Source organism: Nicotiana sylvestris, chromosome 3 (assembly GCF_000393655.2).
Source record: "Nicotiana sylvestris chromosome 3, ASM39365v2, whole genome shotgun sequence".
NCBI classification, from domain to species: Eukaryota; Viridiplantae; Streptophyta; class Magnoliopsida; order Solanales; family Solanaceae; genus Nicotiana; species Nicotiana sylvestris.
This window is the reverse complement of record NC_091059.1, coordinates 142,820,422-142,892,510: the sequence shown is the minus strand read 5'-3', so window position 1 is coordinate 142,892,510 and position 72,089 is coordinate 142,820,422. Positions and strand designations below refer to the sequence as shown.

The window sequence follows — 72,089 nt, the reverse complement described above, 5'->3', positions numbered from 1 at the left end:
TGATTTTCAGGCTTCTTTCTCATCTTCTCATTGAGTAGAAGAGCCGATGTGACATCTTTCAACTCAATAGTAGTCTTACCGTGCAGGATGGTTGTTGCCAAATTATCGTACGAAGATGGCAACGAGTTCAATAGCAAGATGGCTTTATCTTCTTCCTCGATTTTCACTCCGAGGTTGGCAAGCTGTGTGATTAGTCCGTTAAACACATTTAAATGTGACAAAAAATTCGTACCTTCACTCATGTGTAGGGCGTATAACTGCTTCTTCAGGTACAATTTATTTGTCAGCGTTTTGGACATGTATAGGCTTTCCAACCTTGTCCAAATTCCACGTGCAGTGTCTTCATCAATGATGTTATTTACCACTGTCACACCTCCTTTTTACATACCTGCGTGGGTACAAGGGAGTTTTTTCCAATTAAAGGACAATCGAAAGGGGATTTATTTATTAATTTCAGAGTCGCCACTTGGGAGATTTAGGGTGTCCCAAGTCACCAATTTTAATCCCGAATCGAGGAAAAGAATGACTCCGTATTACAGTCTACGCACCAAAAATCCGGATAAGGAATTCTGTTAACCCGGGAGAAGGTGTTAGGCATTCCCGAGTTCCGTGGTTCTAGCACGGTCGCTCAACTGTTATATTCGGCTTTGATTATCTGATTTTTATGTAAATATGAATTTATATGCAGAATTTTATCTTTTTACTGCTTTCTTAATTATTGTTATTATTTTACGAGAATTGCAACGTCGTGAAAACATATCTCGAACCACGTTACATCAATGCACCCGTAGTTGTTTGACATATCTCGACTCGGTTGAGATTTGGATTTGGGTCACATAAATGTGCACCCGAGTTAAGGAAAATAAATTATTAAAAGCGCGCCTAAAGCAACTAGTGTCTTGTTATTTTGGGGAAGGCCGTAAAATTCGCTAAATGGCCTGTCCTCGAATTCTAAGTATTTTAATATATACATTTAGCGGGCCTCGCAGCTTGTGCATTTTTTGTTTGTCGAGGATCGTCTCATTCATTATTAAAAGGAATTTGCAACGTCATGGAAATGCATCTCAGACCACGCCACAATCAATGTACCCGTGATTAGAGACACATTTCGATTCCATTGAGATTTGGATTTGGGTCACATAAATGTGCACCCGAGTTTTAAGGAGATAATATTATTAGATACGCGCCTAAAGAGACTATCGTGTTATTATTCTGGGAAGGCCATGAGGTTTGCTAAACGACCCGCCCAGGAACTGAATGATTCGATATATACATTTAACGAGGGCCCCGCAGCTTGTGCGTTTTTATTTGTCGAGGCTCATCTCGTCTTTATTTTAAAAGGATATCCTATAGCAGCTACGTTTCTTGTCGCGTTTGTCTCTACTGATTGAAAGCAGAAATAACCCTAGTTAATTACATGCTTGCAGGTTATTTATACCGGGATTCCGAATGCTTTCACAAAATCGGCAACGTGGCCACACAGATGGGCAGGCGTCTATATATTATGGGCCTGGGCCCACTGTGCGTAACGCTAAGCTCAGCCTGGGCCACCCTTGTTCCAATTGGGCCTATTCAACTTATAGGATATATGTTCAGCATTTTCACACAAAGGGAGGGGGGTAGAAGCTAGCATGCAGTGTACACCTTACCTTAGTCGAACCATATTCTTACCAACTAAAAGAACTGCCATATGTTTAAGGAGATAACTATTGGCCATCTAACATGCTTCTCGACAACTATGTGAACTTAACAGAAATACTAATCCCTTTTGATTATGAACACAACATAGAATTTTCCAACTAAACGATATGTATAAAAGTGCAGTTACACTACAGCTAGTTTACATGGTTCTAGTAGATAAAATTCATTATCATACAAACAACCTATTTTCAATACAATTTTAAACTAGTTCGAAATAACTTCAACTCTTCCAACTTGCTTTGTATTCATACTTCAAATTCAGCTTACATTGACAGTATATTAATCGTGTACCTGATATAGAAAAGCAAGAGAAGAAGGAGAATGATCAGCCGAGTAATATGCAACAACACAACAACAGCAGGTAAACAACAGTTAACAACCAACAGCAACAATAATCAGCAACAATGTAACCTCCAGCTCAAAAGCACCCAACAGCAGTTCAATAGCAATTAACCACAGGTGGTTCAGCACCACAAGACAGACCCAGAAACAGAGTAGTAAACCAACAGAAAAACCCAGAACAACAGTATTCTTGCAAAGAAAATCAGAGTATCCTAATGGAATAGTAACAGCCACACTAGAACCACTGACTTGGCCAAAACAGCCTGACCAACTTGATTTCTTATGCAGTTTTTCAGACAGTGTTCAGCTTACAATATTCTGAAATTTTCTTTATGTTTCTTTCTTTCAGTTTTTCCAACTTAAAACCTCTCTCTCTTTTCTTAAAACATTCCCCTATTCTAATGGAAGTTCTGCCTCTTTTATAGCCTAGCATCAACCCTTTACAGTCTGTTGGACAACTCAGAACCCCCCCCCCTTTTTCTGCTGTTTTTCCACTCATTTTTAAAAGTAGAAACCTACCATGATATTCCCTGACAGCCCCTTTTAATCCACTTATTAAACTAAACAAAGGTTTGGGCAGGCTGCCAATGGCCTGACAGCCCATGCTGTCCCATTTGCTCTAATTATTGCAGCACTATGGTGCACATGCTATCAACTCAGAACTCAAGCTGAGCTGAAATCAAAAACTAAACTATAAATGTTTCTGATTCAAACCAAACAAGCACAGACAACACTCAGTTTCTAATTTGACTCAAACAAAGTTTCAGCAAGAAACAAATCAAATTGTTATCATTCAAAGAGTTGAACTATTCAGCGACGTATAACGACTCGACTGTACTAATTGTGACACAGGACAAGCAATCATCCAAACAAAACAACACAACACAAAGTGTAACAACGTTCTTGACAATTTGCAACGATACAGGAAAACAAACGGGCATTATTGGTTTGACGATACCAACTGAATTGAAATAAGCACACTACCACATGAACATAACAGAATAAACCAACAAAACAAACAAAAGGTCTTGTAGAGATGGGGAGACAAACTGATGATAGAAATCCCAGAACCGGACAAACAAACTAAACATGCCAACAAACCAAACTAAAAATGGACAACAAAAAGGACAAATGAGCAAACCTGAAAAACCTCAAACATAGCTGACCCTAGGCCCGGCTTGATTTGCCCGTTTGAAGTCGAACAAATCCTAACCGAGGTGTTCTCGACCAAGAACACTTCGATTAGGGTTCACCAGACCCCAAACTTGTCTAAATTCAAACAGACCCCACGAAATCTTTATATTCTAGGGTTCGATTTTTTCAGATTCGATTTTTTTGGGATTTGTGGGTGGATTCGGACCAAACCAAACATGGTTTGGTCACGAGGGATATCAAGGGAGTATCTAGTGTGAATCTGGGGTAGATCGGTGTAGATCGGAGTCCTGCTCGAATCTTTAAATGAAGATTCGAGAACCTAGGGACTGATTCGAAGCAAAAGGACAACAGATCTATATTCAGGGTGGTGAGGCGGTCCTATGGTGTTAAGGTGGGGGTCACCGGCATCCATGCCACCGGGATTAATGGTGAGGGTAAAGGGGGCGGCTAGGGTTCCTAAGGTTTGGGGGTTTGGTGAGGACGATCTAAGGGCAGGGGGGTCAGGCTAGGGGGCGTGGGGTAAAGGAATGAGCTTATATAGTAGATGAGTGATTGAATGTTGGCCGTTGGATTGTTGACAATCAATGGCTGTGATCTTTCTACTGAAGGGAAACAATGTCGTTTGTTCTCATGTTGGGACTGGGTCAAACCGGTTTCATCGGGTTGGGTCAGGTAACAGGTAAGTGAAGGGGGTCCTGGGCCGTTGGATTGGCCTGGATGGACGGCTCAGATCAAACGCCTTTATACGGCGTCGTTTGGGGGGTTTGCCTGAGGCCTGGTTTGGACTGGGTCAAATTGAATTGGTTTGGGCCTATTTTGGTTTCATTTCTTGGCCCAAACAGATTTTCTTCACTCTTTTCTTTTGTTTTATTTCCTAATTTTAAAACTAAATAAAAAAAAAATTAAAACAACCATTAATTTAACGCTTAACACAAATATCACACACATATCAAAATATAAAAATAGGTTAAATCACACCCTAGAATAAAAGATGCATATTTTTGTGAATTTTCTTTTAATGACCGAATTATGGTTTAATTGTACATGACATACATATTTTGTATTTTGTTTGATAAGATTAAATAAATAAAAATAAAATAAATAAATAAAATAAAAACAAATGGACAGAACCACAAATGACTACCAACACATGTCACGTAAAAATCGAAAAATTGTACAGTGAGGCCATTTGTTATTATTTTTGATTTCTTTTGGAGTGATTGTCCGTGAAGCAAAAATCACGTGCTTACAGCTGCCCCACTTTGCCCGAAGACACGCAGGGTTTTCGCGCAAAGATAAAGCGGGCGATTTTTGCCCATCCGAGTGCTCCGTGTGAAGCATTTTTTTTTTGAAAAAGATTTGACCGAACCTTTGCTTCAGAGATTTCCTACATATCCTGGGCTGAACAGGAATCAGGTCAATGTAGTTCGGGAAGTTTTGGTAGCTGGGACTACTGTGTGTCATGTTCGCTGTTGTTGTGTGCTGTTACATGCTGTTGTATGCTGTTATTGCTTACCGGTCACCTTTGTTACATTGTTCTAAAAGGAAAAACAAGAAGCTAGGCTAGAGTGTGGATCATAAGATCTCATCTATCTTCAAATTGTTCTTGTTGCCTTGCTTTCTTGTAGGCTTGTGCTTCCTCTGGTGCTTTTCTTCCGTGAATTTTGGGATGACACTGGTCCTTTGCCTTTCTGAACACCAGTTTTCATCATTTTGCTTGGTCCGCTGGGGACATGGCTTTTTTCATTAAGCTATTCGGCGGTTCCTCTGGGGGGCACGACTATCTTCATCAGATTTGTTATGTTGGGCATAATTTTAATGTTCACAAGCCGCTTCTTTCAAGACGTGTCTTCCTTCCTTTTGACACATGCCCTTGAGTTTGCAACCTTCTGTTTCCCGGTGCTGGGGATTTTTATTGTTTCCTGCTGGGGATTCCTATTGTAACCCTCTATTTTATTGTCTTCTGACTTGATCTTGAAATGTATGCCTCTGTTATATGGGCGGGCTCCCAACTTCAATGCTTGTAATGAAAAGACTGAATGTATGCCTCTGTTATATGGGCGAGCTCCCAACTTCAACACTTGAAATGTAAAGACTGAAATGTATTCCCGCATTATACTGGTGGGCGACCTAGAACATGAAATGAAAAGACATAAATGTATTCCCGCATTATACTGGTGGGCGACCTAGAACATGAATGTATTCCCGCATTATACTGGTGGGCGACCTAGAACATGAAATGTATTCCCGCATTATACTGGTGGGCGACCTAGAACATGAATGTATTCCCGCATTATACTGGTGGGCGACCTAGAACATGAATGTATTCCCGCATTATACTGGTGGGCGACCTAGAACAGAAAATGTATTCCCGCATTATACTGGTGGGCAACCTAGAACATGAAATGTATTCCCGCATTATACTGGTGGGCGACCTAGAACATGAAATGTATTCCCGTATTATACTGGTGGGCGACCTAGAACATGAATGTATTCCCGCATTATACTGGTGGGCGACCTAGAACATGAATGTATTCCCGCATTATACTGGTGGGCGACCTAGAACATGAATGTATTCCCGCATTATACTGGTGGGCGACTTAGAACATGAATGTATTCCCGCATTATACTGGTGGCCGACCTAGAACATGAATGTATTCCCGCATTATACTGGTGGGCGACCTAGAACATGAATGTATTCCCGCATTATACTGGTGGGCGACCTAGAACAGAAAATGTGTTCCCGCATTATACTGGTGGGCGACCTAGAACATGAAATGTATTCCCACATTATACTGGTGGGCGACCTAGAACAAAAATGTATTCCCGCATTATACTGGTGGGCGACCTAGAACATGAATGTATTCCCGCATTATACTGGTGGGCGACCTAGAACATGAATGTATTCCCGCATTATACTGTTGGGCGACCTAGAACATGAAATGTATTCCAATTTGTTTCCTCGTTCCTCCGAGAAAATTTTGACAACGGCAGAAAATTTTCTGCCCCGATTTAGGTGACCTTTCTGGCATCGCGTCCTTCTACCATCATCAACCTTTATTTTCCTGCAGCAGACAAAAGGACTTTGTTAGTTTCAATCCTAGTGTTAATTTTCCGGTTTTCTTTTCTTGCTCTGTGCCCCCACCACTAGTTGGGGAACAAAGTTGCTTGTTGGGGGTGACCTGTCTGATGTGGATGGTTTTCCATTTAACCCCTTTTCTGCTTTTCTCTTTATAGAGTCAAACTGTGGGAGTCCGCTTCCCTCCCGAAACCACTCCTTTAGGAGTTTTATTTCCTTCCGGAATTGCAAGGCATAGAATTTCATTGCCTGGGGATATCTTGCACCAGATTGATTTCCCTTTCTCGTGGCGTCTGACCACTTCGGATTTGGGTCCGGGATTTATCAACATTCTACGGGGAAACCTTCTCGGAACTTGGTCCACAAGTCCTTCACCCGTCATTTTTCGCTCTTTTTAAGTCACCCTTCTTTCTACACAATTCGTCCTTTGGTTTCGCAACCGATGCCTTTTGTCTTATTGCCTCGGCTCTTGGCCTATCCTTTTCGTATTTGCTTTTGTACCCCTTCGGCCTCTGGTAGTAAACTTTGAAAAATCTTTTTCAAAACGAATTCTTAGAAAGAAAAAGATAAAAAAAGTGGAAAATCTTTCTGAACCAATACTTGGTGGAAAAAGGAAAAGAGAAGAACTTATCTGGATGACATGACTGGTCCTTGTGATCATGACGTGCACCATAGATTCCCGACCCAGTCTATTTGTATCAATCAACTTGCCTGATGACATTACTTGCTGGGGATAAATGGGCGTCCATTTCTTTGCGAATGTGGATCCTTTTGTTGATCTGTCTTGTCGCCTCATAGTGCCCTTCGAGGGGTTTTCACTAATGAGACTCTCTCTTTTCTCTCAGCTCCCGGCACCTTATGGTGCCTGTGAAGGTTTTCACCGATAAGACTCTCTCGTTTTATATCTCTCATCTTTCGTTGCCTTGTGGTGCCTGCGAAGGTTTTCACCGCCAAGACTCTCTCATTTTATTTCTTCAACGGAGAATTGGAGTGCTGTCGATATGACCCTCTCTTCTGGAGATTCCTTTGGACCATCAATTCATTTCCAGTTTTATGATCCTCTTCTTTGCCGGGGATCAGTGTATTATTCTCGGCTCTATTTGCCTGACTTGGCACCTCTTGGAGGTTGATCGGGAGGTCTTTTTGGACATCGATGTTGGTTTTGGTATGGGGTAAAAATAAATGCTATCAAGAACTTGAAATAACTTTGACGGGTGAACCACTACAACTCTTGGAATCAAACCTTTGCTGGAACTTTAAAACATAACCTCTGCCCTAGTTTTCTTGCTTGGGGGATTTTATTTTTTCACTATGTTGAGCTACGTGCGTTACGCACACTGTGCCTATTATGCACACTTATGGACATTATGCACACTATGGACATTATGCACACTATGACCGAGCCGTGAGGCGCCTACGTATCCTCTTTGATGAATCAGGTCAAACGTAGTTCCCAACGGTTTTGTTTTTCTTGTGATTTTTATCTTCTTCTTTTTTTCATTTTTTTTTTCTTAAAAATTTTCTTTTCTTTTTCTTTCTTTTGCATATCTTTTCCATTAGTGATTCCAAAAGAGGGATATGAAAGAATAACTTAAGGCTCAAAAAAAGGGGAAACAAGGGTTAACAGTGTTTGGATAGAAGAAAGAATTGCCTCCGTCATCTCATTATCCAATAAGTATCAAATACAAACAAACGAACCAATAATTGCCATAATTAAAGAAATTACGCATAATATCTCTTGACTGCATCCGAATTGATAGCCATGTCGACACATCTTCCCTCGATATCCGTCAGACACAAAGCACCGTTGGACAACACTCTGGTCACGATATAAGGCCCTTGCCAATTTGGGGCGAACTTGCCTTTTGCTTCGACTTGATACGGGAGGATCCGCTTCAATACCTGCTGCCCTACTTCAAACTTCCTGGGGCGTACCTTCTTATTGTATGCCTTTGCCATTCTCTTCTGATACAGCTGACCATGGCACACTGCTGCCAATCTTTTCTCGTCTATCAAGATCAATTGTTCCAATCGAGCTTTGACCCATTCATTATCATCAATCTCGGCTTCAGCGACAATCCGGAGGGACGGAATTTCGACCTCCGCTGGTATTACGGCCTCAGTTCCGTATACCAACAAATAAGGAGTCGCACCTATGGAAGTCCGGACGGTAGTGCGATAACCCAACAAAGCAAAGGGCAATCTCTCGTGCCATTGTCTAGATCCTTCCACCATCTTTCACAGTATCTTCTTGATGTTCTTATTGGCTGCTTCGACCGCTCCATTCGCCTTGGGGCGATATGGGGTAGAATTGCGGTGTGTAATCTTGAATTGTTGGCATACCTCTTTCATCAAGCTGCTGTTAATATTCGCACCATTGTCCGTAATGATCACTTTTGGGATCCCAAATCTACAGATAATATGGGAGTGAACAAAATCCACCACTGACTTTTTAGTCACCGACTTGAAGGTTTTAGCTTCGACCCATTTGGTGAAGTAGTCGATGGTTACCAGAATGAACCTATGGCCGTTGGATGCTGCCGGCTCGATAGGCCCAATGACATCCATGCGCCATGCAACAAACGGCCAGGGTGCTGACATCATATGTAACTCTATTGGCGGAGAATGAATCAGATCTCCATGTATCTGACACTGATGGCATTTCCTCACGAAAGTGATACAGTCATGCTCCATGGTGAGCCAATAATATCCTGCTCGAAGGATCTTCCTTGCCAACACATATCCGCTCATATGTGGCCCACAAACTCCAGCATGTACCTCTGCCATAACCGTCGTGGCCTGACCGGCATCTATGCATCTCAACAATCCCAAGTCCGGGGTTCTTCTGTACAAAACTCCTCCGCTGAGGAAGAAACCATTCAACAGATGCCTGTCACACCTCCTTTTTCCGCCCCCGCGAGGGTACAAGGGAGTTTTTTCCAATTAAAAGACAATCGAAACGGGATTTGTTTATTTATTTCAGAGTCGCCACTTGGGAGATTTAGGGTGTCCCAAGTCACCAATTTTAATCCCGAATCAAGTAAAAGAATGACTCCATATTACAGTCTGCGTACCAGAAATTCAGATAAGGAATTCTGTTAACCCGGGAGAAGGTGTTAGGCATTCCCGAGTTCCGTGGTTCTAGCAACGGTCGCTCAACTGTTATATTCGGCTTGATTATCTGATTTTTATACAAACATGAACTTATGTGCAAATTTTTATCTTTTTACCGCTTTCATAATTATTATTATTATTATTATTTGCAAGGAATTGCAACGTTGTAAAAATGTGTCTCAAACCGCGTCACAATCAATGTACCCGTGGTCGTTGACACACTTTGACTCCGTTGAGATTTGGATTTGGGTCACATAAATGTGCACCCGTGTTTAAGAAGGTTAAATTATTAAAGGTGCGCCTAAAACAACTAGCGTATTGTTATTTTGGGAAGGCCGTAAAATTCGCTAAACGGCCTGTCCCGAATTCTAAGTATTTTTATATATACATTTAGTGGGCCCCACAGCTTGTGCATTTTTGTTTGTCGAGGGTCGTCTCATTTTTATTTAAAAGGACAGACCTACAGTGACTACATTTTTCTATTAAGTTGTCTCTAAAATAAAAGAAAATCCCTCAATTAATTACATGCTGAAAAAGTCGAACTTATTTAGTTATTAGTTTACGGCTAATGCAAATGGAAAATTGCGATCGAGTTTGTACAAAGAAAAACTGCTTTCATTCTATTATTCAATAATAGTAGAACATGAGATTGACACACCCTAATATCAAAACAAATTAACTAGTATTTGATTAATTTAAACTAACATTATTAGATAAAGAAGTTATACATATGCAACCCTATTACTTATTAATAAATCGACTACATTTTTATACAAAGAAAGGAGAATTATATTCAAACACAAATCTAAACAGGAGGGATTCAACAGGAACAAATCCTGATTAATATTTCATTTCTCTTCAATCCGAGAGTGTACAAATGTGTACCTGGAAATGGCAGTACAAGAACAAAAGAAGGAGAAATCAGCAGCAATAATAACACAGCAACAACATGTTCAGCAACACCGCAAACCAGTAACAACCAGTAGAATAACGCAGCAAGGGATTGAAAAATCAGCAATACCAAAGTGCAATCGCAGTCAAAGCAGAAGAGAGACGGATACAAGATGCAGTAGTTTACTAATTTTGAATAACACTCGAGGAAAGGCAAACGGAAATTATTCAAGTGAAAGTTCAAATTGTCTTTCTCTTTTCAAAACTCTACCACACTTCTTCAGATTTTCAGAATGTATTACTCTCAAAAATATTCTCCCCAAAAATCTCTCTAGAAAATAACCCTCTCTAATAAATCCCCCCTTCATGTCAAGAATGACTCTTATTTATAGCAAGACTCTTGTCTTGTCCCCACTAATTAATGTTTTCTTTATTTTAAACCTTTGTCCATCATGCCTACATGCTTTGTCCTCCACTATATTGAATAAATATATCTAACCAACTCATTACATCTTGTCCCCCATGCCTAACATAAACAATTACAATATTCCCCCCTCCCCCACTACATTATGTCTTGTCCCCCATTAAATTAAACAATCATATCAAACTCCAACCCATTACATTTTGTCCCCCATGCTTAACATAAAGAATTACAAAATGTTTAATTACCAAACTACCCCTCTGACCTTATTGCAATTACCATTCTACCCCTGAATGTACTGCAATTTACCAAACTACCCCCATCAGCTCTAAACAATTCAATTAATCAAACTCAACTAAAATATAGCCAAATATAACCAATTTCTAAACAATTTCCACAACAAATCATATGAACACGGATGAACAACACACCTCCAAATTAATGGAAATAAATTAACCATATCGGGAACCAATCCTGGTTAACTAAGACCAAAATGGATGGGCAATGAAACAACAATATTAACAACAAAAATAAACTTGAACAACATTAATCACAATTAACGGAAATGAAAAATGCAAACTGAAATCATACCATGAACAACAAAAGCATGAATTATTTTCACTGAACAATTTTTAACAACACTCCTACTTTCAGATTTAGCAAAAATAACAACTGATCATAACAAACAAATAGATTCAAATTACTAAATTCAAAGCATCAATTGAACTTTAAATTAGATCTAACAACATTATAATTTGACGACATCAAATCACTTGACATCAAATCACTTGATGAAAATTTAACAAACTTCAAACAAAATGGACACAAATTATCTCTACTACAAACAAAAACCCGGGTTCGAATTCAAACCATACCACTGGAACACAAACACAAGGAGAAAAGGAACGGAAGATGACTTCACTGAATGAAAACTAAGAGACAAGAAAATGGAAACCTACTAGTTTGAAGCCCGGGTTTGAAACGGAACCTCAACGTACTGTTTGGTTCCTTGGTGGAGTAGCTGGTAGACGTGGAGATGGTTATGGTCGTTACGTGATGGAGCTGGATGTCGGGTGGTCGAAGAAGAAAGAAATGAAGCTGATTGTTTGGACGAGCTGTTGGTGGAGGCGATGGCAGTTGAAGACGATGTCGCGACCACAGTTGTTGGAGGCCGAGGAAGAAGCGGCTGTGACAAAGAAGGAGAAATAGCGACGTTTGGCTTATTTTGTCGCCGGCTTGGTGGTTGCTCAGAAGCGATGGGGCTGGCTGGGTTGCTGGTCGTCGATGCAGACGAAGGAGAAGGCAACCATGGCCGTTTGGGATGAGGGGTGAAGGGGACGACGGATAGGGCATCCATGGACACGGTGGACGTGAGGAGGCTCTTGGTGGTCAGCTGGAGGACGATGAAGAAGGAGATGAAGGTATCCATAGGAGGGTTTGTTTTGGGATGACGCAACAGTGGGCGTGTAGTTTAGTGTTTTAGGGTTTGGGTTTTTTTTGTTTTGTTTTGTGTTTGGGAAAAATGAAAAAAGAAGAGGGGTTAGGTGTTGGGGTTATGGGGCGGACCGGGTCAACCCGTGTGGAGATGGACCGGGTCATGGGGAAGGTTGGGTAATTTTTGGGCCTGTGGATTGAAATTGAAGAAGAGGCCCAATCCCGATTTTCTTTATATTTTTTCTCTCCTTTCTTCTTTTATTTTTCTAAAACTAAATTCTAAAAATCCTTAAATTATTATTAAGAACTAAATTAAATTATAAAAGCGCAAATTAGCTCCCAATAACAATTAACGCACAATTAAGTAATAATTAAGCATAAAATTGTACAATTGGACATTAAATGCTAAAAATGCAAAAGATGCCTATTTTTATAATTTTCGATTTTTGTAAAACAAACTAATTACTAACAATTGTAGAATTAAATCCTACATGCAAAATGCGACATATTTTTGTATTTTTATTAATTTAACAAATAAACATGCACAGACAAATACAAATGATTATTCAAAAATATCACAAAATATCACAAAATTGCACACCAAGGAAAATCATTTTAGTTTGAATTTTTTTGGGAGTAATTCTCATATAGGGCAAAAATCACGTGCTTACAACTGCCCCTCTTTGCCCGAAGACACGAAGGGTTTTCGTGCAAAGATAAAGTGAGCGATTTTTTGCGCATCTGAGTACTCTGTGTGAAGCATTTTTTGAAAAAGATTTGACCAAACCTTTTCTTCAGAGGTTTCCTACATATCCTGGGCTAAACAGGAATCAGGTCAATGTAGTTCGGGAAGTTTTGGTAGCTGGGACTACCGTGGGACTGCAATGTTACTGCTGTTGCATGCTGTTATCACTGCTTACCGATCTCCTTGTTACACCATGCTTAAAAGAAAACAAGAAGCTAGGCTAGACTAAAATTTGTTCTTGTTGCCTTGCTTTCTTGTCGGCTTGTGTTTCCTCCTATGCTTTTCTTCCGCGAATTTGGGAATGATACTGGCCTTTCGCTTTTCTGAATACCAGTCTTCATCATTTTGCTTGGTTCGCTGGGGACATGGCTTTCTTCATTAAGCTTTCGGCGGTTCCTCTGAGGATACGGCTCTCTTCATCAGATTTGTTATGCTGGGCATAATTTAATGTTCACATGCCGTTTTTTTTCAAGACGCGTCTTTTCTTCCTTTTGATTCAGGCGCTTGAATTTGTGCTGGGACCTCTTGTTGCAACCTTCTGCTTCCCTGTGCTGGGGATTTTTATTGTTTCCTGCTGGGAATTCCTGTTTTAACCTTCTGCCTTCCGGTTGGTTACTGATTCCAAGATCTGCAGTATAAGACTCAAAAGTATTCCTCTCGTTATACAGGTGGGCGCCTGAAACATGAAATGTAAAGACTGAAATGTATTCCTCTCGTTATGTAGGTGGGCGCCTGACATGAAATTTAAAGACTGAAATGTATTCCTCTCGTTATACAGGTGGGCGCCTGGCTTTAGGAAAACTAAACATTGATAATCTTAAGAAAACTAAAAATGACTCCTTTTTTTTTCAAATTCAAATGTTTTTTCTTTTTTCAAATTATCCTAGGAGAAAATTCGTCAGACTAGGTTTTCTATCTTAGGAGAAAGATTCATCCGACTAAGACTTCGATCCTAGGAGAAAATTCATCAGACTAGGTTTTCTATCTTAGGAGAAACATTCATCAGACTAAGACTTCGATCCTAGGAGAAAATTCATCAGACTAGGTTTTCTATCTTAGGAGAAACATTCATCAGACAAAGTTTTCTATCTTAGGAGAAATATTTATCAGACTAAGACTTCGATCCTAGGAGAAAATTCATCAGACTAGGTTTCTTTTTATTATCTTAGGAGAAAGATTCATCCGACTAAGATTTTGATCCTAGGAGAAAAATTCATCAGACTAGGTTTTCTATCTTAGGAGAAACATTCATCAGACTAAGTTTTCTATCTTAGGAGAAACATTCATCAGACTAAGACTTCGATCCTAGGAGAAAATTCATCAGACTAGGTTTCTTTTTATTATCTTAGGAGAAAGATTCATCCGACTAAGATTTTGATCCTAGGAGAAAAATTCATCAGACTAGGTTTTCTATCTTAGGAGAAACATTCATCAGACTAAGTTTTCTATCTTAGGAGAAACATTCATCAGACTAAGACTTTGATCCTAGGAGAAAATTCATCAGACTAGGTTTCTTTTTTATTATCTTAGGAGAAAGATTCATCCGACTAAGATTTTGATGGGCGGATACTTGAAATGTAAAGACTGAAATATATTCCTCTGTTATATGGGCGGGCTCCCAACTTCAACGCTTGAAATATAAAATGCCATTCCTTTCTTCAGGCGGGCTCCTGATTTCAACAACAACTTAGGAGGAAATGCCTCTCCTATGGGTAAAAACAGACTTAGGAGGAAATGCATCTCCTATGGGTGAAACTAAACTTTGGAGGAAATGCCTCTCCTATGGGTAAAAACTAAACTTAGGAGGAAATGCCTCTCCTATGGGTGAAAGTAAACTTAGGAGGAAATGCCTCTCCTATGGGTAAACTAAACTTAGGAGGAAATGCCTCTCCTATGGGTAAAAACTAACTTAGGAGGAAATGCATCTCTTATGGGTGAAACAAACTTAGGAGGTGCGTTTCCTATGGGTAAGACTTTAATGATTTTAAACTAGGAAGTGCGTCTCCTATTAATGAAATCTTCACTTAGGAAGTGTGTCTCCTATGCGTGAACCATTTCCTTCTTCCTGAATTATTTACTTACATGTGTTGTCTTCCCTCGAAACTGCTGGGGATTATTTTGATGGGGATGACTTTTCCTTTTTTTTTCCTTACCCACTCTGGGTTGCCCTAAACTCTGTCGAGGATGCTTCTACATATCGATGATCCGCTGGGGATAACACTGCTGAGGATAACTCTGCTAAGTAAATATGTTATCTTACTCCTTCCAAAATTACTTCCTTTTAAGTAGGATGTTTCATTCCTCTGCAAACTGCTTCCCTTTTTTTTTTGTCTTCCTTCGAAGACTACCTCCTTTGAGACTCGTTTTGCCTTTCCCCAAAAGGAACCGCTGAGGATACCGATTTTCACCAAACTTGTATTGGACTCCTCGAAACTGCTGGGGATAACACTGTTGGGGAACTATTTACTTACCTGTTGGGGGTAAAATGTTATCAGCTGGGGATAACGCTGTCGAGGATAACACTGCTTGGGGATTCTGATTTCTTCAGAACTAGTGCTTCACTCTTCGGAAGGCTGTTGGGAATGATGCTGGCCTCTTGCTTTTTCTGAGCTCAAGTTTCATACCTTTGCTGGGGAACAACTTCCTCCATTGAAACTTATTATGTTGGGGGCAACACTGGTTCTAAGACCACTTCCTTTGAGACTGGCGTTATCTTTATTCTTCCTCGAATGGGTACCTGACTTCCAGAAAATTTTCTAAATGGAAGGAAAATTTTCTGCCCCAGTTTGATAATATCCCTTGGGCATGCATTTCTGGCATCAATGCCATTTCCTTTACCTGTTTCAAATCAAACAAAATTTGTTAGTTTAAAACATGGTGGTCGGTTGTGATACTCCTACTGGGATGGTTTTTCCTTTTCTCCTTCCCTGCTCTGCGCTCCACAACTTGTTGGGGATGATATTATTTGCTGGGGATAATCCCTTTCTGCTGAGGATATCCCTCTTCTTTTGTGGCATAGCTTGGAAACTAGCATTTCCCCGACCTTTTAGTCTCGTATGAATTTCCCCAAATCATGCTCACTACTTTCCTTGCTTTGTTCATGGGCCTTGGCCTTGAGGTTTATAACCTTGGTTTTGTCAAGGATATCCCTCTTGACACTCGTCAATCCTTTTGTCAATTCCCTTTTGCTGGGGATATCTTTCTTGACACTGGCCTCGCGCTTGTCCCTTGCTAACTATACCATTTGGATGTACTAGTCAGATCTCATCTTGTATAATTGGAAAGCTGATGGCATATTTTGAAGTCAATTCTCACTTGTTCTGACCAAACAGACTCTATTGGGGAATTTTTCTATGAAATGAAAAAGATAAAAGGGAACAGAATAAAAAGACAAAGGAAAAAGATGACTCTTTAACAAAAGAAACTATAAATAAAAACCTATCAAACGCAGATACCGACTCTAATGGTCATGACATGCACATGTGGCCTATCCTTCACCGTCAATCGTCTTTCAAGACCTTCAATTGGCAATTCCCCATCCGATTCTCAATCTTATTTGACTTGTAGTGCCCGAAGGGTTTTCACTATCAAGCCTCTCTCATTTTGGTTTTTCTCTCAGCTTTCATCGCCTTATGGTGTCCGTAAAGATTTTCACCGATAAGACTCTCTCATTTGTATCACTTTCCAGCTGGGGATTTGGAGTGTTGCCGGTATGACTCTTTCTGCTGGGGCTTAGAGTCCTTTCTGCTGTGGAATAGAGTGCTATGTTCACCGGTAAGACTCTCATTTGTCTGACTTGGCATCTTTTGAAGACTGATCAGAAGGTCTTTCTTTGGACCGTAATGTGGGTTTTGGATAGGGCTAGAAAGAAAGGGTATTAAAGGCTCAAAATTGCATCGATTTTGGGTTATTAATTACAACCTTCGGAACTAGATTTATTTACAACAAACGCAACATTTGCCCCAGTTTCTTGCTTGGGGATATCTTAATTGATTATTTTTTTCATTTTTCAAAACTATGACCGAGCCGTGAAGCGCCTACGTATCCTCTTTGAGGAATCAGGTCAAACATAGTTCCCAATTCCTCTTTTTCATTTGACTCTTTTTTTGTTTTTGTTATCATCATTTTTTTTTTATTTTTTTTTCTCTTTCTCTTTTTTTTCTTTTCTTTTTTTTCGTTTTGTTGTTTTTTTTTTCTTTTTTTTTTCTTTTTTTTTCTTTTTTTGTTTACATGCCATGCTTGCGTTTTCTAATCATTGCTACTGATTCCGAACGAGGGGTATGAAAGAAAATAAATAAGGCTCAAAAGGGGTAACGAAGGATAAAGTGTTTAGGTAGCAGAACAAAATGCCTTCGTCATTCCAGTCTTCAAAACATGCCAAGTGCAAACAACACAATTGAACATAGATTTATAGTCTCTTCCGATGGTGCTGGACTTGACAATTATGTTAAACACTTGCTTTTTCATTTGTCATTTCTAAAGCACTGCTGGGCGACACTCTCACTCTCATGCACGACCCTCATGCCAATTTGGCGAATCTTGCATTTAACGGTTTTCTTTATGTTTTACTTGCCCCAGTTCCACATGACTCGGGCTTCAAATAATCTCAAACCGTTCTTATTTCCTTTAAATGCTTTGATCACCTTCCCAGGGTTTTATGATTAACTTTATAGACTAGGCCCAAACTGTGTGCGCATGTCATGTCCCTAGAATCGGCATTGAACGAAAATGACAAAAGGACTAAATAAAAAGATGACTGGAAATAATAAAAGACCGGCTTTTGTATTAAACTTCCGGCGAAATGGTTAGAAAAACAAACAAAACAACCAGAATAAAATCTTAACACAACATCAACGAGACTTAAACAAACTGATACGACAAAAATGGAAAGATAAGAAGGTTTGACACAAGACAATATTCGGATTACAACCCTAAGAATAATCCGGATAACAGAAATGACAACAAAATAAACCACCAACAGCTTCTCTCTTGCTAACCAAGGAACGGAGCGTCCTCCCATTTTATCAAAATTGGCATCTTAGCCACTAAGCTTTGCATTAGTATTGCCAAGACCATTATCAGCTTCCATATCATCAACCTCCGTCAACAAGTTCTCGATAGGGTTCGAGTGCTCCATGTTACTGTTATCGATCACAATCCGCCCTTCTTGGATCATTTTCTCTACTTCCCTTTTCAAATTACGACAGCTCTCAATGTTGTGCCCTATGGCATTGGAATGATATTCACACCTTTTAGAAGGGTCAAAGCTTCTTGCACGTGGGTCCACATGATTTGGAGGAATATGTGCAATCATGTCATGATACTTTAACTTCTCAAATAAGCTTTCATAGGACTCTTCTATTGGTGTAAAATTATCTTTCAACTTTTGTTCCCCTTTATACCTCTGGCTTGGATGTGGGTTATAGGGCACCTGAAAATTTTGTGGAGACTTCAGGAGATTTTGTGATGCTCGTGCTCGCCTCCTGGGGTGTTTTGGTGGCTGGAAAACATACTGAGGTGGAGTGACAGAGTATTGAGGGTTCTGAGGTGGATAATACTGCTCAGGGGAGCCATGGAAAACCTGAGGAGGCTGCTCATACCTTCGAGATGTTCTCCTGGGACCTCTTCTCGACCCTGATGTCATCATGATTTCTTCAATCTCCTCATTTGTGTCGCTAAGATTATCAGACTCAGCCCGGACAGCCTGAGTTGCGGCTTTAAAAACTGCTTGACTTATAATTTTGCCTGTCTTAAGACCATTCTCTACCATTTCTCCCATTTTGATTGCTTCCGAGAAGGATTTGCCAACTGCGGACACCATGTTTTGAAAGTAATCTGGCTCTTGCGCTTGAAGGAAGATAGTTATTAGCTCGTGGTCATCCATGGGTGGCTTAACTCGAGCTGCTTGTTCTCTCCATTTAATGGCATATTCCCTGAAACTTTCACTTGGTTCCTTCTTCAGGTTTGAAAGGGAAATGCGGTCTGGGGCAATGTCGATGCTGTATTGGAACTGTTTGACAAAGGCCTGTGCCATGTCATCCCAGACATACCAGCGAGACGTGTCTTGATCCATAAACCATTCGGAGGCTACTCCCGTAAGGCTTTCCACAAAATAAGCCATCAACAATTTTTGATTTCTTCCCGCACCTCTCATTTGATTGCAATACCTTTTCAAGTGGGCTATGTGATCTCCATGTCCATCGTACTTTTCAAATTTGGGAGTCTTGAAACCAGGCAGCAAGTGGACATCGGGGAACATACATAGATCTTTGAAGGCAACACTCTTTTGACCTGCCAGCCCTTGCATGTTATTCAACCTTTGTTCTAAGCTTTTTACTCTTTGGGTCATTTCTTCCTGTACCATCTTTCGGGCAGGCTTCTCAATCTTTGCAGGAAGATCAAACGAGTACGAGTGGTACTCAGGAGAGTGGTACTGCTCTTGTTGTGTCGCAAATTGTGACTCATGACGAGGCTGTCCTTGACCACCGGCCCATGCTTGACACATTTCGGTCATTTGCTGTTTCAATATTCTATTTTCCTCAACCATAGTAGACTCTTGTTGAACCCTCCGACCCTGAGTCTCTTGAGCACTTGTAACAGCTTCGACGTCAGTTATCATTTTTCCTTGGATCTTGTGTTGGCCGCTTACCACAAACCGACCACCTCAACTTTCTTCAATATTCAAAACAAAACATGTTAGAATGGACTCAGTCGGTCCTTATTATTATCAATATATTTTTTTTTACCTTTGTTTTTTTTTTCCATCATTTTTTTTGTTTTCTCTTTTTTATTTTTGTTTTCTCTTTTTTTTCATTTTTTTTTCTTTTTGTCGTGGTCGAATCTTATGGAGATTGCCTACGTATCATTACCCCGCATGAATCAGATCTTGCGTAGTTCAGACCAAATGAAAGGTAAAAGCAATGAAACTTTTTTTTTCTTTATCAATTTTCATAATAAAAAAAAATGGGTTTCAAAGGTTGAAAGATGACCAACACTCAAAAAATCAAATAACCCACATATTCTAGTCAAAAGATTTATAACCTCAAAACAAAAGGCCAACTCCCTTTCTCTGTTTGACAAATGCAACCGAACGGTTATTTTTTGCAAACGTGGCCCCTTCCAAATTTCACATGAATTTTGAGGCCGAGGAGGATTATTTTACAAACTTGTCCGTTCTTTTATGAAAATAACCTTTCGACAACTGAAATATACTCTAAAGCTACTTCGGCAAGAACGGTTTAAGACGCGACCGAAGCTGGCTCGACTTATTATGACAAAAATTCAAACGGTATTCACCTGACCGCTGACTCTTTGTTGTTTTTTTTTGTTTTTTTCCTTTTCAAATTACAATAAAAACCTGGTATTGCAAACACGGCCCTTCAGCGCCCCGGGGACGAAGATTTTCAAGGCTGTGGGGGTCAACTGGACCAAATTTTAAACATGACCCAAAAGGTGGCTGTTTATGCAAAGTCAGCCTTCCGGCGTCCCTTTCGGGAACATTCGACTATTTATGACAAAACAACATCACCTGACTTATTTATGACAGAATTAAAATTTTGACATGTTTTTTTTTTATTTTTTTTTACTTATTTGTTTTTGGCTATTTTAGCAAAAAAGGGGGTTAGACCCGATGAGGGTTGCCTACATATCTCACATCCGGTGAGAATCAAACCCGCGTAGTTCGGGAAAAAGAGAATGGAGTAAATAAACTAATTTTAAATTATTATATATATATATATATATTTTGGAATTTGTGAACGAACTGCTTTAACAGAATAAAGGAAGTATTATTTTATTTTTTTGGATTTTTGGTTGATTTTCTTTTTTGAAAGAAAGACTTCCAAGAATTCCTTTTCTTTTGATTTGAACTTTGAGAATTTCAAAAGTAAAAGGAAGATATTTTTTTCTGAATTTTCATTTGTTTTCTCTTATTCTAAAGAAGAAAGAAAATATTTTTTTTTGGAATTTTTACCTTTAATAAAAGAAATGCTTCTAAAAAATGTTTTTTTTTTTGAATTTTAATTTTCTTTTCAATTTGAAAGAAGAATCAAAATATTTTCGGATTTTTTAAAAGAAAATATTTTTATTTTTATTTTATTTATTTATTTATTTATTTTAACAAAAAAACAATTAAAAAGACTTTCAAAAGAAATAAATAATGGAAAATAAAGATATATATTTTGCAAGACATATCTTTTGTAATTTTACTTTGAATTTTCTTGGCAAGACAAATACTCTCTGCAACAAATAAAGATATATATATATATATTTTTTGGAAGTAAAGAAAAATACTTTTTGGATTATATATATATATATATATATATATATATATATATATTATTTTGGAACAAATAATAAAACCACGTTCAACGCATGACTCTTTTATTTTTATTTTTGGCATTTACATAGACAAACAAAATAAAATAAAAAACCATTTTAAAAACAAGACTCTTTTTCATTTTTATTTTCATGGAAAAACAAACTATTTTCTTTTCTATTTTTTTTTTGAAAAAACAAGACAGAACAATGATGATTTGTTTTCTTCTATTTTCCTTTGCTTTTAATAAAACAAACTAATAAGACATTTTTTTTTCATTTTCTCAAAATTTCGGCAGAGTTTTGACAGTATTTGGGCATTGTTTTTTTTTTTTCAAAAATAAACAATCAATTCCCTAACCGCTATTTTTCTCTTTTTTTTTTCAATTTCACAATATTATTCCTGATATTCAAAAGTCGGTCAACACACAAGTCCGAATCAAATAAATGCGCAAATAGCAGCAAGTAAGATGCATGAGGATGGTCATTTTCATTTTGGGTACACATGTCCTAGACAGACCCAACCCCTGTGTTGAGCCTCCAAAGTCAAATGCACGTGATGCAAACAAACGTTCCTACTAGGGATTCGGCATGAAGCTGAGTTATTCTAAGTTCATAACCTAGGTATTTGTTCTAGACTGTGTATCCGAGCGGACAACTCGAGTCGAGGAGGGGGCTACGTACCGGGGACCCGCGGGGTCGTCCTGCTTTGTAACTTGTCCGGCCTCTTTCTTATTTTAAGGTATGACACTAACAGAAAAAGGGAGTCTCGACCAGCGAGCTTCTCCCCGGAGGTAAGAAGAGAAGGGTTTCGGCATAGTTTATATATATAGTCAAATAATATCAAAGCGGTAACACACATCATTTTGCACATGAAGCACATATCACATAAAAATATCAGATAATAAACAAAGCCAAATAGAACAATTATTCTAAGCTCGAATTTCTAACCCTGAACCGGTGGTTCTGGGTCAAATCCCCAGCGGAGTCGCCAGAGCTGTCACACCTCCTTTTTCCGCCCCCGCGAGGGTACAAGGGAGTTTTTCCAATTAAAGGACAATCGAAACGGGATTTGTTTATTTATTTCAGAGTCGCCACTTGGGAGATTTAGGGTGTCCCAAGTCACCAATTTTAATCCCGAATCGAGGAAAAGAATGACTCCAAATTACAGTCTGCGTACCAGAAATCCAGATAAGGAATTCTGTTAACCCGGGAGAAGGTGTTAGGCATTCCCGAGTTCCGTGGTTCTAGCAACGGTCGCTCAACTGTTATATTCGGCTTGATTATCTGATTTTTATACAAACATGAACTTATGTGCAAATTTTTATCTTTTTACCGCTTTCATAATAATAATTATTATTATTATTATTTGCAAGGAATTGCAACGTTGTAAAAATGTGTCTCAAACCGTGTCACAATCAATGTACCCGTGGTCGTTGACACACTTTGACTCCGTTGAGATTTGGATTTGGGTCACATAAATGTGCACCCGTGTTTAAGAAGGTTAAATTATTAAAGGTGCGCCTAAAACAACTAGCGTATTGTTATTTTGGGAAGGCCGTAAAATTCGCTAAACGGCCTGTCCCGAATTCTAAGTATTTTTATATATACATTTAGAGGGCCCCACAGCTTGTGCGTTTTTATTTGTCGAGGCTCGTCTCATTTTTATTTAAAAGGACAGATCTACAGTGACTACATTTTTCTATTAATTTTGTCTCTAAAATAAAAGAAAATCCCTCAATTAATTACATGCTGAAAAAGTCGAACTTATTTAGTTATTAGTTTACGGCTAATGCAAATGGAAAATTGCGATCGAGTTTGTACAAAGAAAAACTGCTTTCATTCTATTATTCAATAATAGTAGAACATGAGATTGACACACCCTAATATCAAAACAAATTAACTAGTATTTGATTAATTTAAACTAACATTATTAGATGAAGAAGTTATACATATGCAACCCTATTACTTATTAATAAATCGACTACATTTTTATACAAAGAAAGGAGAATTATATTCAAACACAAATCTAAACAGGAGGGATTCAACAGGAACAAAGCCTGATTAATATTTCATTTCTCTTCAATCCGAGAGTGTACAAATGTGTACCTGGAAATGGCAGTACAAGAACAAAAGAAGGAGAAATCAGCAGCAATAATAACACAGCAACAGCAGGTTCGGCAACACCGCAAACCAGTAACAACCAGTAGAATAACGCAGCAACGGATTGAAAAATCAGCAATACCAAAGTGCAATCGCAGTCAAAGCAGAAGAGAGACGGATACAAGATGCAGTAGTTTACTGATTTTGAATAACACTCGAGAAAAGGCAAACGGAAATTATTCAAGTGAAAGTTCAAATTGTCTTTCTCTTTTCAAAACTCTACCATACTTCTTCAGATTTTCAGAATGTATTACTCTCAAAAATATTCTCCCCAAAAATCTCTCTAGAAAATAACCCTCTCTAATAAATCCCCCCTTCATGTCAAGAATGACTCTTATTTATAGCAAGACTCTTGTCTTGTCCCCACTAATTAATGTTTTCTTTATTTTAAACCTTTGTCCCCCATGCCTACATGCTTTGTCCCCCACTATATTAAATAAATATATCAAACCAACCCATTTCCCCCATGCCTAACATAAACAATTACAATATTCCCCCCCACTACATTATGTCTTGTCCCCCATTAAATTAAACAATCATATCAAACTCCACCCCATTACATTTTATCCCCTATGCTTAACATAAAGAATTACAAAATGTTTAATTACCAAACTACCCTTCCGACCTTATTGCAATTACCATTCTACCCTCTGAATGTACTGCAATTTACCAAACTACCCCCATCAACTCTAAACAATTCAATTAATCAAACTCAACTAAAATATAGGCAATATAACCAATTTCTAAACAATTTCCACAACAAATCATATGAACACGGATGAACAACACAACTCTAAATTAATGGAAATAAATTAACCATATCGGGAACCAATCCTGGTTAACTTAGACCAAAATGGATGGGCAAGGAAACAACAATATTAACAACAAAAATAAACTTGAACAACATTAATCACAATTAACGGAAATGAAAAATGCAAACTGAAATCATACCATGAACAACAAAAGCAGGAATTATTTTCACTGAACAATTTTTAACAATACTCCTACTTTCAGATTTAGCAAAAATAACAACTGATCATAACAAACAAATAGATTCAAATTACTAAATTCAAAGCATCAATTGAACTTTAAATTAGATCTAACAACATTATAATTTGAAGACATCAAATCACTTGATGAAAATTTAACAAACTTCAAACAAAATGGACACAAATTATCTCTACTACAAACAAAAACCCGGGTTCGAATTCGAACCATACCACTGGAACACAAACACAAGGAGAAAAGGAACAGAAGATGACTTCACTGAATGAAAACTAAGAGACAAGAAAATGGAAACCTACTAGTTTGAAGCCCGGGTTTGAAACAGAACCTCAATGTACTGTTTGGTTCCTTGGTGGAGTAGCTGGTAGACGTGGAGATGGTTATGGTCGTTACGTGATGGAGCTGGATGTCGGGTGGTCGAAGAAGAAAGAAATGAAGCTGGTTGTTTGGACGAGCTGTTGGTTGAGGCGATGGCAGTTGAAGACGATGCCGCGACCACAGTTGTTGGAGGCCGAGGAAGAAGCGGCCATGACAAAGAAGGAGAAATAGCGACGTTTGGCTTATTTTGTCGCCGGCTTGGTGGTTGCTCAGAAGCGATGGGGCTCGCTGGGTTGCTGGTCGTCGATGCAGACGAAGGAGAAGGCAACCATGGCCGTTTGGGATGAGGGGTGAAGGGGACGACGGATAGGGCATCCATGGACACGGTGGACGTGAGGAGGCTCTTGGTGGTCAGCTAGAGGATGATGAAGAAGGAGATGAAGGTATCCATAGGAGGGTTTGTTTTGGGATGACGCAACAGTGGGCGGGTAGTTTAGTGTTTTAGGGTTTGGGTTTTTTTTTTTGTTTTGTTTTGTGTTTGGGAAAAATGAAAAAAGAAGAGGGGTTAGGTGTTGGGGTTATGGGGCGGACCGGGTCAACCCGTGTGGAGATGGACCGGGTCATGGGGAAGGTTGGGTATTTTTTGGGCCTATGGATTGAAATTGAAGAAGAGGCCCAATCCCGATTTTTGCTCTCTTTTCTTCTTTTATTTTTCTAAAACTAAATTCTAAAAATCCTTAAATTATTATTATGAACTAAATTAAATTATAAAAGCGCAAATTAACTCCCAATAACAATTAACGCACAATTAAGTAATAATTAAGCATAAAATTGTACAATTGGACATTAAATGCTAAAAATGCAAAAGATGCCTATTTTTGTAATTTTCGATTTTTGTAAAACAAACTAATTACTAACAATTGTAGAATTAAATCCTACATGCAAATTGCGACATATTTTTGTATTTTTATTAATTTAACAAATAAAGATGCACAGACAAATACAAATGATTATTCAAAAATATCACAAAATATTACAAAATTGCACACCAAGGAAAATCATTTTATTTTGAATTTTCTTGAGAGTAATTCTCATATAGGGCAAAATCACGTGCTTACAACGCTGAAGGGTTCTTTTTTGGTCTCCAGTAGCCTGTTCCGGATATATCCCCATTTTGAGGTACTCCTTGATATCATGAAACCAGGGTTTGCCATCTGCTTCCTCTTCTACCGCGTTGCAATAAGCGTGCTGATCACGAACCTGGATGTGCAGAGGGTCCACGTACATTTTGTCAGGATGGTGCAACATTGATGCTAAGGTGGCTAATGCATCCGCAACCTCGTTATGAACTCTCGGGATATATTTGAATTTCACCGATCGAAATCGCTTGCTCAAATCGTGCAAGCATTGTCGATAGGGTATGAGTTTCAAATCCCGTGTTTCCCATTCACCCTGAATCTGATGTACCAAGAGGTCCGAGTCTCCCAAGACCAAAACGTCTTGGACATCCATGTCCACAGCTAATCGCAGACCCAAAATGCAAGCTTCATACTCGGCCATATTATTGGTGCAATAGAAGCGTAGTTGAGCCGTAACAGGATAATGGTGTCCTGTTTCAGAAATGAGTACTGCTCCTATTCCAACCCCTTTCGCGTTCGCGGCTCCATCGAAGAAAAGCTTCCAACCCGGTTCCTCGGGTAACTCCAGCTCACTTGTATGCATCACTTCTTCATCGGGAAAATACGTTCTTAAAGGCTCGTATTTTTCATCAACGGGATTCTCTGCCAAATGGTCGGCCAGCGCTTGGGCTTTCATGGCTATCCTCATCACATAGACGATATCAAACTCTGTGAGCAGAATTTGCCATTTTTCCAACCTTCCTGTGGGCATAGGCTTCTGAAAGATATACTTCAAGGGGTCCAAACGAGATATGAGATAAGTAGTATACGAGAAAAGGTAGTGCTTCAACTTCTGAGCCACCCAAGTTAGGGCGCAGCATGTTTTCTCGAGTTGAGTGTACTTGACCTCATATACTGTGCATTTCTTGCTAAGATAGTAAATGGCTTGCTCCTTCCTTCCTGTGTCATCGTATTGCCCCAGTACACAACCAAATGAATTTTCCAGGACCGTCAGATAAAGAATTAAGGGCTTCCCTGGCTTAGGCGGGACCAACACGGGTGGATTAGATAGATACCCTTTGATTTGGTCGAAAGCCTCTTGACATTCTACCGTCCAACTTACCGCAACATCCTTTTTCAACAGCCGAAATATGGGCTCACAAATTGCTGTGAGTTGAGCGATGAACCTGCTGATGTAATTGAGTCTACCCAACAGACTCATTACCTCTGTTTTGTTCTTTGGCGGTGGCAAATCTCGGATGGATTTGATCTTAGATGGGTCTAACTCAATACCCCGTCGACTGACGATGAATCCTAACAGCTTTCCTGATGGAACCCCGAATGCGCATTTGGCCGGGTTAAGCTTGATATCATACCTTCGGAGTCTTTGGAAGAATCTCCTTAGGTCTGCTACATGGTCTTCCTGACGCCAAGACTTTATGATCACATCATCTACGTACACCTCAATTTCTTTGTGTATCATGTCGTGAAACACAGCAGTCATTGCTCGCATGTACGTTGCCCCGACATTCTTCAGTCCGAACGGCATTACCCGATAGCAGTAAGTTCCCCATGGCATGATAAATGCTGTCTTTTCCGCATCTTCCTCGTCCATTAGGATCTGATGATAACCCGCATAGCAATCCACAAAGGATCCGATCTCGCGCCCAGCGCAATTATCGATCAAGATATGGATGTTGGGCAATGGAAAATTGTCCTTGGGACTTGCTTTGTTGAGGTTGCGGTAGTCGACGCACACCCTGATTTTCCCATCCTTCTTTGGAACTGGTACCACATTGGCCAACCACTCGGGATATCGAGTGACCCGAATGACCTTCGCCTGCAACTGCTTAATCACTTCTTCTTTGATCTTTACACTCATTTCTGTTTTAAATTTCCTTAGTTTTTGCTTGACCGGAGGGTATGCCGGGTCAGTGGGCAATTTGTGAACCACTAAATTGGTGCTTAATCCAGGCATATCGTCATATGACCATGCAAAAACATCTTTGAATTCCATGAGGGTTTTGATCAATTCTTCTCTGACATTCGGCTCAATGTGGATGCTAATTTTGGTCTCTTGGACGTTATCAGCGTCTCCTAGATTCACAGCCTCGGTGTCATTTAGGTTAGGCTTGGGTTTCTCTTCAAATTGGCATAGTTCTCGGTTTATCTCTTCTAAGGCTTTATCTTCGTCATATTCAGATTCATCGTCACAAACGACCTCTTGTATCGTTAAGTCGGATTCAGATTGATTTATTAGACTAGGTCGATGATCCGTTGTGCATGCCATGTCATTAGAACCAGTAAAAAGAGAACTGTTCAGAAAGAAAAAGAACAAAACAAAATTAAAAATGAGATAAAAGAAGAGAACTTTATTAAATTTGCGGGATAAAAGGGTTCACACTTTTACAAAACAAAAGTAAAATTTGGATTACACCCTGGAATAATCCGAACAAAACAAAACAAACAAAAAACATAAATCAAAGCCTACTACCAAGACTCCCCTCGGACAGGAAGAGGAGTAATCGTCCAATTGTTGGTTTTGGCCTCAGGCCCCACAAATTGTATCTCCGCTCTGCTGGAACTCTCTCCAGCTTCTACCATACTGACATCATCGAATAGCCTCTCGAAACTCTGATTCAGGTCCCCATCCATACCAATCAATGGTCCTAGAATATTTGGGACTGGCGGCCCCTTGACACTTGCTTTGACAAAAGACCTTGAGAGACGTGGCACCGGCTTGGGCAGAAACCAAACTCTCTTCTTCATTTTTCGCGCTTGCTTCCTATCTGCCGTGGTTGGTTTGAACCCCAAACCGAAGTTTTCCAAGTTCTTGGGCAGGGAGACAGGTTGGACAATCCCCTGAAGCTCAACTCCCAGGCCTTTTCCTGGCACGAACCTGTTGCCCAACATTTCCGAGACCATCATGATTGTTGCGGAAGCTACCCTAGGGTACTGAAGGATCTCACCCTTAGAAATCTTGTTTGCCGACATTGTATCGAAAATCTGGTAGACCCAAGGACCTTTGTCATCATCGGTCTCTATGAATGGCACAATGGCGCTACCCATGGTGCATGGCGTGTCCTCGCCGTGTAGTACGACCTCTTGTCTATCCCACTCGAACTTGACCATCTGATGTAGGGTGGAAGGCACCGCTTTGGCTGCGTGGATCCATGGTCGTCCTAGCAGCATGTTATAAGATACTGTGGCTTCTAATACCTGGAATTCCATGGTAAACTGGACCGGACCGATGGTCAATTCAAGCACAACATCCCCCACAGTGGTTGTTCCATTTCCGTCAAATCCCCGGACACAGATGTTATTCTTGTGGATTCTTCCGTGGTGGATCTTTAACTGGTTCAGAGTGGATAATGGACAAATATTGGCACTTGAACCATTATCCACCAATACCCGAGTGACTACCGAGTTTTCACATTTGACAGTTAGGTAGAGAGCTTTATTATGCTCCGTACCTTCCATTGGCAGATCATCATCTGAGAATGTTACCCTGTTCACCTCGAAAATCTTGTTGGCAATGGTTTCCAGGTGGTTTACAGAAATCTCATTGGGTACATGAGCTTCGTTCAATATCTTCATCAAGGCCCGACGATGCTCCTCAGAATGGATTAGTAATGACAGTAGTGAGATCTGGGCTGGTGTTCTCCTCAGCTGCTCGACCACGGAGTAGTCCTGCACTTTCATCTTCCTCAAGAACTCCTCAGCCTCTTCTTCGGACACAGGTTTCTTGGTTGTAGCGGGGTTGGTTCTTCTCAGCTCCACCGGAGCAAAACACCGCCCAGATCGAGTCAACCCTTGCGCTTCACAACTGACTTCCTCCACTTGTTTTCCTTTGTACATTACCACTGCCTTTTCATATTTCCAAGGCACGACCTTGCTATTAATCATCGGCAGCTGGACTACAGGCTTTATGGTGACCAGTTCCCTGTATACCCCTTTCAACACAACTGCAGGTGCGGGTGGAGTCCCTGATATTACCAACTTGTTTGGCTCGGGTTTGCTTGTTACGGCGGACGGGCTCTTTCCCAATATCACTACTGGCTTGACGCCTTCTCCCTGTAACTGTACCCTCATTCCTCTACTGGTTGATCCTTCTTTCGGGGTAGCCTGGATCATCATCACTGTCTGTGAGGGTTTTCTCAACTCTCATCCCTCATATACCAATTCAATCATGTGAGTCTCGTGGTGCGCTGGCAGTGAGTTCTGGTTGATGTTAGGAGCTTCCGGTGTCTGGACCTCGATCTTATTTGTATCAATAAGATCATGTATGGCATGCCTCAACTTCCAACACTTTTCGGTATCATGCCCCAGCGTCCCTGAGCAGTACTCACAGCTTATTGATTGGTCCAAGTTTTGGGGTGGGGGATTTGGTCCTCGAGTTTCGACCGGACTAACCTAACCCAACTGCCTCAATTTGTGGAACAAAGCGGTGTAGGTTTCTCCCAACTCAGTGAAAGTTCTATGTTTCCGCAACCTGTCATTCCTAGCAGCTGGATTTCCCCAAAAGCCTGCCCCTGGAGGGTTTCTATATGCCCCTAGTGGAGGATAGATGTTTTGTGGTGGTGCATATGTGTTCTGGGGAGCCGGTGTGCGCCATTGTGGGCGAACCGGAGGCTGAGTATATGTCTGGGCCTGGTGTACGGAGCAATGTGGCTCTCGAGGCGGATAGCAGTGCTGTGGTGGGTTGTATGGGTAGTTTGGCCTGTGAGGTCTGGGTTGGTTGTAGTGTGGCTTGCCAGCCCTGGACCAACTGCCTGCCTCGATCGTGGCAATTTCTTCTTTCTTTCTTCTTCCCAGCGCACCTCCCGTGCCGCTCTGAATAGCTTGGGTCATGGCCTTGAGTGCCGAGTAATTCAGGATTTTGTCAGACCTCAGACCCTCTTCTATCATGACCCCTATCTTCACTACCTCGTTGAAGGATTTTCCAACTGTCGTCACCAAGTGACCAAAGTAGGTTGGATCCAATGTTTGCAAGAAGTAGTCCACCATCTCTCTCTCTCTCATGGAAGGATCGACTCTGGCCGCTTGCTCTCTCCAACGGAACCCGTACTCGCAAAAACTTTCCCCGGGCTTCTTCCCGGTCCTCAACAACGTGAGACGGTCAGGGACTATCTCGAGATTGTATTGGAAATGACCTACGAAAGCCTGCGCCAGATCATCCCAAGTGTACCATCTGCTAGAATCCTGCCTGGTATACCATTCTAATGCCGATCCACTCAAACTTTGGCCGAAATAAGCTATCAGCAGCTCATCCTTGTCGTCTGCCCCTCTCATTTTGCTACAGAATCCCCGCAAATGCACCATGGGATCACTGTGCCCTTCATATAAATCAAACTTAGGCATCTTGAACCCAGCCGGGAGTTGGACATCCGGGAAAGGGCATAGATCTTTGTAGGCCACGCTGACCTGGTTGCCCAATCCGTGCAGGTTCCTGAAGGACTGCTCCAGGCTTTTGAATTTCCTCAATACCTCATCTTGTTCTAGGGCTTTAACCGGCTTTTCAATTTCTGCCGGTACCTTCAAATGCAGATTGTAGGCATGTGGTTCGGGGGCATGAAATATAGGCTCAGGGGGATAGTATTGCGTATCGGGAGCCTGAAACAATGGCTCGCCGGCCGTTCTCTGTAGGGCGGCTGATGTGGGTCCCACAAAAGTGGGAACATTTGGTGTTGGGAGAGGTTGATGCGGTGGTGGAGCTTGGGAATCGTGGGGTCTTCTTTCTTGATGATAACGGGGATTCGTGAGGCTTGTTGAAGGGCCGGAGGGATGGTATTCCGGCATGTGCCCCAGTGGCTCAGGGCTCTTTTGTGCTTTGGCTAAAGCTAGCTGCATTGCATTCATCTCTAGTCCCATCCTTTCAATCTTTTCCATCGCTTCTTTTAACAACTGGCTCATCGGCCTTTCTCCCTCGGTACTATTCTCTGAAGTAGTCATGCTTGTTGCTACTGGTCCTTTGGATCTAGTTTGGTAAGGGTGTGTTGCCAGATTTCTTTAACAACTAACTGTCTGGATTCAGACAACAACAAACTTTGTTAGCGTTAGAGTTTAACAGATTTGATAACACATAGAGGATGCAATGCTCCTAGGCAGTTAACCGTTTCTACATGCTTTACTTCAAACAACATGCGTCATCCCGACTTGCTCATTTGTCTTTTTAAAGTACTTTGGGAAACCCTGTATTTTATTTTTGTATTTTCCTTTTTTTTCTCTTTCTTTCTTTCTTTATTAAAGGCAGTCGAATCTTATGGGGATTGCCTACGTATCACGTCCCCGCGCGAATCAGACCGGGCGTAGTTCTGCCATAAAGTAAAGAAACACAAAATTCTTTTGGAATAATTAAATTCATTCTCAAAATTTTGCTATTACAAATTACTTCAAACAAGGAACAACAATAGTACAGACTCCACAGTTCTTAACCCGATTTTACTAAAAGAAAAGAAAACAACATATGGAAAAGCAACAAAGCCAAATAAACAGGACTCGACCAAAGATTAATTTTCCAACTTAGGGGCCCGCGAGGCATCATTCGGCCTTTCCGCGGCCCTTGGTGTGAGGTCCCTCTGCAAGCTTTTCAACTCGTTCATAATCCGGTGGACGCAGCCCATGATGGAAATAAGGAGGGTCTTCCGAGGTATTTGCTCACATGCTAGGCATTTCATGTAGATGTAATGCCCGATTTCGTCGATCCTTCCTCGAATGTTGTCCCTTTCAATGAACAATTGCCTGATTTGTCGATTCTTCAATCCCAGTGCCTGAGCATTGTCGGCAAGTCGATCCTGGAACAACTCCATTTGTCTTTCCATGCAGGCCATTGCATCGTAACAATGTCTTCTGTCGGCCTGGGCATCTCGTGCTTGTTTGATGATCCAATCATGTAGAGTGGAGTTCATTTCCCTTAATATCCCGATGCTCATTTCATAATCTCTTATGACCTGTTGCAGACGCTGCCTCCGGGCCATTGTGCATTTTGCCCATCTGACCTTCATCCTTGCTACGCGAGCTTCTGATTGTTCTAATTCTTCTTGGCTTTGGACGACCTGATTTTTCAAACTTGCTACCAACCTTTCGTCGGAGCGACGTTTCTGTCGGTCAATGTTACTTTTGCTGGCTTGGCGTAGGCGAGCCTTTAGTGTCTGGTTCTCTTGGGCTAGCTTGTTCTTTTCGCCCTGCTCCGAGGTGACTTGCATGTTGTTCTCAAATATAAGCCTCTCGACTTGTTGCTTTAGCTTCCCGATTTCAGCCCGGTAGCCTTCTTCCCTTTTTAACCAACCCCACTCTGCCTGTGAAGATTCCTCAAAGCCTTGGATGAGCTCTCTCTTAGTTGGTCTCTGATGTTCAAGCTCTCTTCTGTACCACGGGAGGTATTTCGGCGACACTTCGCCCTTGGCCCGATCTCGTACACAAGTATCTAACTTCAGGGTTTGACATTCATTCCAGATCCTCCGAACGAATGCTTCAGGGAACTGCCCACCAGGTCCGATTTCGATCACCTGGCTACTGAGATCTTCTTCCTTCGGGATTATTTGGTATCGTCCCAACTGTCTCAACACTCTACATGGTGCGTAGGGCTGGATACTTTGGAGACCCATCAACAACAAATAAGATTCGGTGGCTGACATGTGTATGACCTCGTCTAGGGGTAGCCACTCGAATGCCCACTCTATCTGGTTTGCTGAAACAGAGCGCAGTAGCGTGACCCATTCGGCGACCCCTTCTGGCAAGCTGATCCCATCGATCCTAGTGGGGAACTCTTCTATACAAGTCTTTTGTGACGACCCATATTTCAGAATTTGAGGGCGATGACATAGATGATCTATCATCCACATTTGCAGTAGTATATTGCATCCCTCAAAGAAGCTTCCTCCGGTCTTGCAGATAGTGAGTGCGCGGAAAATTTCCGCAATTATCATTGGTGCCAGAGTGCTATTTTCTTGTCTGATCAAAGTATTGACGACCCCAGCGATTTGTATGTTAATTTTTCCATCTCTTTTAGGGAACACCAGAAAATCCAGAAAGGCTATCATAAAAGCAATACATCTATGCCTCTCCCATTCCAACCGGCTCTCCCCACTGCAGATCTTACTCTCGGGATTGTTGAACCCTCCCATATAACCGTATCTGTCGTACAGAAATGCCAAACTACAAAACCCTTTTGATAACTCTGGGTTATGTACCGTTCTGCGGATCTTTACGATATCCAGGAACTTGTGTGTGGTTACGGCCCTTGGTGCAATGAGATACTGCTTTTTCATAGGGATGTTAGGACATCCAATGTACCCTGCCAACTCCTCTAGAGTCGGGGTGAGTTCGAGATCTGAGAAGTGAAATACGTTGTGGGTCGAGTCCCAAAATGAAATTAGAGCCCTGATAATGTCCCCTCGCGGATTGATGTCCAGCAATCCAACCAAATTTCCCAAGTATATTTTGACCGTATCTTGCCCTGATCCTCCCAAGTCGTTCCACCACATGCGTAAGCCTAGAGGAACTTTGTTTATAATGACCTCAGATGAACTCCTACTTGTGCTCATTCTGCACATTTATTAAGGTGATTTTAGACAAGAAAGAAAAGATTTTTATTTTGACTCCAAACATTTTTGAAAGAAATAATATATGTATATACATACATGGGTATATATATATAATTATTGGTAAAACAAAATCGGGGAGTTGTACCCGATAAGGGTTGCCTACGTATCCCACATCCGGTGGGAATCAAACCGACGTAGTTCGGGTAAGAAATTTATCTAAATCACGGGTTTTCTCAAAATGAAAAATATTTGGACATTGCTTTTTTTTTTATTATTTATTTTTATTTTTTATTTTTATTTCTTTTTTATTTATTTATTTATTTATGTTTTCAAAATTCCTATTATCACCCGCCGGTCAACATGCAAATTTGAAGCAAATTAAATGCGATAACAGACAAAATGCCACATGATGGTCTCCCTTTTTGTTTCAGGTTGCTATTCCTAGACGGGCCCAACCCCTGTGTTGAGCCCCCTAAGTCAAATGCAACGTAATGCAAATAAGCGTTTTCCTACTAGGGATCCGGCATGAAGTCATGTTTTACTAAGCTTCAAACTGGGCTTTGTTCTAGACCTGGCTTACACGAGCGGACAACTCGAGTCGAGGAGGAGGCTACGTACCGGGGACCCGCGGGGTCGTCCAGCTTTGTAACTTATCCGAGCCTATTTCTACTTGGGTATGACACTAATAGAATAAGGAGTCTCGACCAGCGAGCTTCTCCCCGGAGGTAAGAAGAGAAGGGTTTCGGCACAGTTTATATATACAGTCAAATAATATCAAAGCGGTAACACACATCATTTTGCACATGAAACACATATCATATAAAAATATCAGATAATAAATAAAGCCAAATAGAACAATTATTCTAAGCTCGAATCTCTAACCCTGAACCAGTGGTTCTGGGTTACACATAATGATCCCCAGCAGAGTCGCCAGAGCTATCACACCTCCTTTTTACATACACGCGTGGGTACAAGGGAGTTTTTTCCAATTAAAGGACAATCGAAAGGGGATTTATTTATTAATTTCAGAGTCGCCACTTGGGAGATTTAGGGTGTCCCAAGTCACCAATTTTAATCCCGAATTGAGGAAAAGAATGACTCTGTATTACAGTCTACGCACCAGAAATCCGGATAAGGAATTCTGTTAACCCGGGAGAAGGTGTTAGGCATTCCCGAGTTCCGTGGTTCTAGCACGGTCGCTCAACTGTTATATTCGGCTTTGATTATCTGATTTTTATGTAAATATGAATTTATATGCAGAATTTTATCTTTTTACAGCTTTCTTAATTATTGTTATTATTTTACGAGAATTGCAACGTCGTGAAAACATATCTCGAACCACGTTACATCAATGCACCCGTAGTTGTTTGACATATCTCGACTCGGTTGAGATTTGAATTTGGATCACATAAATGTGCACCCGAGTTAAGGAAAATAAATTATTAAAAGCGCGCCTAAAGCAACTAGTGTCTTGTTATTTTGGGGAAGGCCGTAAAATTCGCTAAATGGTCTGTCCTCGAATTCTAAGTATTTTAATATATACATTTAACGGGCCTCGCAGCTTGTGCATTTTTTGTTTGTCGAGGATCGTCTCATTCATTATTAAAAGGAATTAGCAACGTCATGGAAATGCATCTCAGACCACGCCACAATCAATGTACCCGTGATTAGAGACACATTTCGATTCCGTTGAGATTTGGATTTGGGTCACATAAATGTGCACCCGAGTTTTAAGGAGATAATATTATTAGATACGCGCCTAAAGAGACTATCGTGTTATTATTCTGGGAAGGCCATGAGGTTTGCTAAACGACCCGCCCAGGAACTGAATGCTTCGATATATACATTTAACGAGGGCCCCGCAGCTTGTGCGTTTTTATTTGTCGAGGCTCATCTCGTCTTTATTTTAAAAGGATATCCTATAGCAGCTACGTTTCTTGTCGTATTTGTCTCTACTGATTGAAAGCAGAAATAACCCTAGTTAATTACATGCTTGCAGGTTATTTATACCGGGATTCCGATTGCTTTCACAAAATCGGCAACGTGGCCACACACATGGGCAAGCGTCTATATATTATGGGCCTGGGCCCACTGTGCGTAACGCTAAGCTCGGCCTGGGCCACCCTTGTTCCAATTGGGCCTATTCAACTTATACGATATATGTTCAGCATTTTCACACAAAGGGAGGGGGTAGAAGCTAGCATGCAGTGTACACCTTACCTTAGTCGAATCATATTCTTACCAACTAAAAGAACTGCCATATGTTTAAGGAGATAACTATTGGCCATCTAACATGCTTCTCGACAACTATGTGAACTTAACAGAAATACTAATCCCTTTTGATTATGAACACAACATAGAATTTTTCAACTAAACGATATGTATAAAAGTACAGTTACACTACAACTAGCTTACATGGTTCTAGTAGATAAAATTCATTATCATACAAACAACCTATTTTCAATACAATTTTAAACTAGTTCGAAAAAACTTCAACTCTTCCAACTTGCTTTGTATTCATACTTCAAATTCAGCTTACATTGACAGTATATTAATCGTGTACCTGATATAGAAAAGCAAGAGAAGAAGGAGAATGATCAGCCGAGTAATATGCAACAACACAGCAACAGCAGGTAAACAACAGTTAACAACCAACAACAACAATAATCAGCAACAATGTAACCTCCAGCTCAAAAGCACCCAACAACAGTTCAATAGCAATTAACCACAAGTGGTTCAACACCACAAGACAGACCCAGAAACAGAGTAGTAAACCAACAGAAAAATCCAGAACAACAGTATTCTTGCAAAGAAAATCAGAGTATCCTAATGGAATAGTAACAGCCACACTAGAACCACTGACTTGGCCAAAACAGCCTGACCAACTTGATTTCTTATGCAGTTTTTCAGACAGTGTTCAGCTTACAATATTCTGAAATTTTCTTTATGTTTCTTTCTTTCAGTTTTTCCAACTTAAAACCTCTCTCTCTTTTCTTAAAACATTCCCCTGTTCTAATGGAAGTTCTGCCTCTTTTATAGCCTAGCATCAACCCTTTACAGTCTGTTGGACAACTCAGAACCCCCCTTTTTTTTGTTGTTTTTCCACTCATTTTTAAAAGTAGAAACCTCCCATGATATTCCCTGTCAGCCCCTTTTAATCCACTTATTAAACTAAACAAAGGTTTGGGCAGGCTGCCAATGGCCTGACAGCCCATGTTGTCCCATTTGCTCTAATTATTAAAGCACTATGGTGCACATGCTATCAACTCAGAACTCAAGCTGAGCTGAAATCACAAACTAAACTATAAATGTTTCTGATTCAAACCAAACAAGCACATACAACACTCAGTTTCTAATTTGACTCAAACAAAGTTTTAGCAGGAAACAAATCAAATTGTTATCATTCAAACAGCTGAACTATTCAGCGACGTATAACGACTCGACTGTACTAATTGTGACACAGGACAAGCAATCATCCAAACAAAACAACACAAAACAAAGTGTAACAACGTTCTTGACAATTTGCAACGATACAGGAAAACAAGCGGGCATTATTGGTTTGACGATACCAACTGAATTGAAATAAGCACACTACCACATGAACATAACAGAATAAACCAACAAAACAAACAAAAGGTCTTGTAGAGATGGGAGACAAACTGATGACAAAAATCCCAGAACCGGACAAACAAACTAAACATGCCAACAAACAAAACTAAAAATGGACAACAAAAGGGACAAATGAGCAAACCTGAAAAACCTCAAACATAGCTGACCCTAGGCCCGACTTGATTTTCCCGTTTGAAGTCAAACAAATCCTAACCGAGGTGTTCTCGACTAAGAACACTTCGATTAGGGTTCACCGGACCCCAAACTTGTCTAAATTCAAACAGACCCCACGAAATCTTTATGTTCTAGGGTTCGATTTTTTCAGATTCGATTTTTTGGGGATTTGTGGGTGGATTCAGACCAAACCAAGCATGGTTTGGTCACGAGGGATATCAGGGGAGTATCTAGTGTGAATCTGGGGTAGATCGGTGTAGAACGGAGTCCTGCTCGAATCTTCAAATGAAGATTCGAGAACCTAGGGACTGATTCGAAGCAAAAGGACAACAGATCTATGTTCAGGGTGGTGAGGCGGTCCTATGGTGTTAAGGTGGGGGTCACCGGCGTCCATGCCGCCGGGATTAATGGTGAGGGGAAAGGGGGCGGCTAGGGTTCCTAAGGTTTGGGGGTTTGGTGAGGACGATCTAAGGGTAGGGGGTCAGGCTAGGGGCGTGGGGTAAAGGAATGAGCTTATATAGTAGATGAGTGATTGAATGTTGGCCGTTGGATTGCTGACAATCAATGGCTGTGATCTTTCTACTGAAGGGAAACGGTGTCGTTTGTTCTCATGCTGGGACTGGGTCAAACCGGTTTCATCGGGTTAGGTCAGGTAACGGGTAAGTGAAGAGGGTCCTGGGCCGTTGGATTGGCCTGGACGGACGGCTCAGATCAAACGCCTTTATACAGCGTCGTTTGGGGGGTTTGCCTGAGGCCTGGTTTGGACTGGGTCAAATTGAATTGGTTTGGGCCTATTTTGGTTTCATTTCTTGGCCCAAACAGATTTTCTTCACTCTTTTCTTTTGTTTTTTTTCTAATTTTAAAACTAAATAAAAAAAACGAAATTAAAACAACCATTAATTTAACACTTAACACAAATATCACACACATATCAAAATATAAAAATAGGTTAAATCACACCCTAGAATAAAAGATGCATATTTTTGTGAATTTTCTTTTAATGACCGAATTATGGTTTAATTGTACATGACATACATATTTTGTATTTTGTTTGATAAGATTAAATAAATAAAAATAAAATAAATAAATAAAATAAAATAAAATGGACAGAACTACAAATGACTACCAACACATGTCACGTAAAAATCGAAAAATTATACAGTGATGCCATTTGTTATTATTTTTGATTTCTTTTGGAGTGATTGTCCGTGAAGCAAAAATCACGTGCTTACAACCACATCATCTGATAAGTGCAACCTGATTGCACTAGCAGCTCTTTCATCCAAGTCAGACCAATCCTCAGCTTTCATGGTATCAGGATTTTGGAATCAACATCTAGAACCTTGTGTAATCCTTGTTGGATGAGCAGATCTCTCATCCTTCTTTGCCATGTTGAGAAACCGTTATCTCCGTTGAATTTTGTTACCTCGTACTTTACTCTAGACATTTTTATTTTTCACCAAGTATAGTACTACCGACAGTGAATAGTATTTCAGTGAACGAGCAGAACCTGTGCTCTGATACCAGTTGTTGGGAATAAACCCCCTACCAAAATAATATTCACGGTAATAAAAGCGGAATAATAATGTAGCACAGAGATACGGTAATTAACAAGAATAAAAGAGTAACAATGACACCAAGATTTTTACGTGGAAAACCCTTCTGAATAAGGGAAAAACCACGACCCCGAGAGGAGCAACTGATATCACTATAGTAAGGAATTTACACTTTGTAGGCCTGAGTAAAATACTATAAAGACCACTACAATACTCAAAAGAAATAACCCCCTTTTGATATTTCACCTCACTATAATATCGCTCACACTCTCTATTTTCTTCACATACTATTTTCTTATATCCTGTCTGTGAAACCTCACTCTTTCTTTCTAGCTCTCAGATATATTTTCCTCTGAGATTGATGATCAAAAATGAGAGCTGAAGCTCTCATTTTATAGGCAAAAAACGAGCCTCCCATACTTGACATTTCAATGTTCTGCAGCCTACTTTCTTTGACAGACAAAGAAAACGTGGGCTGCTGCTGCCTATATTGAAAACTGAAGCAAGGAAGAAAACTTCTTCCTTAAATTAAGGGGCTGGACCCCACAAATTGGTATCAATGAACTTAGATATCAAATATTGGGGACAAAATGCACTAACAAAAATAGCAGGGATGGTAGGGAATCCTTTGAAAGCTGATAGGGCTACTACACAGAAACAGAGGCTTCAATTTGCTAGAATTCTAGTTGAGGTGGAAGCATATCAGGAATATCCAGAAGTGATTATGTTTGAGAATGAATGGAGTGAAATCATGGAGCAGGAAATGCATTATGAATGGAAGCCAATATATTGTGCATCATGTGAGAACTATGAGCGTGATATTAAGGAATGCAGGAAACAAATCAGAGAGGGAGCTGAAAAGGAAAAGAATAGGAATGGGATAGAAAACAAAAAATAAATAAATAACAGTGAGATACAGAAGGAAAAACAGCTAGAGAATGATAATGCCATTGAACAAATTACAGAGAAACAGAAGGACAAATTGAAGCAGGATGAGGAAGCAGGCAGAAATGCAAATGAGCAGGACAAATGGCAAGTGGTGCAAGGGAAAAAGCATGGAGAAACAAAGTCAATTATCAGCAAAATAGGAATATGAATTCTAATTTGAGTAACAGAAGTAATGCAAGAACTGATGATGTAGAACAAGAGAAGGAAAGAGGAACAGAAAACAATGAGGAAGGAAGAACAAAAGGGCAGGTTGGGGGGCCTCAACCCTAACACCCTAATGGATAGAATGGATTCTGGAACTCTAGGGGCCTAAATAGACCAGCTAAACAGAAGGAAATGAACATGTTCCTTCAGAGACAACAAGTTGGAATGTTTGGGCTCCTAGAAACTAAGATTAAGAGAGCTAAAGCCAACAAAGCTGCTCTTAATCTATGTACTGGATGGTCGTACACTACTAATCATGCAAAGCATAATGCAGGGAGGATATGGTTGTTATGGAGACCTCAAGTCTTCACTATACAGGTGGAAAAGGTGACAGAACAATTGATTCATAATACAGTGACACACAGAAGTACAGGGAAAAGAATGAGTAATCAAGCACTAAGGACTGAATTATAGAGATACATCAGGACCATAGCAGATCAAATGAATGGGGCATGAGCAATAATGGGAGATTTGAACTCAATTCTCAACAAAGAGGAGAGAGTGGGAAGCAAAGTAACATATGTAAAAATCAAAGACTTGAAAGAATGTGTGGAATACTATGGACTATATGAAATGAAATCATCAAGATGTTACTATACCTGGAGCAATAAACAGGAAGGGCAGGATAGAGTACCGAGTAGGATTGATAGAGTTTTCATCGATACAAAGTGGGTGAATAAACTACCAGTAGCTAAAGTACAATATCTACTAGCAGAGGGATATGATCACAGTCCAGCAATAATACAATATGAAGGGAATGATAGACCAAGACAGAAGGTATTTAGATATTATAATATGTGGAGCATGGATATATCATTTGTGAGTAAGGTAGAAGGAAGTTGGGGACAACATATCCAAGGATCAAATATGTATAAGATAGTGGGGGTAGCTGAATAGACTCAAGAAAGTATTAAGACAATTAAACAAGGGCAGTTTTAGTGAAGTTGAGAAAAAGGAAAAAAACTGGTTAAAGAAGCTGTTAGAATGCCAGGAGAAAATACAAAAAGATCCTAGAAATGAAGGGCTAAGAATAGAAGAGAAGAATTTGACAAAGGAATATATGTACTGGAAGGAAGCAAAAATGAAATACCTGCAGCAAAGAAGTAAGGTACAATGGATCAAACAAGGGGATATGAACACTAGATACTTCCATTCTGTGATCAAGGCAAAAAGGATAGCAACTAGAATCTTCACAATTCATAATAGCCAGGGGAAACAGTGCAAACAACAAAGGAAGTAGCTGCAGCTTTTGTGGAATTCTATGAGAATCTACTGGGCACAGATAAGAAGGACAAGAGTCATGTAGTAAGCACATTAGTACAAGCAGGACCAATGGTATCAGAAGAACAAAAAGCACAGATGACAAAGAGAATTACAATGCAGGAAATCAAAGAGGCACTATGGGGAATAGAAGGTACAAAAGCACCAGGACCTGATAGGTATGGAAGCCAATTCTTTAAGGAGAGTTGGAGCATAGTAGGAAAGGTTGTTACTGAGGCAGTCCTAGAGTTCTTCCAATCTGGGAAGATGCTCAGAGCAATGAATACTACAACAATCACACTAATACCAAAATCTACTCATGCATCAACAGTAGGTGATTACAGACCTATAGCTTGCTGTAATGTGGTCTATAAGATCATTTCAAAGATGCTATGTAACAGATTGAAACTGGTGTTACCTGGGATTATATCACAAAATCAAAGTGCATGTGTGGTAGGGAGGACAATTGTACAGAACATTTTGATATGCCAGGATCTAGTCAGATTGCATAATAGGAAGAACACAACTAAAAATTGCTTGATTAAGGTGGACCTGAAGAAAGCCTATGATTCGATTGAATGGGAATTTGTAAGGGAGATGTTACATGTATTGAATTTCCCAGCTAAATTCATTGGATGGATAATGCAAGGGGATCCAATATAACCCTTGATATTTGTCATCTGTATGGAATAATTCACAAGGGTAATGGGCCAGGTAGTACAGCAGAAGGAATTCAAGTATCATACAAAATGCAAGGAGATGAAACTGACACACCTGTGTTTTGCAGATAATATGATTCTATTTTGTATAGGGGAATATAGCTCTGTAATGCTAATGCTGAGAGGACTGATAACATTCTCAAATACATCAAGGATGACAGTAAATGCTGAGAAATCAAACATATTTTGTGCAAACATGAACAACAATGAAATGGAAGACTTGAGTGAGATTACTGGCTATAAGAAAGGGAAGCTTCCATTCAACTACTTAGGAGTCCCTATTTCTCCTAAGAAGTTGAATGCAGTGGATTGTGAAAGATTAATTGACAAGATACTAATAAGAATCAAGGGATGGGGGTCCAGAAATTTCTCATATGCAGGAAGAGTTCAATTAGTCAATACCGTTTTAATGCATCTTCATACTTATTGGGCATCCATTTTCATACTGCCAAAGAAAGTGATGAAGACCATAGTAACCATTTGCAAGAATTATCTATGGGATGGGAGAGTGATTACCAACAAGCCTCTATTGGTAGCCTGGGATATTGTCTGCAGACCAAAAAGAAGGGGGACTAGGGATACAGGAATGCATATCCTGGAATGAAGCAGCAATTGCCAAATACGTATGGAATATTGAGCAGAAATGTGATACACTATGGGTATGATGGGTGAATCATATATACATAAAAGGGAAGGATTGGTGGCAATACAAACCACCACAGGATTGCACATGGTACTAGAAGAAAGTATGTGACATTAAAGAGAAATTTGAAGCTGGATTTGAACAAAGAGGCTGGAAAGGAAATAATATACAGTACACAATCAAAGATGGCTATGACTGGAGAAGAGGAGAAACAATCAAATGGCCATATGCTAGATGGATTTGGAACAGTTTAAATGTTCCAAAGCACTGTTTCATTGGATGGTTGATCATGAAGCAGAGATTACTCACAAGGGATCTCTTGTTTATGATAGGGGTGAGCCAAGAGAAGACATGTCTCCTATGTGAAAGAGCAGATGAAACAATCCAACACTTGTTTTTTGAATGTAAATACTCAAGCAGAATACTGGAATGCTTATGCAAATGGCTGAAGGTTAAAATAAACAAAGCGGATCAGAACAATATATGGAAGAAGATAGGAAGATGTATCAAAGGAAGAATATGCAGGAAGTTTGTAGTATCCATCATCATAGCAATCATGTATGGGATCTGGAAAGCTAGGAATGAGGCATTGTGGAACAAAGCAGTACCAATTCCAAAAAAGATGTGGCAAGGAATCAAGAAAGACAGCAAATATAGAGTGCAGGAAATAACAAGTAGCAGGAAAAATAGCAAAAAAAAGGAATGGATAAATACATTGTATAGATAGCATACTAGAGAGCAAACCTACCTAGTAGGGATGCATAGAAGTAAGCTTAATGAGATTAGCTTATAGTCATAGCATGATTACTGAGTTGTAAATGTTTTTGTCAGGGGAAGTTAAATAAAAAAAAAATTACCAAAAAAAAAAAAGACATTGCTAAGGATAGTAGAAAAAAAAATTGCACAAATAATATTTCAAATATTTTGATTGGCCAATACCTAATATATTGGGTCGTTGCTTTAATTTAATTCATGACCATCATAATACACATTGACTGAAAATTTGAAAAGAATTTCAGTCCGAAATTGTTAAACACTTGAAATAAATTGGCGTCTGTGTGAGTATTTCAAGCCTATATTCACGTATATGTGCACATGCTATTATGTGTGTTTATTTGTGTGTGTGAGTGTATAATAAATGTAAATATGTATGTATATATATTTTCAATTATTCGCGTCTTACTTGTAGAAAAGTGTGGGTGACTATGAGAGAGAGAAATTAATTAATTAAGAATTATACAATCTCAATCTGTTGAGATATATTTGACATTGTTGGTAGGTTTCAAAGTACTGCTTTTGTTAAGGAGTAGTATGTGTTAATTACATGCATGAACCAGCAGCTAATATGACATTAGTAGGAGACATATTATAGTGCTTTACGACATTAAATACTACCATAAGACTATTAGAGTAAGTTTAGTCATCTAGTTTGGAAGACCTCACATGGAGATTTCCTATTATAAATAGCTAGTTGGTCCTTATTTTTTTAAAAAGAACACATTCTGTATATATTTCTTCCTTCGAACATCTTGGATATCAGATTCAGGCCGTTGTTTATTAATATTTCAGTTTTAAAAGGAAGCTTCAATGTGAAAAATGAATTAAAACATTTTGAGAAGTTTAAAGTTGCAGCCTAATTCTTGCAACTTCACCAAAACAGTTGTGTTTTCTTCCTCCCTCTTCATGGTCAACCATCATCTCAAGAAAACAAAAAAAAAACACCTTCGGCGATCTAGCTCAAACAAGAATCAAAAATCAATTATTTGAATATATTTTTCTATCAAAATGTAGGAAATGACTATCGATTACTTACGGACGTGCATGGTTTTTCTTCAAAAATACCGCAATAAGTACTCGATTTCATGAGTCCACCTTTAGTAATAAAAAATATACTAATGTAGAACAATATATTCATGTCATATATATCATCCATCTTTTACAGTATATATCACCTAGTCAGAAAAAGTGTATATATCACCTATATTCTTTTATATCCAATCAAAATAGAAAACAATTTTCTTTACATATTTCATGAAAAACACTGTAAAAGTAGTTGTTAGCCATTAGGAATTAGCTGGGAACATATATATATATATATACATGAACCAAGGTACACAGTGGTACATACGTATTACTAGTTTTTTTCAACTGTTGCTATAAGTAAAAACTTAGAGGAACAGTACTAACGCGGCAGAAAGGTTTGAAGATTCTTTGGTCTTCAATTTTCTTTCATCCCAATTTTCTCAACATTTCTGACTTCTAAACCTCTCATTCTCACTCCTCATCATTGATTCGATCAAGTCCATGTTTATTGCTCCTACGTTGGATTACCAAAGACCGACTTTTCCCCCTCCTTACATAGGATTTGGGGGTTTGGGGTGGGGTGGGGGGAGGGGGGAGGTAAATGGGATTTTGAGTTTAAAAACTTGAACTTAAAAAATAAGTTGATGCTCAGGTTAGTTTGAATGGTCAGCAATTGGACTAGCTTACTTATACTACAATTCCCTTGACCGTAGACTGGTCTACGGTCAAACTTTCGCTAATCGTTCTATTCTAATTCACCTTCCCTTTATATCTCTCTTCCTTTTCCTCCTATTTTCTGCATTCAAAATCACAAGCAAACTTCATCTTTTTTTTTTTTTTTTGCATGGTTTCACCAATTATATTTAACTATCATATTCCTACGCTGTCTCTCCTGCAGCTTTTTGTTTTGTATTCCACGTATATTTTCTAGTTAATTTCTCAAATGGAAAACTATGGTGCTGACAATAATGGAGAGCTTAATAGAATTATAAGTGAATTAACTCAAGGTAAGGACCTAGTTCATCAGCTCCAACTCCAACTCAATGCTCCTTATTCCTCCTCCTCTTCTTCCCCCGAAACAACTCGAGATTTCTTGCTTCATAATATCCAGTCCAAATTTGACAAGGCTCTTTCTTTGCTCCAGTACAGTACTGGAGACACTTCTAATTCACTACTACCACATTCCAATTCTGTGCCAATACCCTATTTTGGAAGGTCTGAATCTCCACCATCTTTCACTGCGAGTCCCCCTCATAGTGAAGATTCTGATCGTGACCTCGAACCCAAAGACCCTGCTACTCGCAAGAGGTTTATAGTCTTTTTTTTCTTATAAATTCCTCTGCCCAATGCATATGTAAATTAATTATAGGTTTACTTTTCACGTATGATCACTAAACTTTAATACTGATATGCTGAAGTTTAATGTCACAGAAAAAGCAATACGCCACGGTGGACAAAGCAAGTTCAAATTTGTCCCGGGGTACCAGTTGAAGGGACTCTTGATGATGGTTTTAATTGGAGAAAATATGGGCAGAAAGATATTCTTGGTGCCAAATATCCAAGGTACCATTCTTGCTAAAAACCTTTTCCACGCGTTTATATATAATTACGTCGAAGGGAAACTTTGGCGTAACTGGTAAAATTATTGTCATGTGACCTGGAGGTTACGTGTTGGAGCTGTGGAAACAGTTTCTTACAGAAATGTAGGTACAACAGATCCTTGTGGTTTAGCCCTTCTTCGGACCCTGCGAATAATGAGAGCTTTATATAGAGTAATTTATATTTATTCCACCTAACAAAATTTTGGTTGTGAAATGCAGAGGATATTACAGGTGTACACTTCGACATGTCCAAGGTTGTTTGGCTACAAAACAAGTTCAAAGAGCCGATGAAGATCCCACAATATTTGAAGTGACTTATAGAGGAAGACACACTTGTAATCAAGGTGGTGGTAATGCCAATAATAATGTCATGAATCCAGAACCTTTGACGATAATACCTCAAAATCAAGAACAAAACTTAGGAGCTGGATCAAGAAATGAACATCAGCAAATAGTCTCTGAACCCCAACAAAATCCACAGGAAATCCTCTTGAATTTTCAGAGAAACCTCAATATCTCCAACGACAATAATTTCAACTTCAATACTGATCCTAACAATGTGCCATTTTCAACTTTCGCTTCATCGTCCGATATCAAGTCTGATCAAGATTACAGCTTTGTGCCTAATTCCATTATTCAAAGCAACAACTTTGTGGAGAGTTTTTCCCCATCCTACAATTTTGGGATGTCTTCTAATTCTGAAATGAACAATTTTGGAGGGAAGCAAAATGGTTCAAATGACTACCAATTTAACTCAATGGGATATGAATCAAACTTCCCATTTGATTATCAGGGGTTCTCTTCCTAATCCTACCAAATGTTCCAAAAGGAAGTAACTTAACCAAGATGATGAGCTGCTGTTAACCACTAAAACCAGGGATTAACGAGCTGGTGAAGCTGAGCCAAGGACAATTTTGCACTATTTCTTTTATCAAACATTGCATTAGGATTGAGCATGCTAGTTTAATTTAACCAATTTCTATTAATAGTATCTCTTTTGTTCTCATATGGTCATCTTTACGTTGTAGAATTAATTTCTATTTCTATTGGAAGCTTTAAAGTTAGCTGTTTGACCAAACTTCTGAAACTAATAAAAGTGTCTTTTCTTTAAAAAGAAGAATGCATATTTTGGAAGGTTTTATGGCCAAGCTTTTGGGGAAAATGATTTTTGAGTAGTTTTTTTTTTTTTTTAAATTGAGAGGAGGAAGTGGAATTCTAACTTCTAACACAAGTAGAAAAAATAGTTTCCGGAACAAGAATATCCTGTTTGTTTCTCCTTAATTAATTTAATTCATTTGTTACTCACATTCTCCTTATTTTTAAAACTTTCATAACTTAAATAAAATATTTCATTATAAAATTTAAAATTTTCCTATATTCAAATACTAATACTTATTATAAAGTGAATTTTCTATGTCATTTAATCATAAATTGACGTGCGGAAGTATTTTATTTAAAGAAAAATTGACAAAACACAATGCCTGAAGTTTTCAGATGATTCGATCAAGCACAGCTTGCTACTTTTCCAAAAAAAAAAAAAAAAAAAACTGTAAGAGTTCATTGAGGATTATTAAAGTTTGGCCAACGTGCAATTGTTGGTCCATCTATTCCGGGAGAAATTCAAAAATAGCCAGATTTACAACTGGTCGTTCAAAAATAGCCCAGTTTCAAAAGTAATCGAGATTTAGCCATTTTTCATAAAAAGATAAATCTGAGCGAAAACACTGTTCAAAACCCGAAAAATACACTAGTATATTATACTGGAGTTCCAGCATAAGTATGCTTGAACTCCAGCATATTATACTGGAGTTCCAAGATAAGTATGCTGGAACTCCAGCATAATATGATGGAGTTCTAGCATAAGTACACTAGAACTCCAGCATAATATACTGGAGTTCCAGCAAGTATAATTGTCCAGTATAATATACTGGAGTTTGGAGCACCGGTGCTCCAGTCTCCAGTATATTATACTGGAGTCAGCAAAGTATATCGGTCCAGCATAATATGCTGGAGTTCATACACAAGTGCACTGAACTCCAGTATATTATGCTGGACCGGTCTCTGTTGCAGCAAAATAGTGGCTATTTTTCATTGACTTTGTAAACGCTGGCTATTTTTGAATGACCAGTCCGAAAACTGACTATATCGTGCTATTTTTACATCTATTCCTGCTTCTTTAGTGGAGGTGATTCTTACGTCATCAAGTAGCGTCATGCATTGTACGGGCCCATATTGAACCAATATAGTAAAAATGATATCAAATACTCACTTTTAAGCATATTGTTTAAAATATTTTTATAATTTAGAATGTATTTAAAAATTATACAATTTCGTGCAAATTTCAGGATATTTAGTACTGGAGTTTGAGTGAATTTGCTCATTTTTAAATATATTATAAATAATAGATATATTTTAAATAGCGGGCTTAAAAGTGACTAATGTTGCACTTCTTCCTCCAATATATCCATTTGGGATTGTTACCCAAATAGCCCAGCCAAGCCCAAGTCGAACCACTTATAGGCCCAACCATGTATTCTTAGACATCTTAGAATGGTTATCAAAAGACAAAATCTGACCAGGTCAATATTCACTGCCAGTTTGCACTCCTACTGGATGTCATTTGTTAAGCAATTAACCATTTTTTGTTGCATCTTCTACTCGCTTTTTACTTTTTCTGAGCCATTCGTTATTTATTATTGCCCCATTGACCAAAAAGTTGTTTGATTAATCAAAGGAAAAGGAGACATGATATGTTGGTGATAATTGATTTTCTTATTTCCACCCATTGACTAGTTTTTTCACTATGTATAAGAAGGAAGATACGTATTTGATATATAAACATATAGGTGTATATATAGTACCCAAACGCTAGGTATATATGTTGGAATTTGGGCTTACGTTAATTGATTATAGTCTGAAAGGATAGTGACGTGGCTCAAGTGGTGGATAGATAAAAGGCCTAATATTAAATATTGTGTATATGAATAAGTGAAGCTCAATAACTACTGGCATGTGATGGGCATGCACTCTTTATAAATAGAGGCCAACCCCCATTTCCCTAGCTATTAGAAAATCCTAGTGTATTCTGCCTCTTGAATATGTAGTAACAGTAGATGTCCCACCAGTCAAGTTCACCGGGCTGTGAGAGCGCGTAGTGAGTGGATCGTGGAAGTTGGTCTCAGGCTTAATTGTCGTTTGTTGTCACTGCTGAATCCATGGAATTTAACAGTACGCTTCCTTAGGCTCTAACTCAATTATGATTTTATATCTGTACGATTGTGTCTTAATCTCTGCTATGGCTGCGAATTAGTAATCTAACAGTTGGTATCAGAGCAATCATAGTTTGGGATTAAGATCGATGAATTATATTGGGTTATATATATATATACACATATATATATACATATATATATATATATATATATATATCATCATCATCATCAGTCAAGTTCTCTGGGCTGTGAGAGCGTGTAGCGAGTGGATCGTGGAAGTTGGTTTCAGGTTTAATTGTCGTTTGATGTCGCTGCTGAATCCATGGAATTTAACAATACGCTTCCTTAGACTCTAACTCAATTATGATTTTATATCTGTACGATTGTGTCTTAATCTCTGCTATGGCTGCGAATTAGTAATCTAACAGTTGGTATCAGAGCAATCATAGTTTGGGATTAAGATCGATGAATTATATTGGGTTATATATATATATATAAACCGTGGTACAACGTAACAAAAAATTATTTTACGGTTGTTTTGGTTAAAGAAATTGATGTCAGTGGCGTCGAAGGAGTACAACGTTGCCTGATGAAATAATTTTAGATTTCACTATTTGAAATTGTATGCATGACGGCGGTGATGCTAATGAGGCTTTTATTGAAGCATTGCTTTAACGTAATACTATTAAAGATGGACTTATATTTATCCTTTAATTATAAATAGTTGTCCCCTTTATTATGTGGAATCCTTAACTCACAAATCTATGCATAATTATAAAATTTTTAAGTTAATACCACTTTAAGGAAAAAACAAAATGTGGAGTGCTTAGTCTGAATTAATCTAATGTGTTTATGAGATTCCTCAATTTCCATTTATTAGTTGATCAAATACTTTGGTTTGTGTTTGATAATTATAATGGTTCTGCTTGTTTGTTAGCATATTATAATATATTTTAATACAATAAACTATTGTTGAGACCTATTTAATATTAGTTAGAGAGTGGAATAAATTAATATTCAAAAGGTTTAAATGAATTGGCTTAATTTATTTCACATGTGTATGGTATTGTCTAAATAGGAATTTATGATTAATAAATAATTTCCATCAAAGTAGTCTATTTATTTGGAGTCATTGAAAATTCTTAAAACTTTATACATGTGAAAAATATCATGGATTGAGATCTATGATTAATAAATAGTTTCCATCAAAGTAGTTTGTTTATTTGAGTCATTGTAATATTCTCAATTCACCATGTCTAAATTGTCCTTGATAAGTGTACACTAGTGTTGGAGGTTTTTCTTTTGATACTAGTGACGCTAAATTAATTGACGAGGATAGACATTGTGTTTTCCACCTAAAGGGCGAACATAATATCTTGAACTTTTTTGTGTATAAAAGAGGACATTTTGTTATAACAGGAGGTTTTGTATCTGTTACCTAAATGAAGGATATAATGTATGCTTTGTACTGTTTGATGATGTGGGGAGGAGGTTTTGTATCTCTTGCCTAAAAGCGAGGGTGCAATGAATGCCTTGGACTCCTTGGTCCTTAATAGGGAGACAGTTGTATCTTCCACCCAAAGGGAGGGGTGCAATAGATGTTTTTGACTCTTTTAATTTATGTGTTCATGCCCATACTTTTATCTAATTTTTGTGTTGTCTGCTTATACAACTATTAACAACATGACTACTCAGTTGAATTTCATTGAAACTCTAACTAGTAGCAACTAAAGTGAAAACATGATGTTGAAATAATGTTACAACTACTAGCACTGCTGATGAAAAGGCTAAGTATGAGAAGTGGATGAAGGCTAATAAATTGAGTCTTATGATCATGAAGATATCCTTTTCTGATCACATAAAAGGTGCAATCAAGGATAATGGAAATGCAAAAGATTTCTTGAGTGCCATTGGATAGAAATTCCTAGAATCTAATAAAGTTGAGATAGGTAGCCTGATTAATTTCATGTCTACTATAAAGTATGTCCTTGTAGTTAGTGTCCATGATCATATTATAAAATTGGTTAACATTTCTACCAAACTGAATAATATAGGTGTAATCATTACCGATGATTTTCTTGTTCACCAATATCTAAGGTCCCTTCCTGAGCAGTTTAACCAGCTTAAGACAATCTATAATGCACAAAAAGATAAGTGGAGTGTTGATGAGCTTATTACTGTTTGTGTGGTAGAGTAAGGGAGGATCCAAAAGGAGAAAGTTGAGGGTGTAGTGAACCATGTTAGCTCGTCTAGATCAGCTGATTATCCCTCTTATAAAAGAAAAGGTGAACCCAAATTTCATAAAAAGAAACATGGTCAGTCTCATCTTCTAGGTGGTAATAGTGGTCATACTAATAAGCCTAGTGTTAACCTAGGTCAGTCTCATAATCCTCTTGGACCTCAAGTTGTAATTAAGAAAGAAATCAAGTATTGGAACTGCAAACAAGTAGGTCATAAGAGGATACCGAGGATATCAAAAATTATCAAATAGAACAAAACTTCACTCCAAGCTGTTAAACTTAATAGTGACGGGAGATGTATTCAAGAAATATGTGATGGAGGAGGCCTAGTCAGGAATAATTAGGGAATAGTCATTTTTGCCTACTCTATTCCTCTAGGACCAGGGACTAGCAATTTCGCAGAAGCAGCACCAATGCTCTTTGGAATCAAATGATGTGCTGTAAATGGCCACATGCTAACCTTGGGAGAAACTGACTTAATGCTCATTACAAAATGCATTAGAAGAGAATGGAAAGTTCCCTGGAAGATTGAAAGCATCATAGCATCATCACAGAGATACATGATATAGTTGAAAAGCATGGATTTGTTATCAACCATTGTTTCAGAGAAGCAAACAGACTTGCAGATAAATTAGCAAGTCTCAGCCATAGTAGTGATATAATCCATGTCTTCAACTCTTTTGCTGATCTTCCTAATCAAGTCAAAGGACTCGTCAACATGAATAGATGGGTTCTACCATCTTTCAGGATCAAAATAGCCAAACCAGGACATGTCATATATGACCCACCATAGTTTTTGTATAGCTATCTACAATTTTGGTTAGGACTAACATCAGTATTCTCACCTCAATGATCATGTAAAAAGTTTGGGATTCCAAACTCAACTTGTAACTTTTTGCACATAAATGATCAATGGAGCCAATGTTTTAACCAAAAAAAAGTAGGTCATAAGAAGGCCGGTTGTCCTCTGAAAAAGAAACTAGGTAATCTTTTAGCTTTTGTCTGATTTGAAATTAGTCTTGTTCATTTTATTTTAAATTCCTGGTGATTAGATAGTGGTGCAACTATTCATATAACCAATGACTTGAAGGATCTAGTAACCATACATAAGCCAAAAGAAGATGAAGCCAGCGTTGTTGTGAGCAATAGACTCAAAGCAAAAGTAGAGTTTATATGGACAATTCCTTTTAAAAATAATTCTAGTATTCGTTTAGAAAATACTATTTTTGGACCGTCTTTGAGACATAAATTAGTTTCAGTTTCACTTTTAGACAAAACTGATTATTCATTTCAACAAAATATTGGTATTCTTAAAATTTTCTATTATTTACATGTTGTTGCTGATGCCTTTTTAAGTGATGGTCTATATCGTTTAAATGTGTTGAATGAAATTTTTTCTGCAATGCATGTTGAAAATATTACCCACAAAAGGTCTGCTATGAGTAAAACGTCTTACCTGTTATGGCATAGACGTCTTGGTTATATTTCTAAAGAAAGAACTGAACGGTTGGTAAAGAAAAATATTTTACATGTTCTTGATTCAAAATATTTTGAAACCTGTGTGGATTGTGTTAAGGGTAAAATGACCAAAGTTAAGAGAAAAGGTTCCACTAGGAGCTCTGAACTCTTAGAAATTATTCATGTTGATATTAGTGGACCTTATATACCTACTTTGACCAATAATAAGTATTTTATTACTTTAAATTTTCAAGATACTGTTATATATATCTTTTAAAAGAAAAATCTAAAGCACTTGATAAGTTTAAAATTTACTAGACTGAAGTTGAAAAACAGCTTGGGACGTCCATTAAGATAGTAAGGTCATATGCAAGTGTTGTTGGTTGTTTGATGTACATACATGTTTGTATAAGGCTTTGATATATCATTTGTTGTTAATATGTTGGTAAGGTTTTCTTCTAATCTTGGATGGGCACATTGGGTGGCTGCAAAGAAAGTGATGAAATATTTACAACGCAATAAAGACTTCATGCTTGTGTACAAAAAAGTTAATAATATGGACCTACTGTTATATTCAGATTCTGATTTTGGAGGTTGTCAAGATACTATGAAATCAACTTCTGGGTATATTTTTATGTTGGCTGGAGGTGCTATTTCTTGTAAAATTGAGAAACAGAGTATCACTACTACATCCACAATGGAAGCTGAGTTTATTGCTTGTTTTGAAACTGCTTCACATGTTATCTGGATGAAGAATTTTCTTACTAAATTGCAAATTGTAGATTTTATATCTAAGCCAGTGCCTATTTTCCGTGAAAACAGTGCAGTTGTGTTCTTCTCTAAGAATAATAAGAGTACATGAGGCTCTAAGCATATTAGTCTTAAGTTTCTTGAGGCTAGAGACATGATAAAAGAAGGTGATATATGTATTGAACATATTAGCACAGAATCTATATTGGCCGATCCTTTGACTTAAGGTCTTAGGCATGTAGTGTTTAATGAACATGCTAAAAATATGTGTATTTTAGAGTCTTTGATGTGCTTTAGTCAGTGGGAGTTACTTTGTAATTGCTGACTGAGATATTGCTTTTAATAAATTCTTTTTTTCATGCAAGCTTGTGTTATTTTGTACATTTGTTATGCTTATTGACTGACATGATAATTTATTTATTTTTATTTCAATTGGATATTGCATATACTCATGCTATCTTTGAGTTTTGCTGCTTGTTGCCTTGATTATCCCGGGGAAGGCACAAGGGAAATCACCTAAGGTGATATGATTTTAGTGTCATTTAATTTGGAGGCTTCTAAGGTGATATGGTTATTATATCACTTGGAAGATTATTTCTTTATAAGAGGTGTGACTCTGTTCACCTTGATTAGAAAGATAGTATGCTTAGCACACACGTTTGATCCATGTTGATGAAAACTCTAGCGTATGTGGTCGTAGATAGAATTCATACTTTAAAACGGTCTGATGCCTGCTACGATTCATTGTTAGTCTTCTCTATTGAGAATAGATGGATTGTTATATGGGTCATTCTATCTTTGGCTATGTGAGTAGTGTGGCCACTGTAGAGTCTAAAATCCTTTTTCAAAATCTTTTTGTTAAAACTCAAAAGTTTTAAAATTGTTTTCTTGTCCTCAATTAACGTTGGCGTCCAAGTGGGAAAATATGAGAATTTGGACTTACGTTAATTGGTTATAGCCTGAAAGGATAGTGACGTGGTCCAAGTGGTGGATAGATAAAAGACCTAATATCAAATATTGTGTGTGTGGATAAGTGAGGCTCAATAACTATTGGTTTGTGATGGGTAGACACTCTTTATAAATAGAGGTCAACCCCCCTTTTCCTAGCTATTAGAAAACCCTAACATATTCTGCCTCTTGAATACGTGGTAACGGTAGACGTCTTATCAGTCAAGTTCTCCGGTCTGTGAGAGCGCGTAGCTAGTGGATCGTGGAAGTTGGTCTCATGCTTAATCGACGTTTGTTGTCGCTGCTGAATCCATGAAGTTTAACAGTACGTTTCCTTAGATTCTAACTCAAGATTATGATCTTATATCTGTATGATTATGTCTTAATCTCTGCTATGACTGCGAATTAATAATCTAACAATTTCCGCCCATTGACTAGGTTTTTTAACTATGTATAAGAAGGAACATATGTATATGATATGTTGAGTCTTTGTTTAAGATGAAATAGTCTTAAAATTAGAGTGAATGAGAAATGGGATTTGGATTCGGATTTGGTCAAATGATCGATCGATTGATTAATTTTTTGGACCAAATTTGTTTGTTAATAGTGAATATTAATGTGATATAATCTGTGTTTGTAACGGATGTTTTCCAATCCGTGTATTGTGTTGCAACACTAAACAACAATTGCAGCCTAGTGCACCTCCCACAATGGTGCAAGTGCTCCTCCCACCAAGCAAGTGTATATACCACCATGTAAGTGCTTTCTCCATGATCTAGCGCTTGTTGCACCATGGAAGGGGCGTATTTCTCTCAAATAACTGCTATAAATAGAGCATAAGTTGGAGAGAAAGAAGAACACATCGGAAAAACACTTGAAACACTCTGTATACATTTAATATACACTCTGTATACACTGTATATACACTCTGCATATACTGGATATACACTGCATATACTGGATATACACTGCATATACACTACGTATACACTAGAAAAACGAATTGCAATCTGATATTCTCTTAAGTAAGAATTTAACATTGGCTATACTTTGCATTCCTTCCTCTCAGAATTTACATTCGACTTCTGAGTTGTCCTCCTTATTCTGCATTGTTTTTAACTACAAACAAAGCATCCATAAGTGTGATTTGCTGCCGAACTTTGTGTTCGCTGAAACACTGGGGTTTGAAGTACCGCTACACCAGTGTGTAATTCGTTCTATCCTGGGAGGAAATAATCTATAACCTTGGGTACTAGGAGGAGATTAAATTCCTTAAGGAAACACTTTGAATTCAGTGGGCTCGAATTAATTTCTGTTTTTTATTTATATTTATGTTATAAGCTAACGTTCTAATTTCCAGAATCATTATTTACAAGTACAGAGGAGCAACAAACTTAAGGAATTTAAGAATTTAAGAATTTAAGAATTTAATAATTTAATTTCTGTAGTTGTGTTACTTTTATTATTCTGGAAACTATAACCTTTGTGGTTTTTTGTGTACTCCCGTTTGGAGAGTAAAGCCTTCGTGGCGGTTTGTTGGAGATTAAAATCTACGTGATTTTTACTCCAGTTTAAAGTCTTCGTGGCATTTTGTTGGAGATTAAAATCTACGTGATTTTTCACTCCAGTTTTAAACGTTTATTAAACGTTTGATTGTGTCATTTTTACAGTAAAAATGGCGAATGGCAGAAATCAAGTTGTTCCGATGATGACTGCCAACGCATCGACAAGTCGAACTCCGGCGTTGGCACCGACAGAGAAACCCGGAAAATTTTCCGGGATGGATTTCAAGCGCTGGCAGCAAAAGATGTTCTTCTACTTGACTACGTTATGTCTACAGAAGTTCATCAAGGAAGATGTTCCTGATCTTCCAGATGAAACTCCAGAGAATGATAGCTTTCTCGTGATTGAGGCGTGGAAGCATTCTGACTTCTTGTGCAGGAATTATATTCTTAGCGGACTGGAGGATAATCTGTATAATGTATACAGTGGCGTGGAGACGTCAAAAGAATTGTGGAATGCACTTGAAAAGAAGTACAAAACTGAAGATGCCGGGATGAAGAAATTCGTCGCCGCAAAATTTTTGGACTACAAAATGGTAGATAGCAAGTCTGTTATTACCCAAGTCCAGGAATTGCAAGTGATTATTCATGATCTACTTGCTGAAGGTATGTTTCAAATAAATACTGATATTGAAAGTAAATTTTTTAGTAATTTTACTAACGGAATTTTCATTGAAGGTCTTGTCATCAATGAAGCATTCCAAGTAGCAGCAATAATTGAGAAGTTGCCTCCATTGTGGAAGGACTTCAAAAATTATTTGAAACACAAACGAAAGGAGATGTCCCTTGAAGATCTCATTGTTCGATTGAGAATCGAAGAGGACAATAAAGCTGCTGAGAGAAGAGGCCGTGGAAATTCAACAATAATGGGAGCAAATATTGTTGAAGATAACAAAAAGAGAAAGAAGGCTTCTGGTCCGAAATACAACCCAAGCAAGAAGCGGTTCAGTGGAAACTGCTACAACTGTGGGAAAACCGGACACAAATCTACGGAGTGTCGTGCTCGGAAGAAAGACAAGCAAAGGGGTCAAGCAAACATGGTAGAAAAGCATGATGATGTTGATGACTTGTGCGCCATGCTTTCTGAATGCAACCTGGTAGGAAACCCAAAGGAGTGGTGGATTGATTCTGGAGCCACTCGCCATGTTTGTGCTGTGAGGGAAGCATTTTCTACATATGCTTCTGCTGGACCCGAAGAGACGCTCTCTATGGGAAATGCTGCTACAGCAAAAATTGAAGGATACGGTAAGATATTTCTCAAGATGACTTCTGGCAAGGTCATGACTTTGAACAACGTCCTTCATGTTCCCGAGATTAGGAAGAACTTAGTCTCTACTGGACTTCTTGTAAAGCACGGTTTCAAGTGCGTTTTTGTATCTGACAAGGTAGTGATTAGTAAGAATGAAATGTTTGTAGGAAAAGGTTACCTTACTGAGGGCCTTTTCAAGCTGAATGTAATAGTTGTTGAAACTAATAATAAAACTTCAGCTTCTTCTTACTTACTTGAGTCAAATGATTTATGGCATGTACGTTTAGGTCATGTCAATTATAAAACCTTGCGAAAAATGATAAACTTGGAAGTATTGCCTAAGTTTGAATGCGAAAAATCAAAATGTCAAATATGTGTGGAATCTAAGTATGTTAAACATCCTTATAAGTCGGTTGAAAGGAATTCAAATCCTTTAGACTTAATTCACACAGATATTTGTGACATGAAGTCAATACCATCTCGCGGTGGAAAGAAGTATTTCATAACTTTTATTGACGATAGTACTCGATATTGCTATGTTTACTTACTTAATAGTAAAGATGAAGCAATAGACGCATTCAAGCAATACAAAAATGAAGTTGAAATGCAACTTAACAAGAAAATCAAAATGATAAGAAGTGATAGGGGTGGTGAATATGAATCTTCTTTTGAACAAATATGTTTAGAATATGGAATTATTCATCAAACAACAGCCACTTACACGCCTCAATCCAATGGGATTGCAGAAAGAAAGAATCGTTCATTAAAGGAGATGATGAACGCATTGTTGATAAGTTCTGGTTTGCCACAGAACTTGTGGGGGGAAACCGTTCTTACGGCCAGCCGAATACTAAATCGAGTACCCCATAGTAAAACACAATCCATTCCATATGAAAAATGGAAAGGAAGGAAGCCCAACTTGAATTATTTTAAAGTGTGGGGGTGTTTGGCAAAGGTGCAAGTTCCTAAACCCAAAAGGGTAAAAATAGGACCGAAAACAGTTGATTGTGTTTTCATAGGATATGCAACTAATAGTAAAGCATATCGATTTCTGGTTCATAAATCAGAAAATCCCGACATTCATAATAATACGGTTATAGAATCAGATAATGCTGAGTTCTTTGAAAATATATATCCGTATAAAAAGGAATGCGAGTCGATTGGTGAAGGATCTAAATGACATCGGGAAGAAACAAAAGAAAGTACATTTAATCAGGGGGATCCAAGACGTAGTAAACGTCAAAGAACGTTTACTTCGTTTGGACCAGATTTTGTGACTTTCTTATTGGAAAATGAGCCTCGAACATTTAAAGAAGCTATGTCTTCTTCGGAATCATTGTTCTGGAAAGAGGCAGTCAATAGTGAAATAGAATCCATATTGAACAACCATACATGGGAATTGGTTGATCTTCCTCCTGGAAATAAACCTTTGGGTTCTAAATGGATTTTTAAGAGAAAAATGAAAGATGATGGCACTATTGATAAATTCAAGGCAAGACTTGTTGTCAAAGGGTATAGACAACGAGAAGGTCTTGACTACTTTGATACATACTCCCCAGTTACAAGGATTACGTCCATACGGATGTTAGTAGCATTAGCTGCAGTGTATGGTCTTGAAATTCATCAAATGGATGTTAAAACGGCCTTCTTAAATGGAGAGTTGGAGGAAGAAATTTACATGGAACAACCTGAAGGGTTTGTGGTTCCAGGTAAAGAAAATAAGGTATGTAGACTTGTTAAGTCCCTTTACGGACTAAAACAAGCACCCAAACAATGGCATGCGAAATTTGACCAAACAATGTTGTCAAATGGTTTTAAGATAAATGAATGTGATAAATGTGTGTACATTAAAAATGTTCCAAATCACATAGTCATTGTTTGCCTATATGTGGATGATATGCTGATAATGAGTAATAACATTGCCAACATAAATGCTACTAAGCGTATGCTAACTAGCAAGTTTGATATGAAGGACTTGGGAATTGCGGATTTAATTCTGGGGATTAAGATCCAAAAGACTCCTCAAGGTCTGGCATTGTCACAATCTCATTATATTAAGACAGTACTTGAAAAATTCAAGCACTTGGGCTTTAAAGTTGCAAAGACTCCAATTGACGTGAATCTTGCACTAGCAAAGAACAAAGGCCAAAGCATATCACAATTGGATTATGCTCGTGTGTTGGGATGCTTAATGTACATCATGAATTGTACACGACCAGATATAGCTTGTGCTATAAGTAAACTAAGTCGATACACGAGCAATCCAGGCCAATCTCACTGGATGGCAATGAAACGAGTTTTGGGATACTTAGAACATACCCAAAACTTTGATTTGCACTACAGTAAATATCCTGCGGTGATTGAAGGATATTGTGATGCAAATTGGATCACCGGTTCAACTGATTCGAAGTCCACAAGTGGATATGTATTCACTATTGGTGGAGGAGCGGTATCTTGGAAGTCGTCCAAACAAACATGTATTGCCCGCTCTACAATGGAGGCTGAGTTCATAGCCTTAGATAAAGCCGGTGAAGAAGCTGAATGGCTCCGGAATTTCTTGGAAGATATTCCATTTTGGCCCAAACCGTTGGCACCAATATGCATACACTGTGATAGCCAAGCGGCAATTGGAAGGGCTGGGAGCGTTATGTATAACGGTAAATCTCGTCATATACGACGAAGACATAAAACCGTTAGGCAACTTCTCTCTAGAGGAATTATCACGATTGACTATGTAAAGTCAAGTGATAATGTGTCAGATCCACTTACAAAAGGCCTAACTAGAGAGGTAGTTGAGAAATCATCGAGGGGAATGGGACTATGGCCGAGAACAAGTCATTGTGGCGGTAACTCTACCTAGAAGACTGGAGATCCCAAGATCTAGGTTCAAGGAGATCAAACAAAGTCATTAATGACGGTTCAACATTGTCAACAAAATTTGTTTTAGTCCATTCTCGTGATGAGACAATGTTCAGTACCAAGGATAAAACATTAAGGCTTTTTAATGATTTCTAAATTTGATACAGGGTATATCAAATAGTGTATCTACGGGATGACACGTTTAGGAATCACCTATGTAAGTGTGAAGTGTTAGCCGCTTCAAGGAGAATTTTGCAAGGCCAATTCTCCACGCACTTATGAAACCAGGCAGTGTTCATGGCTGAAACGAACACAACAATGAGAACCAAAGACGGTTAAGGGTTGATTGTGTGACTTATGGTTGTCTAGGTATACACTAAAGTTCGACGGTTCAAAGATATCAAATCTACCGATTGATCAAGTATATCCGACATAAGTTCACTACGGAAAGTTCAAAGGGAAACCTACTCATCCAGATGCAATTAATCCTTGTTTGCAAATCACACAAGTTTTTTCATGCATACTTCCGTGATATAGCCATTCCCCATTCATGTGGGGGATTGTTGAGTTTTTGTTTAAGATGAAATAGTCTTAAAATTAGAGTGAATGAGAAATGGGATTTGGATTCGGATTTGGTCAAATGATCGATCGATTGATTAATTTTTTGGACCAAATTTATTTGTTAATAGTGAATATTAACGTGATATAATCCGTATTTGTAACGAATGTTTTCCAATCCGTGTATTGTGTTGCAACACTAAACAACAATTGCAGCCTAGTGCACCTCCCACAATGGTGCAAGTGCTCCTCCCACCAAGCAAGTGTATATACCACCATGTAAGTGCTTTCTCCATGATCTAGTGCTTGTTGCACCATGGAACGGGCGGATTTATCTCAAATAACTGCTATAAATAGAGCATAAGTTGGAGAGAAAGTAGAACACATCGGAAAAAACACTTGAAACACTCTGTATACACTTAATATACACTTTGTATACATTGGATATACACTCTGCATATACTGGATATACACTGCGTATACACTGGAAAAACGAATTGCAATCTGATATTCTCTTAAGTAAGAATTCAACATTGGCTATACATTGCATTCCTTCCTCTCAGAATTTCCATTCGACTTCTGAGTTGTCCTCCTTATTCTGCATTGTTTTTAACTACAAACAAAGCATCCATAAGTGTGATTTACTGTCGAACTTTGTGTTCGCTGAAACACTGGGGTTTGAAGTACCGCTATACCAGTGTGTAATTCGTTCTATCCTGAGAGGAAATAATCTATAACCTTGGGTACTAGGAGGAGATTAAATTCCTTAAGAAAACACTGTGAATTCAGTGGGCTCGAATTAATTTCTGTTTTTTATTTATATTTACGTTTATAAGCTAACGTTCTAATTTTCAGAATCATTATTTACAAGTACAGAGGAGCAACATGGTATATAAACATATAGGTATATATAGTACCCATATAACAGTTTTCACCTCACCTTCCAGATTTTCCTAAAACATTTCCCAAGGTAGATTAGTATGATATGTATATGAGACTCTCATGCTTACTGTCCCTTGGCTAGTTGGCCTAACAAGCCACCGGTTAAATCTAAGTATAGCGGTGACCAACCCGTAAATTTGGACGGGTTGCTCCGTCCAGTTTTACGTGGAAAGAGGCCGTTGATTGGAATAAAAAAATTAGGGAGAATTAGATTCAAATAAATTTTCTGGATCCTCTCTCTTTCGAACTACGAATATGGAATTCATAAAAATAGCTCTTTGATATTTTGATCCTCCCCAAATTCAACTACCCTGTCCCTTAATTTGATACCCATCAAGTAGTACTAATATGTGCCAGAGGAAGAGATCACCATAATTCATGCAAAAGCGTCGTCACGTAACATCATATTGGCTTCCATATCCCTGCAAAAGCATAGAGCGTTAATGGCATTTCCTTCTTTTTGTTGATGTAATTGAATAATACTAAGATTCTGATAGAAAGAAAGGGAAATCATTAATTTGCTAATAGCGCATAGCAGCACAGAGCCGTCACTTCCAGTGTGGTCCATCACAGCTTATTTTGATGAAATTTTCTCACCATTAATTTCGGGACCATTTATAACACTTTTGAATAAAACTTTTCTATGTCTCTTAAATAATACACAAACTTGGAATTTATTCAAATGCGTAAAAGTTGCATACCATTTCCACATGTATATATAGGACCACATGCATTTTTTTTTTTTTTTGTGGAATGAAATTTTTTTATTCATCACCAAAACAAATACATTGAAGTAAAGCAAAAGACATCTCTACCACCTGACTATATATAATTCTATACTTACTCGTCTAGGCATAAATAAGTCTATTTGCATCCTATATTGTACATGTATTATTTCTAACCTCTATTTAGCTATATACTTATTCTATCCATCTTCTATCCTTGTCCCGCTTCTTTTTGTTGATTATCTCCATCACACGAATTTTGCATTCCTTTTTTATTCGGGCACATATCTTGCGAGGCCTAGGCACATCACATTTCCATAAAGTTTCATTTCTCCCCCTCCATATGTGATAACTCAATGCAGCCAATATAGCATAGGAGAACTCCCTTCTTCATTTGCTCCCCATATTCCTACCAATTTTTTTCCATAGATATTGCCCTTCATAGTTTGTTATGCTTATTTTCAGCTATTGCAGAACTTCATTGATACACAACTTAGAGAAGTGACACTCATAGAACAAGTGCTATATTGATTATGGAGCATTTCCACACAATACACATAGGCCATCTGAACTGATCCCTCTGTTGGTTAGCCTATCCTTAGTTAGCAGCTTCCCTTGCATTATTAGCCTGCAAATGAAGTTATACTTTGGAACATTTTGCACATTCCAAACCAATCTTCCCCATTGGAAAGTATCCAGAGTCCCTCTCAGCCAAGAGTACCCTTTCATGATTGTATATCCTCCTATTTGTCTTTGCCATCTGCCCTGGTTGTAACCTTCTGCAAGTTTGTCTCTTACATGACATATTTTTTTCCAATAGCAACTACTATCCTGGGGTACACTATATAGCCACCAATCAGTATTCTTTAAGTATATATGATTGATCCATTTAACCCACAGAGAATTAGCCTTTGTTGCTATATCTCAAACATACTTCCCTATTGCAGCTTCATTTCAAATTATACAATCTTTTATTCCTATCCCTCCCTCTTGCCTTGGCCTACAAACAAGATCCCAGGCCACTAATGGTCTTCTATTTGTCTCCACCTTGCCATCCCATAGATAGTTCCGACATATTGAAGTGATCCTTTTGAGCACTGCTTTGTAAAGTAGAAAGATTGATGCCCAGTACGTGTGGAGATGCATTAGCATTGTGTTGATCATTTGCACCCTCCCAACATAGGACAGATGTTTTGAGCTCCAGCTCTTTATTCTTGTTATTATATTATCCACTAATACTTGGCAGTCCATTTTTGATATCTTCTTCGATGATATTGGAACTCCTAAATATTTGAAAGGGAGGTTGCCTCTACTATAACCAGTTATTTCATACAGATTCTCTATCTCCTTAGCCTCCATGTTAACAGTATATATGTTCGATTTCCCTGCATTAGTTGTAAGCCCTGAAGAGTTGGAGAATGTTTGGTCCCCTTAACATCAGCATAATAGATTGGTATTCATCTTTGCAGAACAGGAGCACATCATCTGCAAAGCAAAAAAAAAAAAAAAAGAATGTCCTACAATAACTTTTATATTAACCATGTTGTGTTGAGCTCTTCAATCCATCTAATAAAAAAGATGCGAGCTATATGTTTCGTGACAAATTCAGAACTCCTATTCATGTTATATATATATATATATATATATATATATATATATATATATATATATATATATATATATAACGAATTTCCTAGTAAAAATACCGTATCTAAGCAAGAGTAATTGGGTTCGGCTTAATCCGCACCTAATTATAAGCTAGCTCTGCCTCTCTACATCGAGTATCCACTACAAAAAACAAAAAATCATATACGGCTAATAATTCAGCACAACCCTAAACTTTAACTTGTAAAACTGTTAAAATATGATGAAGGGAGTAACATTAGTTATTATATCATTAATTACTGAAGATTCAAGTACATTACGATTGAACTGACTTATAGAAACTCTTATATATCTTTATTACATTTTGGAAGTAGTCAATTAATTGAATGGTAAGCCTCAACTCTAGTCTTGTAGCTAGTTTCTGGCCTTATAACAGGGTATAGATTGAACAACGATACAGAACCTATTTAGAAGCATAGGTTCAGGTCTTCATTACAAACTCCAAAAGAGAGTTGTTAGGGTAGGCTAGGATAGGATACGAAGATGAAGATAATCATGTCGTGATCATTGGGACATACTGATAAAGATCTCATAGCTCATTCAATGATCTAGAGTGAAGTCGATATTGCATTAGACTTATTACTCTCTCACTTGGTTAAGTAATATTTAGATGGGTATATTAGTAGATCCATGGTGCCAACTTAATAATATATATACCTACGTGATTTTTCATGGGTATGCAAAATTTAACTTGGCGTAGAGAGGAGTTCATTAATATGATTTGAAGTGTGTGATAATTTCATCAATATGTTTAAGCGGCTAGAGTATATCTTTCTTTATTTAATTATGCCTTCAATACACCTCCTCACGTGCTGTGTCTTGATTCATTTTGACGAGCCAAGCAAGTGAGTTTTTTTTTTTTTGGTAATGAGTGGTGGTGAAACTCAAAATTCAGGACCTCCGCTTGCTCTAATACCATGTTAAAGTGTATTGCCTTCTCATATAAAAACTTACGCTATTTGATAAATCACATTTTTATTTATTTAAGTATATCTTCAACATATATATATATATAATTCGTGCATGACCCCTAAATTCATTGTGGGAATGGAAAAGGCTGGAGAACGTAAATAATTTCCTCCTGTTGTCAAACGGTATGTTTCCAAACATATGTATTAAGGTGCAAACATTGGTTTTTGCTTCATCATCAAATTAGCAAACTCATCGATGAAATGCATGCAGCCCAGAGGCTTTTTGTATGTGGCTGATACGAGGCATACGGATTAAATACTAAATGTAAATTATAAATTCTACATGAATGTGTGAAGATTATCATTGTATTCAATACTACTCATCTTTTTGCATTTATGTGCTAATTTAGTTTAAATATCATATTAGTAAAATGATAATGAATGCATTTGCACCCACTGCTCAAATGTACTGTAGCTTCTCACACAACGTAGGTATCAATTTGGCAATAGCTAGAGAAGGTGGGTTCTCTATGTTAATCTTCACTTCTATATTTGGAATGTATAAATATCTCTATAACTATTACCCCATAATATATTAATTTCACAAATTCACCTATGGTAAATAAAATTAAAAAAGACAACACGATGCTAGAGGTGGAGCCAGAATACCAACTTATGGGTTCTCAATCTTAGAACGAAGACTTTAAATGCTAATAATTGGATTCTAAAATTGATATATATATTTAATGAATTTCTTAGTACAAATACATTGTTTGACCAAAACTATGTCGTTCTGCTGAACTCGTATCTGGACGTATACCTACGCCTCAGCCTGATATTGTTCCTATGCTATATGTGAGGTCCGATCCAAAGAAAGGTCGGACCACATTAGGTAATTTTTTCTAAAAACTACTTGTAAAAGCAGCACTAATTGGGAGTTTAATATATATTAGATTAAGGCGACTTGATAAGTTTTACAGATTAGGAACTGTTAAAGCATGACAATGCAGCCAACTGCTATATATACAATACTTATAGCCTGTATGGCCAAGCTGCAAAAATCAGCTTATTTTGAGATGCTTTTCTTAAAAGTACTTCTCGTGAGAAGCAGTTTGCGTTTGGCTAATTAGTTTGAAAAGCACTTCTGAGCAGCAATTATTGTTTGGTCAAGCTTTAAAAAACTGCTTATAAGTGTATTTTTCTCAAAAGTGCTTTTGGAGAGAAACTACTTTTTTCTGCTTCTCCAAAACTGTTTCTGCTTCTCCTCAAAAGCATTTTTTTTTCCTTCCAAAAGCTTGGCCAAACACCTTAATTTTTGGTCAAAAATACTTTTGGCAAAAAACAAAAATACTTTTGGCCAAAAAGAAGTTTGGCCAAACAGGCTATTATAGAGCTCTATTAAGAGTATATGATCACATGCAAACTCTTTGACAATGATATATAATTAATTCCTTGATGCTTGAGCTATTATTTTTTTCATAGAAATCTATAAGTCATTAATTGGCAGCAAAAAACAGATAAAATTAAGTGAAAGAACACATTATAAATGAAAATACAAAGACTGAACATAACGAAATCATGAGTACATAAGGGTCATATCACTAGCTAGTAAATAAAAGTCATGACAATCTATACGTAACATCTGTTAAAACAGAATGGTGGTAAATTCAACCTACCCACATTCTCTTTTATTGTTACATTACAGCTCCCTAGTCAGATCGCGATCTAGAGGAATGAGACACTTCTTTTCGTTAAAAAGAAAAAAGAAAAAAAAAAGGTGGTCTGGGCATGTACTAAATTACTATTACTACTACTACAGTAATTATTGAGTACTGTGCTTAGCAGAATGTCTGCTGAATCTGATGAGCCAGTTCCTCAGCACTTAGTTGGCATTCAATTCCGATCTGTCAAAGCACAACAAATTACCAATCATTAGCTTTGAAATCTTCACTAATTTAATAAAACCACACCCATTCTCTAATAAATACTACTTCTCCTTTTCAAAAGATCGTCATAGTTTGACTTGACACAAATTTTAATAAAGAATAAAAGATTTTTAAGATATGTGATTTTAAAGTTGTCATGGTGTTTGTATGATTATAAATACTTCATATTAATGAAATATTGAAAAATATCACTGTTAGTAATACAGGAAGAATGCTTTAATACCGATAGTAATTAAATTTACTGAAATAATACCGGAGTTAAAAAAAGTTACTACTACTTAAAATCTTTTGGAAGAAGTGTGGTTGTCAAGGGTGCCATATATAGAAAAGTTAACCAGAAAGTACAAATGATTGCCCACAAGTCTGTTTCACCATCGGAATCAAATGATTACTAGGAACTTTTGAAGGTATAACATTTTGTGCTAGTAAAAAATTTCCTCAATTGTCCTGACTTGTCAACTCTATCTCCATATCAAACTATGATATGTAATATATAGTCATATCTGGAATAAGCTTAGGTCAATTATAACAAAAAAGATGTATATTCAACTTCTTGTACACCTCTAGGTAAAAGTGCATTAAATGGAAGAGATTGAAATAGAAAAAATAATAAAATAAAGTGGTTTAAGGTTCTTATCATGAAAATACATTTCAGGACTTGAGCTAGCAATAAATTATAGTAGTAGAACTTACTTCAAATTTGTGAAAGATTTATACTTGGTCATAAAAGAAGGTAATAATAGTGCTAGCTGCGAAACTTTCTAGGGTGAATTCAGCTTCAAGATAGTAATTTGAGAGTTATTGAGCTAGCCTTATGTAGGTATGAATTTAAGTATACATTGACTATATATAAAAATATCAGTACAATTTAATTGAAGATAGTAACATATTTTTATTCTTTGCTTTAAACTTGTCTATTGTTATAGATCAATTTAATCTGGTCGTATAAGTAACGTACATAACTTTAAACTTATCAATTTACCTTAATAGTGAAAGAGTTGAGCATGGTTCCATCAATAGTACTGATACTAACATGTAGTATTTCCAGTGCGAGTTCTTCTAAAGCAGCAATTATCTTCACAGCTTGGCCAGGAATACGCGGCGAAACCGTCTTCAGTATAACATTAGCGCCTGAGAATTTCACCTCTACATCAGCAATTGCTGATTTTGAATTAGCAGCAAGTTCATTGACACTGTCAATGGAGGAATTAGTTGAAGAAGAGGTAGGAGATGGTTCAAGTGGAGTAGCAGAAATTGTTGGTTGCTGTAACCTGTTGTTGTTGTTATTATTATTATTATTATAAGGGCTGGTTGGTTGTGGGGTTCTTGGGCTAATTGGTAAGTTAATTTTGGGGCTAAGTGGTGGTTTTCTTGGACTAAGTGGTGAAGGTAATACTCTTGGACTTGGAATTGCTAGTCTTGGACTTAGAACTTCACTGTAAACTTTGCGCTGTTTCTTGGCTTCTAATGATTGTAAAACTTGCTGCAACTCGTTTATGTAATCCACTACCCCACCAATTATTGATGCTTGATCACCCTGATTAAACATGTCAACCCAAAAAAAAAGGAAATAAGAAGTTTAATTTATGCTAAACTTCAAAACAAGGAAATGGTTTCAGAAGTGTAGTACGTAGAACATTTCCAAACTTTGTATAAGATTTCTAGAACACATTTAGGACATGCATTCCCCCACACCCACTAATAAATTATTTCATTTAAGGTTTCTTACATGTGTAAGTTCATCAAATTATTATACAAGACAAGTAATTAACAAAAGTGTAAGCAAAACGATTGAGAACTAATTAACTTATATATATATATATGCTCAGTGGCGAAGCCAGAAAATTTAATAAGGGTGTTTAAAATTTGAACACCTTTGCGTGTGGGTTATGCAAGGGTGTTCAAAGTCTATTTTTAGTCAATAATAAGTACTAATATTTTCCTTTATACATAGTATAATTTTTCGGCAAATGGTGGTCAGTTGACCATTCTTGAGCCAACATAGTTTCGCCCCGGTATATGCTTGAACAACAACAACAACAAACCTAGTGTAATCCCACTGGTTTTTACACTATTAATGTATTTTAACTCAGATAATCTGACTGAGTTTTCAACTTCCTAACCTTTTTTTTTATTGAACTTTTACTTGTAGTTATCTAACATGATACGATTAGTGTGAAAATTCAGTTTTAGTAATTGAAAAAAAAGATTTGGACGAGAATGTAGTGATAGGTATTATGTGAAGTTTTCGAACCACAGAGAAGAAGGAAAAAAGTATAAAAGTTAATTAAACTCAAAAGCAGATATGGTTGAAACTAACCTCTAGAAAATGAAAAGATAGCAATATATAGTTGGAACAGAGAATTAGAAGCGTACTCGTTTAGCATAAAAACAAGGCATCAAAGAGCGAAGAACAGACAAATGTTCATTCATTTGCTTTCTGCGGTTTCTTTCAACTGTTATGTGAGAAATCCTTGTTTCCATTTGGTTATTTCCCTCATCTACCCCACCAATTACTGCTGCTAATTTTTGTCTCTTATTGCTATTTGGTGTAACACCACCGTCTGCTTCAGTTTCTGAGTATTCTTGTAAAGTTGCACTCGAACCTGTTGATTTCTGAGAAACCAACTTCCTTTTCTTCTCTTCTTCTTTCGAAACTAAACCATTAATTTCATCCGAAGTTGTCGTCGTCGTTGTTGTTGTTGTGGGGTTACTCATGTTAAACTCCGACGCGCCGCCGCCTTCTAAAGCCTCTAAAATACTAAAGATGTCAAATTCAGAATCCTCAAAGAAATGATCAGACAAACTCTCACCCTCCATTTTCTAGTTATGAATGTCAAGATCAAGAAAAAGGCCGAGAGTGAATGAGACTAAAAAGGGAAATATGACGAGAAAATAAGAGAGAGTGAAACTGGTTTTGGATATGAAGGAACGAACATAAGAGAGATAAAGAGAAAAGCAATAGTAGTAGAGAGAGCCGTTAAGACCAATGGGATCGATATTTATTGCTGAATATAAAGAAGGGGCGATATTGAAAGAGAATCATTAATATATAAAAATTGTGACGTATCTAAAGAGTACGAGCAATATAATAATAGGTTAATGATGAAAAGAAAAAGTTTTAGTATCGTACGTCGGCGTGAAAAATTGAAGTCGTTACGTTGGGGTGAAATTCCAAAACACCAAGTTTACCTTCCACCTGAACTTACCTTTTTTTTTTTTTTTCCCCTTTAAGCTTATTTTAGCTTAAAAGAGGTGATTGGGAAATGCATAGAAAAATAAAATTTTAATTTTTCATCCTTGACAATGGGACATTGTCCTATATGAGGAGGAAAAGATTTTTGATGGGTATATATACTATTGTCCTTCTTCTAGCTATTAAAGAGTTAAGAATACGGTAAGTTTCGGCTTCGAGTTCGGGTTTGGATTTGGATTTGGATTTGGTCAAATGATCGATTGATTGATTAATTTTTTGGACCAACTTTCTTTATTAATATTAAGATTAACGTAATATTATTTAATCCAAATTAGCCATTTTTGTAACAGAAAATTAATTTCCATCCGTGTTATAAATTTCCGTTTTATTTTGCATAAATAGCCATTTACGTAATGACCATTTTACGTGAACAGTCATGAGACCTTCTGAAGAGTTGCACCTCTTCATTTAAACTCAACATGTTGGCTATAAAATAGCAAACCATTCCCTCAGATTTTCCTTACGAAAATTCTGAATTCTCCTCTTCCTTTCTGCATTGTTTTCTTACAAAACAAACAAGGTATGCGTGATTTGTTGCCGCCATTTGTGTTCGTTGAAACACTAGGGTTTGAAGTACCATTATACCAATGTGTAATCCATTCTATCCTGGGAAGAAATAATCCACAACCTCGGGTACTAGGAGGGGATTAAGTTCCTTAAGGAAACACTGTGAATTCAATAGGCTAGGATTAATTTCTATTTCTTCCACATTTCTGTTTATACATTGTTTTATTCTCCAGAATTATTTTTCAAATACAGTATTCTAACAAGCTTAAGGAACCTAATTATTTTCTGTATTTGTGTTATACTCACTGTTTTGGAGACTAAAATCTTTGTGATTTTCTACTCCCGTTTTGGAAATTAAAACCTTCATGGTTTTCTACTCCATTTGTTTACTTTAACGTATATTCTGTTTTGGTTTACTATCTGTTATTCGGAGATT

At 38.0% G+C, this 72,089-nt stretch overlaps 3 protein-coding genes across 3 annotated transcripts; 2 read left to right on the top strand and 1 right to left on the bottom strand.

The window, feature by feature from the left end:
* The first annotated feature begins 46,097 nt into the window (after positions 1–46,097).
* Positions 46,098–47,911, top strand: LOC104247315 (probable WRKY transcription factor 41). The gene is made up of 3 exons (XM_009803284.2): positions 46,098–46,572; positions 46,696–46,827; positions 47,085–47,911. Exons 1-3 carry the CDS (start codon positions 46,208–46,210, stop codon positions 47,671–47,673), a joined length of 1,086 nt encoding a protein of 361 aa, XP_009801586.1. The 5' UTR covers positions 46,098–46,207; the 3' UTR covers positions 47,674–47,911.
* Positions 47,912–54,214: 6,303 nt separating this feature from the next.
* Positions 54,215–54,637, top strand: LOC138888110 (secreted RxLR effector protein 161-like). Its single transcript, XM_070169923.1, has one exon. It carries the CDS (start codon positions 54,215–54,217, stop codon positions 54,635–54,637), a length of 423 nt encoding a protein of 140 aa, XP_070026024.1.
* A 12,903-nt stretch (positions 54,638–67,540) lies between these two features.
* LOC104247314 (transcription factor SPEECHLESS) lies at positions 67,541–70,852 on the bottom strand. Its single transcript, XM_009803283.2, has 3 exons — positions 70,267–70,852; positions 68,873–69,427; positions 67,541–67,848 (listed from the first exon to the last, which is right to left on the bottom strand). The coding sequence occupies exons 1-3, from the start codon at positions 70,708–70,710 to the stop codon at positions 67,783–67,785; spliced, it is 1,065 nt and encodes a 354-aa protein (XP_009801585.1). The 5' UTR covers positions 70,711–70,852; the 3' UTR covers positions 67,541–67,782.
* Positions 70,853–72,089: the final 1,237 nt, after the last annotated feature.

Bases quoted from the DNA above. Each gene is read 5' to 3' on its own strand.
- LOC104247315 (XM_009803284.2), top strand. From the start codon at position 46,208: ATGGAAAACTATGGTGCTGACAATAATGGAGAGCTTAATAGAATTATA. The intron at 46,573-46,695 runs GTTTATAGTCTT...TTAATGTCACAG, and splicing joins GACCCTGCTACTCGCAAGAG to AAAAAGCAATACGCCACGGT. The intron at 46,828-47,084 runs GTACCATTCTTG...TGTGAAATGCAG, and splicing joins CTTGGTGCCAAATATCCAAG to AGGATATTACAGGTGTACAC.
- LOC138888110 (XM_070169923.1), top strand. From the start codon at position 54,215: ATGTTGGTAAGGTTTTCTTCTAATCTTGGATGGGCACATTGGGTGGCT.
- LOC104247314 (XM_009803283.2), bottom strand. From the start codon at position 70,710: ATGGAGGGTGAGAGTTTGTCTGATCATTTCTTTGAGGATTCTGAATTT. The intron at 69,428-70,266 runs GTACGCTTCTAA...ATGTTTAATCAG, and splicing joins CTTGTTTTTATGCTAAACGA to GGTGATCAAGCATCAATAAT. The intron at 67,849-68,872 runs GTAAATTGATAA...GTGCTTTGACAG, and splicing joins TCAACTCTTTCACTATTAAG to ATCGGAATTGAATGCCAACT.